Below are 72,089 nucleotides of genomic sequence, written 5' to 3'. Positions count from 1 at the left end.
ATAACTAAAAGGCCTATTTCATTGGATGGGCAGCAGCTATTTGAATTTGGTATTATCTGTCTTTGAAACCAATCTAATTTAAAGTAGTGATTTTTAGGTGATTCAACATTTGATGACTCAAATAATGCAATCCGTGTAAGTAAATAGACAGGGAGATTTGTTTTCATGGAGAAGGGGAAGGATTCTAATCAAGCAGTGTTATTTGCAAAGGATTAGAGGGAGAAATGAACAAATCTCATGCAAGAGACAGCAAACAGCCAGCTGGACAGGATCAACCCCCTGCTCCAGGGCTTCTAGGTTGAGGGGCATGCTATTTTGTTTTTTCCATTTCTGGAGGGAAAGTGATTTCCATTCCCCTCCTCAGCAGAGAACATATTGAGGGAACATTACTGTCCCTCCCTTCCTCAGAAATTCTCCCCCAGGAGGTGAAGTGATTGTTCTGATGACTGAGATTTGGGAAAGGGGCTGTGTCTAACTGAACTGTCCATTCTTGCCTCCCATTGCTTCTGTTTCCAAACCACCTATCTGTAGGATGAATAGGTTCTCTCTGTCCTGCCTGCCCCCCGCCCCCGCCGTGAATTAAGCACAGAGAAGCATTCCATGAGGTACAAGGAGAGAAGGGTATGAGAGTCAAAAGTCAGTTTTTGCCTCTGCCTTAAATTATAGTCCGCAACTAGTTTTGTGAGCAATAAAGCTTATATTATGATACTTATCTGAATCAACTATCACTCAAATGCTTTTGAATTCAAAGAGAAGCTTCATGAATTGGCCTCTCAAATCCTCAACACCTTTTCGTAAGGCTGTAAGGTTGTAGTTGAATGATGATGGCTGGTTTTATGTAGATTTGTAGAGATTTATTTGGTCCTGAACTGCTTGTTTACAAGGCTGAGGCAAGGAAAGGGTTGGCTCTGATTGTCTCACAGAAGAATCTTTCCCTAATGGCTGGTCTTCACAATATAACCAAGATTTCAAATGACCTTCTGAGTCTGGATTGATGATCTACCACCAATAAGACATCACTGAACAAGAATTAATGTTCTGTTTTAGGCACAAAAATTAAGCCACCATAAACAATAACAACAAAAAATACTAGCAGGCATGAGAAAAGTTAATATGAAAATAAAGATGCAAACTCAATATAGGACAAGAATATCATATTAATGTTACCAAGGCTGACTAAACCTCAGCCAGCCTTGATAATAGTAGAATGTGTGAATTAAAGGAGGTAATTATCCCAAAGTATTTTATGCTGGTTAGATTATATTAAATTATTTGCAATATTTTTTATAAGAGCTCCACATGCCTTGAATGTTCTTAATAGGAATGATCAAGATAAAGGATTTGATAATCTGCCATTGGTGAATAGTTGAAGTTATTTACCCTGTACAAGAAAAGACTTATAGAAGGACTAGCTAACTCTTCTTTAACATTCGAAGGGCTATTGTGGGAAAAGATGAAAACATTCTCTTTTTTTCCCTGGACTCAAAGATTTAAGTAGCATATTTCAAATTAGAACATTTTATAAAAGTTAGAACAGTCTAAAAATGGAACAGCTGATTTTTGAAGTAATAAGATCCTGACCCATGGGTGGGTATAAGCAAAGGCTGAGCAAACCTTTTATTTATCTATTTATGTTTAATTTTATTTATTTATTTATTTATTTATTTATTTATTTATTTATTTATTTATTGAGAGGGAGAGAGACACAGCCTGAGCATGGGAGGGGCAGAAAGAGAGGGAGACACAGAATCTGAAGCAGGCTCCAGGCTCCAATCTGTTAGCACACAGCCTGACGCGGAGCTCAAACTCGCAGACCGTGAGATCATGCCCTGAGCCGAAATCAGATGCTTAACTGACAGAGCCACCCAGAAGCCCCTATTTATTTATTTATTTCGAGAGAAAGAGAGAGAGAGTGAGTGGGGAAGGGGCAGAGAGAAAGGGAGGAGAGAATCCCAAGCAAGCTCCATACTATCAGCATGGAAGCCAACATGGGGCTCGAACTCACGAACTGTGAGATCACGACCTGAACCAAAATTCAGAGTCGGACGCTTACCTGACTGAGCCACTGAGGTGCCGCCTGAACGAACCTTTTAAAGGAGATATTGCTGAAGTGATTCTGCTTAAAATAATACTGAGCAGGATGATCGCTCAAGACCCAACTGTTTCTTCAAGTGAAGATTCCTGTGTACTGACCCCGACTACGCCACTGAAGCCTGGCGACCTTACCCTTCAGCTTCTCTAGGCTTCAGTTCTAACATCTAGAATGGGAAGCAATGTTACTGCTCCTTGCCTCACAAGGTTATTATAAAATTAAATGAGAAAAGTGATATTAAAGTATTTGGGAAAGGACCCAAATAGAGGCAGTCTACTATTATGTTTGGAGTGGTGACTAAAATAGCAAATACTAAATTGATAAATGCAAAGTGAGGTAGAATAGAATTTCTTAAACTTTAATGCGCAAACAAATGTCCTGTGGAATCTCTAAATGCAAATTCTGTGTCAACAGTTCAAGAGTAGGGCCAGAGGGTGTACATTTCTCGTACGTGCCAAGGTAAAGATGATGTTGGTCTATGGACTAATCTTTGCTTGGCAAAGGGCTAGAAGACGAGGGTCATTTTCTTGCATGCCCATTGAAGAAGCTCTCAGCCTACTCGATCTTTTAGGAATTCTACCCTGGCAAAATGTTCAATGAAGCAATAAACAAAATTTGTGATTCTAGCTTGGGCTGACAGTGAGGAAGTTGCAAACACACCCACCTTCTGTATATATTCATTTTCAGAATGACTCTATTATGACTCCTGTATCTTAATTAGCTGTTTGCTATGATAGCATATATGTGAAGCAGCAGTTCATGACATTTAAGCATGAGAGCTATTTGCACAATGATTCAGAGGATTTAGAAGAAAAGTGAGTTTTAAAATGCCATGAAAACATATAGGTGTGATTATAGTTGTTTGCATGAGGACAGTAAAAATAGCCTGGCTAATTTAACTGAAAAGAAAATTTGTTACATATATATGGGGATTCTAAGTTAGGCTGAAGACAGACTGGCAGCTGCAGGAGGTTTTAAAAGCATAAGATACTCAGTAGTCATTGTTACAATGAATAAACTGCAGCCATTTCTTCTGTCCTTCTGTCATTAAAGTCAAGAGCCAGACTCACAAGAATGAACATTTGGTTGGCCAGCTTAGGTCATGTGCTTACTTCCTGGTGTACTGTAGAAGGCAAGGGAAGCATCTGGTGTCCTGCCAAGAGGAGAATGTGGGAAATCGGGCTGCTTCCAAGGGAAGGGACTATTGATGTTGAGAAGCCAAATATTGATATAAACATAACTCTCTGAATCATATGTGTGTGTGTGTGTGTGTGTGCGTGTGTGTGCGTGTGTGTGTGCGTGTGTGTGTTTAAACATATAAACATATATGTATAAATGTAAATATATAATGTATATCAAATAATCTTATATCTTGTAAATAAATATTTTAGAAATTCAATACTCAAATTAATTTTTCCTATTTATTTAGAATGTTAGTTCCTCTTTTGTGAAATGTTTACATTTTCCCTATTTACCTCCTAAACTTCAGTGGTTTTACTATCACTTGCCATTAGTTCTTTATATAATAAGTCATTAAACTTCTGAGTGTGAAAAAAAGAACTAGTTGTATGTAAATACTCATTTATGTATTTATTTATGTATTTATGTATTTATAGAAAGAGTGCACATGTGAGAGCAAGTAGGGAAGGGGCGGGGGGGCCGGGGAGAGAGAATCCCAAGCAGGCTCTGCACTCGGCACAGAGCCTGACATGGGGCTTGATCCCATGAACTGTGAAATCATGACCTGAGCTGAAACCAAGAATTGGATGCTTAACTGACTGAGCCATCCAGGTGCCCCTGTAAATACTTTTAAAAGGTAGAACCTGTTATTAATCATTTTTTGCTTTTGGAGGGGAAGAAGTCGCTGAAGCGACTGTTGGAAACCATTGCTTTAGAAGTTACCAGTACAACCAGATATAATGGATGGTTCATGTAGTAAGAGTTCTTATTCATAGAAACAGTAATCAGACAGAAAAAATATGATTAAGAGATGTTTGAATCTCTATTAGGTATCTCAAGAAAATACCAGAGGAGACAGAGTGGGGTTTGGGTAGCTATCATACACTCTTAATGTTTAGCAAATGTCTTAAAATTTCTTCCACATCAAACATTCTATTTCTAACCAAGAGTTCTCTCCAAAGTATAGATAAGGTACTGTGTGTTTTTCCTAAACTTTCGCACTTACACTATGGCAAAAACAAAAACATTCCCTTTGTCTTATCCATGAAGTCCCATTGCTGGTCTCTGGTCCTGTCACCTCCAACCTAACCACCATACACTGTGTATCAAAACAGAACCCACCTCCCTGTGCTTAATCCCAAGGGAATGTGGGTTGGTCTTCAGCTCTACTTCTCCTGATCACCTGTCTACATAACAAAGGCTAACCTACAGCTGACCCAACTGGCTAGAAAACAAGAGTGTGGAATAGGGAAGTTCTGTACATTATTTTTATAACTGTGACTATTGCATTCATGAGATTATTTTAAAAGCTGAGAGAGGAGGTGTCTGGGGGGCTCAGTCACTTAAGCATCTGACTCTTGATTTCAGCTCAAGTCCTGATCTCACGGTTGTGAGATTGAGCCCACATCTGGCTCTGAGCTGACAGCATGGACCCTGCCTGGGATTCTCTCCCTCCTTTCTCTCTGCCCCTCCCCTGCTCACTCTCTCTCCCTCAAAATAAATAAACATTAAAAAAAAGCTGAGAAAGTTGGCAGAATAATTTGCTATTGAATAGATGTTAGTTTAAATTAAACTTCTAATGGCTTTGAATGTCTCTAATGGCTTCTCTAGACTTTGGACATATCCACTGTGGGCAGATGAATTTGCCTAGTTTTGAAAAAGAATATTGCTAAGCATGGGTCTTTTTGGAGACATGTTTCATATTATTGTTATCATTGTGGGTGTGTGTCATTTTTATTGGTTGGGTTAACTTCAATCTTTGAACTTCAATCTTTGGAAAAGAGGACAAAGTTGTTTTTTTTTTTAAACGTTTATTTATTTTTGAGACAGAGAGAGACAGAGCATGAACAGGGGAGGGGCAGAGAGAGAGGGAGACACAGAATCTGAAACAGGCTCCAGGCTCTGAGTGGTCAGCACAGAGCCCGAGCGGGGCTCCAGCTCACGGACCGTGAGATCATGACCTGAGCCGAAGTCGGACGCTCAACCGACCGAGCCACCCAGGTGCCCCAAGAGGACAAAGTTTTAATTTTTTAACTCTCAGACAGAAAAGAAGACAGTATGAGCCATGCACCTAAATCTCAGTGAAGTTTATACATCTATGGGCCATAGTACCCACATTGTTCCTTTCAGAGATTCCTTTCTTTTTCTCTAGCTGAAGAAGGAAGGTCTTGGATATTCCCAACCAGGCAATATCCAGTCAGCTTCAAACTCCTCTGAATTGTTTAGAACAGAGGAGCCATATTGCCTTTACAATCTCCCAAAGGATAAAAGAACTTTGAATCAGGCCAAAATAAATTCTATGTAATGCTAATACACAGGTAAATAGTATTTTATTTAGAAAGGGTATATTTTCATGGTAAATAAAATAAAAAGTGTGTAGTTTACACACTATGCCCTGGTTTCCTTCCAGTTGGGTGAAAGATGATTTGAGTTGGGGTTGTCTGGGGTCATAGTTAATTTACTCTTTTTTTCTAGCAGTACACTCTGAAGCAGAAGGTGCTGAAGTCAAAGAGCTATTTATAAACAGTTTTGTCCGAGGTACAGGTAGCCTAGAAAGTTGTCTGAGTTGAAGCAAAAAAAAAAAAAAAAGGAAATACCACAAAGACTTGTAAGCATAGGAATTGCAATTTAATGAAAGAAATTGTCATAAAAACGTGGCCAATTACAGATACCTGGCAAAGTCATTCTGAAGGCTATTGGAGAGAGAATAAAATATATTTGGACCACATTTCTCTCTAATTGTATTTCCCCTCTTCTACTGAGGATAAATTTGGTTGTCCGACGGGAACTTAAGCTATATGCACATTGTTGAGGATATGGATTTCTCCAAAGCCGTGGTCTGTGTGGATGGAATGAACTCTGCACAGTGGGTCTCTGACACACTTTTACCTCCTTAGAATATCTCTGCTGTGTAGCCTTGGGCTACTGAATGCCCAAGTAGGGTGGAAAAAGGAGACAAATTTTGATTTCAGGAGAAAAGTTAGCTTCACCTTTCTCCAACACTTCTCTCTGCTCTTCTGCTGAAATGTAATGACACCTTTCCTCATCCCTAAGCAAACAAAAGTCACCATATATGCAATCCCCATCCGATGGGGTGGTGAACTATGTACTGTCTGTTGTTTGTCTCAGAAACAATTCCATAGCTTTTGACAAATTTTTATCCTAAGGGATTTGGTTGAATTTTGCACATTAAATTTCTCTTCTGTGCATGTATTGCAGATGTATTGCATTAGTGATTCACCGTGCCCTTTTATGAAAGAGATACAGAGATGAAAGGTGTTTTGTTTTTTGTTTTTTGAAAAGAATAACATTTGAGGAGGAGCAGAAATGAGAGGTAACAGGGATGAGAGTATTATTTCAAAATGTACACCAAGTGATTTCTTAACTTGCACAGATACAGATTATAATAAAGAGACATAGATGCCAAGTTTTGGCAACGTTCCTTTCTTTTGCTATGGAGAATAGTACTGTTTCCTGTATGGGCAAATGTCTGGCGGCAAAATCGGATATGGATGGGGAGCAGAATCTGGTAACTGATTGAGTATCTCTCTTATCATTTTTAATGACTCACAAATCCATTGGGAGTAGCTTGGGTTTGTAATGAGAACAATTTATCAGACTCTGGAAGACATATTGTGTTTTAGACTGACATTTTCCTATATGGTGGTTTCTCTCATATAGCCCTAATGTGGTGTGGGTTTTGAAAAGTCATTCGGGAAACTTTAATTTAGAATTGTTCACGTTTTTTTTTCCTTGTAATATTACAGAACACTATTTGCTTAAGTCCAAAAGAAATAGCACTAAGCTGGCTTTTAATAAAATCTTTGCTATTTGCTATAGAAACTTGGGCATATTTCTCATCTTCTTGCCTTAGATTCTTAATATATATAACATATACATACACACACATGCAAACATGTATATATATATATGCACACACACATATACATACACATATAAACACATACATACATATGTATGTGTATATATGTACATATTTGTATGTATGTATACATACATACATGCCTGCTGCTTTTAAAGGAAAGTTAAAACATTGTTCTGCTAAATTTTGGTTCCTTTTCACTACTAGCAGAGTTTCTGGTATTATTAAAACATGAATACTAATTAGTGATAATAAAAGTAACTGTAATTTAATAAACATTGACTCTATGCAATGTCTTGAACATACATAGCAAAGAAGCCATTATTGAATAAATGATGGAATGAATACAAGTCTTTATTTGCATTCCATCAGTAAATCCTCATAAAAACAAACAAAACAAATAAAAAACCAAAACTATTCTAGGTAGACAGTAGTATCATGATGCCCATTTTAGAGATGAGAAAATTGAGGCTGAGAGAGGTTAAGGCCAGTGGCCCTGGACAACACAGCTAAAATATTATGGCATTAGAATTAGGACCCATATTTGTCTCATTTAGATGAGGAAAGGATGGTGAGATGGGGAGAAGGGATAAAAGTAAAAAAAAATTATATAAGAACTGGAAACCAGCAGCGATAATAGTGAGGTAGTCATCGAGCACATGCGGACTATTTTTTTCTTCCCAAATGGATCTCCTGTCTTATAAATTTTCCTTGACTGGCATTATGATGACTGACAGATAAGTCTATGTAATGTCCAATTCACAACCCGAGTTAATGGCAGCTGCAAAAATGATTTGTGGCAGCATTTCACTTCAAAAATTATTACAAAGCAGAGCAAGCAATTTAATTACCTTCTAAGCTGACCCAACATCAGAAGTATCACTGCTTTATCTCTGTGCTCTAAGTGATAGACTGTCCATGATCTGTAAGGAGACCCTTGGACATGACTCTCTAAGTGGAAGGATGGGGCAACACCTTGGAGCGTGAGATATAGCAGAGCAGGAATAACACTGCCTAAGACAGAATTCTGAAAAGTGGCCTGTTCAGTGTGTGTCCATTGCGTGTGTGTGTGTATATGTGTGTGTGTTTGCATGTGTGCCTGTGCACTTCATATTAGGCAATAATTCCTAAATCAAATAGTCAAGATTTCCAGTCTGGGTACCTACTGCTAATGATGCTTAGCTACCTGGAAGATTGATCTCAGGATTTGGGGATGACAAGAGAATTTGAAGGAAATGACAGTTACGACCATCTGGAAACAGGGACAACATGATACTTTTCCCAAATTACAAAGATTGTTAATAAAACATCTGTTTGCTAAATGTCAATTAATTTATCCTACTTCAAAGGGCTGTGAATTGGATACATATTTGAAAAATAATCACACTCTTAATGATTAATTCAAATATTTCACTATGTAGGTAGGACCTGTGCCATATTGTAAAGTTGGTAAAATCACAAGGTGTTGTGAAGCATGGAAACTTCAGTCTTCAGTGTTTTGGAAAAAGTTCCTGATTCCTTCTTTTGTATGTATAGACATTATTCTTATCAGAAATGTAGATTTCAGGCCCTTTATGTGGGCTGGAGCCTTTTCTTCTCTTTTTTTTTTTTCCAACTGTTCACCTCCTTGGCCTGGCTCCCCCATTGTTAAAAAAAAAATTTTTTTTAATGGTTATTTATTTTTGAGACAGACGGAGACAGAATGTGAGTGAGTTAGGGGCAGAGAGAGAGGGAGACACAGAAGCAGGCTCCAGGCTCTGAGCTGTCAGCACAGAGCCCGATGCGGGGCTCGAACTCACGAGCTGTGAGATCATGACCTGAGCCGAAATCGGATGCTCAACCGACTGAGCCACCCAGGTGCCCCATGGCTCCCCCATTTAATCTACTTGATGGCAGGGTTCATTCATTGTCTTTTTGTTTGCAGATCTATTCCAACTACCTAGAATAGTGCCTGGAATACAGTGGATCTTAAAAAATATTTGTAGAATGCATAAATAAATCTCAAAGTTTTACTTCTATTTTTTTTAAGTTTTTATTTAAATTCCAGTTAGTTAACACAGGGTAATATTAGTTTCAGGTATAGAATAAAGTGCTTCAACACTTCCATACGACATCCGGTGCTCATCATAACAAACACACTCCTTAATCCCCATCACCTATTTAACCCATTCCCTCACCCACCTCCCTTCTGGTAACAAGTTTGTTCTCTATAGTTAAGAGTCCATTTCTTGGTTTGCCTCTCTCTCTCCTTCTTTCCTCTTTGTTCATTTGTTGTTTCTTAAATTCCACGCATGAATGAAATCATCTGGTATTTGTCTTTCTCTGATTTATTTCACTTAGCCTTATACTCTCTAGCTCTATTCATGTTGTTGCAAATGGCAAGATTTCATTCTTTTTTATGGCTGAGTAATCTTGCATAGTGTGTATCACATCTTTTTTATTCATTCATCAGTTGACGATATTTGCAACTGACATACCTGATAAAGGGTTAGGATCCAAAATATACAAAGAACTTATAAAACTCAACACCCAAGAAATAAATAATCTAATTAAAAATGGGCAGAAGACGTGAATAGACATTTTTCCAAAGAAGACATCCAGATGGTCAACAGACACATGAAAAGATGCTCAACTTCACTTACCAACAGGGAAATACAAATCAAAACTACAATGAGATATCACCTCACACCTGTCAGAATGGCTAAAATCAACGACACCAGAAACAGCAGGTGATGGCGAGGATGCAGAGAAAGGGGAACCCTCTTGCACTGTTGGTGGGGATGCAGACTGGGGCAGCCACTCTCGATGTTTACTTTTATATCTCAAATTCTTGTGTTACATTACAAATTCCCTTCCTTATTTCTTCTTATCCTTTTCCATTATTTTCTGCCAAATATTTCATGGTTCTTTCCTGAGAGTTTTCTCTTTCTTTGCACAGTGTTATGTTTCAGTTGTCTTGGTTTCTGCCTGTGCTGCTTTGTAGTTTTATGTTCTTAGCCTGCACAGAGCTTCTAGGGCTTTGCCAGCCTTCACAGGAGGCTGCTGCTGCTGCTTGTCAAACTATGTCCTGGTTTCTTAAAGTACCATCGGAGTCTGTGTTTGTTCGTGGTACCAGATCCTCAGTTCTCAGCATGGGGCCCCAGTCTGATCTTCTTTTTGTATCAGGAATCCCAATTAAAGTAATATTTCTGAATCTGGGAGATGGTATTTGAAAGTTGCTAACCGTGTTCTGACTCTAGAGTTGAAGGCATCCTTTGCCCTTTAAAATACGCAACTTTTACGTCGAAAAAAAATAATCGAAGTTTCCCTTAAGTTTCAAGAACAAAAATCTATTGTTTTTGGAGAAACTGTGATCAAAACGAATGAGCAAGGTGTCCTGCCGTAAGCATAGCAGTAACGTAGTGTAAATTGGGTGACCTTTAGCAGATTTGTGTGTTTGCAGCAAGATAAAATATTACTTATTTCTTCTAAATATTGATTTTGACTGAATTCTCCCGGGAAACAATTCTTTGTATTTTGGAGAGGCATTTATCTTTTTATCCAACGATTTTCTCAGAAGTGATTATATGGCCACATTTCCCCAGGAAAGATACATATGCCTGATGTGCTTTGTGTCTTCTCCTGTAGAAAAAAACTGTGGAAGAAGCAGATAGGGCTCACACAGGCACCTTGGTCTGCAATGCTACTGTCCCGTCCATGGCCTTATATCAGAGTGCATAAACCATTCTTTGGCCAATGCAGTCTTGTGATGATCTGGTTTAAGGTAGGTAGGTCAGTCCACACCGATGTGCAGGTGAATAAACTTTTACTTCCACCAACAGTTACTGGGTTGAAGACTGAGGGGAACCTTACACTGGGAGATTGAAACTTTTATCTTCTCTCAGAGACCAAAACACAGTTGTGGGATCAGGATTCTGAAGTGTAGAAATACCTTATAAGTCTATCTATCCATCTATTTTATCTATTTCTATCTATCTCTTTCTCTATCTATCTATCTATCTATCTTTGACATTGAGTTAGACCATCATGGAGGGGCTATTAAGAATAGCCATTTCTTTTAGTGCAAATGAGCCACCCTCTGTGTCAAACTTTTATTAGCCACATGGTTGCCATAAAGGGGCATCTGGGGACCATTACCCAGAGAGCAAAAAGTCTTCCTGTGTATGGAGTTGGTTTTCTTTGAAGTACCTCTGCTAGTGATGACAGGGTCAAAGCAAAAATCCAACCTTCAAATTCCAATTCCACCAAGATCAGTGAGCGTGTGCAGAATACGTGGCCTCATTTGCTTTTTTCCTGTTTTGCTCTCTCTTGCATATTTCTCTTTTTGCCTCCTTTCCTTTTGCACGGTTCACTTTCCTCTTTCTATTGTTTTCTTTTCCTTTACCTCCTTCCCCTCCCTCCCATCCCCCTTCCTCCTGTGTCTGGGTCTTCTCAGAAGACAAAATTAGATGGCAAGAAATGTATTAGGAGAAACACTTGGGAAGAATAAAGCCAAAAAGAAGCAGAATTAGTAGAAAAACCTTGCGAAAGCTGCGCCAGGATAGAGGGAAAGGAGGAGGAGCGGATGAGAGGTAGAAACCACAGACTACAGCAGGTGTCTGGGAAAATCTTGGCCAGGCTAACGGAGAGCCCAGAACAAGATCTCCCCAGTAGAGGAGGCTTAGGTGGGGTGGTAATGGCCTGGCTGTCATATCCCCACCTTACTTAATCACTGGCTGGGAGTGGCTAAGAGAGCTTGGCCAGCTGGTGTGGACGATGCAGCACATCCAGAAATGAAGCGGTTGGAGGCAATTAGCCAACTGCCCTCTTTGCAGCAGTTCTCTCTCTTTAAAAAAAAAAAAAAAAAAAAAAAAAAAAAAAAAAAAAAGGTTATTTTTGAGGAGTGAGTGGGGGACCGGCAGAGAGAGTGAGACAGAGAATCTCAAACAGGCTCTGTCCTGTTAGCACAGGGCCTGGCGTGGGGCTTGAACTCACGAACCCGTGAGATCATGACCTGAGACGAAATAAAGAGTTGGATGCTTAACAGACTAAGCCACCCAGGGGCCCCTTTGCAGGGGAGGAGGAAAGGACACCTGAACAGCACAGTGTCCTGACTACGACGCCATCCTCCCTCCCTCCCTGCTTCCCTCCCTCTTCCTCTCTCCTGACCTTGTCCCCTTGATTAAACTGTAGGCAGGTTTCTTCCTGACTCTAGGCCCCTGACCTCTCTTTTCTTAGAGCACTTGCTTTAGAAAACTTGTAATGGTAAATTAGTGCTCTGCTCCTATGAGATGTATTTTTTTTTAAGCTACTTTCTAGTTTTACAAGCCAGGAATGCCTTTTGCAGAGACCTTGGGACCATTCCTTTGAAATGCAATCCTGCCCCTATCTCTCTGTCTCTGTGAGAAGGTAGGGGCCAACCTTCAGTGGGCACCTTGCTCCAAACTGTACGAGTACCTCCTATTATAAAGATAGGAGACTGCGTATTTTTCTTTTGGGTAAAGCCAATTAGAAAACCATTCTTCCCTCATGCCAGCTCTTAAAACTGCTGCAGCCCTTGTCACCTTCACTGAGGTCACACTGAGCTGTGGCTTCTCTTGGTCCTGTCTGCAGTAGCCTTGAATAGAGTTTTCCTTGTGTGTTTAACTTTGGCACAGCTTCTGCTATGGCAGCTCCTTCCTTCCTTTCTTCCGTCCCTTCTTTCCCTCCACTAAATAGTTTTGGGTGGCAGCTGTGTGCCAGGAATGAGGTTAGCACAAGGTATGTTGGTGGGAAAGATAGTCGTAGTCATGTTCCTGAGGGTAGACAGAAAATAAGTAAAATGAGAAAATACGGAAATGAGTAAACAACAAATAAATGCAAATTTTAGAATGTAAATTTCCTTTATAAAAGGAAACCAAGTTTGTGGTGTGAAAATGAGAGGCGGGCCTACTTTGCAAAACATATTCTGGGAACTCAGAGGCATGGCCTTTTTTCAGGTTAGAGCCCATATTTTTGGGTGTAGCAGTTTGTTAATATATCACATACAGCATCATCTGCAGTCATGATTCTAGCTCTACAAATATCACCTTTCTCCACTCTAAAATGAAGATAATAGTAATAATTGTTTCATGGAATTATTTGGAGAATTAAATGAGATAATGCATCAGACACTTGGTGTTCTGCCTGGGTACCATAAACGTTTGATAATATTGCTGATAGTGAAAAAGTTTGCCAAGATAGTATTTGAGCAGGAGATATTGCATGGCTTTCCAATTTCTTTAAAACCAGAACATTAAAAAAATCAACTCTTTTTAAATATTTCTTGCATCACAGTCTGGGAGACTCTGGTCTATAGTCTTCATCTGGGCACTTATTCGTGTGCTGCCCAGAATTCTGATTTAACAGCTTAACATTTAGATGTTTTGTGTCTCTCATGAAAGTATACTTTCTTTGAAGGCACTGATGATCACTTACGTGCTTTCTGTGTTCCAACACTTAGTATATTAAACCCATAGAAGTTACTCAGTAAAAGTTTATAGAATGGAAATTCACAGTAATAGTGAAAAAATAGTTATTGGTGTGAGTTGCTAATTCAGAATTCTTTCTGTTCTTATAAATGTTTTTTCTCTGTGAAAGAAAGCAATGTGGTCTTAGAATTGCCGGTTGAAATTAATTCTAGGAAACAGACTTTTCTTTTTTATAATAAAGGATTGACATTCAGGATTTAAATAAAACACAAAGAGCTTGAGAATTAATTAAGAGCATTTTTCATATTCCAAAAATCCATAATACAAAATGTTTCATACTGGTGAGGGGTTACACGGAGCGCAGAATAGAGACATTTATTCCATTACATAATTCCACATTTCTTTGTCTAATGTGGCTCTAATTCTTCTCGATTCTGGGAGATGAAATCCTGTGCTCTTTATTGTCTTCCTTGTAAAAAACAGATATTGAGTAAGCTCTCCCGAGCAATATTCTGCATTTTGGCTTTTCGGTTTCCTGCTGGAAGTTGCATTCTCTGGAACAATTTCCAACTGCTGAGGGCAATATAGATAGCAGGGGCTGTGCAATAAGGCTCACTTGGGTTAGAGTTCCAGCATTTGGTACTTGAACGAATCACCCACCTCCCTTGGTCATCTATAAAATGGGAATGGTAACAGTTTCATCCTCATGGGGTTGGTGTGAGGGTTAGTAGGTTACACGTGTAAAGTAGCAGCAGATTACTCATGGAAAACACCCAGCTTACAGGAAACACTCCAGACACCCTGCGGTTCCATTACTTTCCTATTATAGATGGCACTGTTTGCAGTCAATTTGTTTTCTGTCCTGTCTTGCCATCAACGTATTTTATTGCATTAATTTTGCTTAAATATAAACTTGGTCCTGGGTATTTGGCCAGTTTGAATCTAGGATCAGCGTGGTAGCAAAATTACTAGAGTGTCTGTTACCTGTCTTTTTATAATTAAAAAGGTCGGTTTGATTTAATTCACACATTTTCCATGTACGGCAAGACATTGTTGTGCCCCTCCCCCAGGCATTGGGTGGTAAGACTTTTAATTAGCCTTACTTCAGTAATGTGCTCTGATGAATAACATCTTCTTGTCTACTGGAAACTGACCCTTAGAGCTCCTTCAATGGGAGAGTGAGATGCAGATACAGTCTCTTGCCAGCATCTGTCATCATCAATTGTTTATTAATTTTATTGCCCTCTTTTTGGAAACCAATTCCTTCTAGGTCATCTGACCTCTTACTTCCTGATTGTCTTCCTTACTAAAGACTGATTTTTCAAGGTGTCTGGGTGGCTCAGTCAGTTACGCATCTGCCCTGGGCTTAGGTCATGATCTCGTGATCCATGAGTTTGAGCCCCATGTCGGGCTCTGTGCTGATAGCTCAGAACGTAGAACCTGCTCCGGATTCTGTGTCTCCCCCTCTCTCTGCCCCTCCCCTGCTCCTGCTCTGTATCTCTCTCTCTCTCAAAAATAAATAAACATTAAAAAACAAAAGACTGATTTCCCCCCCCATCTTTTCTAAAAACATTAGTCCTACAAAGGCCCTGAGGAAAACAGCTGATGTCTTAAAATGTTTGGAAAATGTTATTTCTATGTTATCCTTCTGAAAATTTGTTGTAACAGAAACAGTATGGCGTAGATGTGTGTAAACTGATTTTAATCCAACGTCTAGAGGGGGTTAGTGAGCACAGCCTACTCTGGTCAGGAACCCACACTCCAGTGGAGGTTTGACACATTAGCATAAGATGTACTAGGGGTGCCTGGGTGGCTCAGTGGGCTAAGTGTCTGACTTCTACTCAGGTCATGATCTTCTGGTTCATGGGTTTGAGCCCCACATCGGGCTCTGTGCTGACAGCCCAGAGCCTTGAGCCTGCTTTGGATTCTGTGTCTCCCTCTCTCTCTCTGCCCCTCCCCTGCTCATGCTCTGTCTCTCTCTCAGAAATAAACATTAAAAAACAAAACTGTACTAGAAATATGTTTTCATTCATGCATTTACAAATCTTCCAAGCTCAACTAACCCTTTACAACAGTGCTCAAAATGCAGAGACTTAGCTCTGTGTACTTCTGCTTCATAAAGATCTCTGCCGACAGATCTGATGTGATGGTTGCTGAAGCCATGATGGTAGCTCATTTGGTCAGCTTGCAAATAAATGTCTGTGTGTTTGGCAGAATTTTGTGTCAAACTTGCATTTCTTATAATGTTCCTCTTGCTATTAAGGTAGTGAAGAAGGAATGTGCATCTCCTACTTACCTCTCATAACTGAATTTTATCAAAAGAACCCTAAAAAATTTTAAACAGCCAGAGTGACATAGGTTAGTTAACAATAGTTGCAAAATACATCCCTCCTTTGGGAATTCATAATGTATACGAGACTGTCTCAGTTAAAAAAAAAATTGTTTAAATTTGTTTCTTGGTTAAATTTTTCTTTCAAAACTTATTTTAGCACAGTTTTCTTTTTTTCCTCAGTAAATGTCTATTTACATCTTGAGTGACAGTGTGGTGCCAGTGATCAAAATTTGGAAAATGTTTTTTAAGCCTATCCCCTCTTCTTCTTCATCAAAATTCACTAGTATTATAGTCTTTTTCTTTCTTTCTGAGGTCATTCGCTCTAAGGGAGTCCAACTGCCATGTCATGAAGAAACTCTAAATGTCCTGTGGAAAGGTTCATATGGCAAGGAACAGAGACTTCCTGCCAACAGCCATGTGGGTCAGCCAACCCGGAAGTGGATTTTTCAGCCCCAGTCAAGCCTTCATTAACTGCAGCCCCAGCTGACGTCTTGACTACAACCTCATGAGTGACCCTGAGCCTGAACCACCTTGCAAAAACTCTCTCAAATCCCCAACTCACAATATGCCCATTATTTAAGCCACAGAATCTGAAGTAATTTCTTACGTGGCAATAGATGAGTAATACAGATTTCAATGGTTTTAATAAAATATCAGATAAAAAATTATATACAAGGGTTCTAATAGAAAGTGACTCTATCTTGCATCTTAGGAATAATTTGCCTTTTAGCTGTGTCACGCTCTGTAAAAACGGGTAATGAAAAGAAAATTCTCAGACTGGAGAATCAGTGAGTCCTCAAAGCGCATCATAAAGTTGACTGGCTAGTCTGTTCTCCCCTAAGGCTACCCTGCTAATTCCCGTGACTTCCCACTCTCTTCTCTTCTCTCTTCTGACTCAAGTCTATACCATTCCTTCCAGCCTTCTTTGTCCCAATTCCTAATGGAAATATTATCAAATAATACTGCAAATAAGTTTTGATGTCTTTGAACAACTCAAAATGAAATGGAAAGGATATATGGTGGGTAAATATATTTTTGTGACCTAAAGTGAAAGACATATTATGAATCCAATGTAGTAGATTCAAAGACAGGTGTGTGGGGGATTGGAAGAACGGTGAAAATGATTAATCTCCACTGCCTCCGTCGGCCTCCCCCAAGCCACTTCAATAACACATACCATTCTTGTACATGCACGCATACACACATGTGTGATACATACACATCCTGTATGTACTTCTTATACAAATGAAGCCTCAGAACAAGTTTTCTAGCCCCTATTCCAAAAGCAATTGCCACTCCTAACCCCTTAGTTGTAGAAATTCCACGCTATTGTTAACCATGATCATACTTATTTAAAGGCATTCCAAAAATCAGCACGAGTGTTAGAATACTTATAAATAAGTTAATAGGATGCTCAGCCTCTGAGAGTCATTAATATTTTGACCAACGTAGTTGCTGGGTCAATGGTAAGTTTAATTTTCTGTGATCAATTAAACTGACTAATGCAAGAATCATCCCCCAAATTTTGCAGTAAACTATGATTTAAAATAATTAATGTACAAGAATGGCTTATTTCCAAGGAACTTTAATGATCTGAAGCTCTTTAAAAGTTTTGCTACTGAGAGGTTGGGGAAGATGGCGGCGTAGGAGGACGCTGGGCTCACCGCACGTCCTGCTGATCACTTAGATTCCACCTACACCTGCCTAAATAACCCAGAAAACCGCCAGAGGATTAGCAGAACAGAGTCACCGGACCCAAGTGCAGACGAGAGGCCCACGGAAGAGGGTAGGAAGGGCGGCGAGGCGGTGCGCGCTCCACGGACTGGCGGGAGGGAGCCGGGGCGGAGGGGCGGCTCGCCGGCCAAGCAGAGCCCCCGAGTCCGGCTTGCAAAAGCGGAGGGGCCTGACGGACTGTGTTCCGACAGCAAGCGCGACTTAGCGTCTGGGAGGTCATAAGTTAACAGCTCTGCTCAGAAAGCGGGAAGGCTGGAGGACAAAGGGAGGGGGAGCTGCGGAGCCCCCGGACGACAGAGCTCAGTTTGGCGGGGAACAAAGGCGCTCTCCAGCGCCATCTCCCCCGCCCATCCCCCAGCCAAAATCCCAAAGGGAACCGGCTCCGGCCAGGGAAATTGCTCGCTCCGCGCGAACACCCAACTCTGTGCTTCTGCGGAGCCAAACCTCCGGCAGCGATCTGACTCCCTCCGGCTGCACAGGGCCCCTCCTGAAGTGGATCACCTAAGGAGAAGCGAGCTAAGCCTGCCCCCCCTGCCGCCGTGCACCTTGCCTTCCCACCCCAGCTAATACGCCAGATCCCCAGCATCACAAGCCTGGCAGTGTGCAAGTAGCCCAGACGGGCCACGCCACCCCACAGTGAATCCCGCCCCTAGGAGAGGGGAAGAGAAGGCACACACCAGTCTGACTGTGGCCCCAGCGGTGGGCTGGGGGCAGACATCAGGTCGGACTGCGGCCCCGCCCACCAACTCCAGTTATACACCACAGCACAGGGGAAGTGCCCTGCAGGCCCTCAACACACCAGGGACTATCCAAAATGACCAAGCGGAAGAATTCCCCCCAGAAGAATCTCCAGCAAATAACAACAGCTAATGAGCTGATCAAAAAGGATTTAAATAATATAACAGAAAGTGAATTTAGAATAATAGTCATAAAATTAATCGCTGGGCTGGAAAACAGCATACAGGACAGCAGAGAATCTCTTGCTACAGACATCAGGGGACTAATGAACAGTCACGAGGAGCTGAAAAACGCTTTAAAGGAAATGGAAAACAAAATGCAAACCGCCACAGCTCGGATGGAAGAGGCAGAGGAGAGAATAGGTGAACTAGAAGATAAAGTTATGGAAAAAGAGGAAGCTGAGAAAAAGAGAGATAAAAAAATCCAGGAGTATGAGGGGAAAATTAGAGAACTAAGTGATACACTAAAAAGAAATAATTTACGCATAATTGGTATCCCAGAGGAGGAAGAGAGAGGGAAAGGTGCTGAAGGGGTACTTGAAGAAATAATAGCTGAGAACTTCCCTGAACTGGGGAAGGAAAAAGGCATGGAAATCCAAGAGGCACAGAGAACTCCCTTCAGACGTAACTTGAATCGATCTTCTGCACGACATATCATAGTGAAACTGGCAAAATACAAGGATAAAGAGAAAATTCTGAAAGCAGCAAGGGGTAAACGTGCCCTCACATATAAAGGGAGACCTATAAGACTCGTGACGGATCTCTCTTTTGAAACTTGGCAGGCCAGAAAGAATTGGCACGAGATTTTCAGGGTGCTAGACAGCAAAAATATGCAGCCAAGAATCCTTTATCCAGCAAGTCTGTCATTTAGAATAGAAGGAGAGATAAAGGTCTTCCCAAACAAACAAAAACTGAAGGAATTTGTCACCACTAAACCAGCCCTACAAGAGATCCTAAGGGGGACCCTGTGAGACAAAGTACCAGAGACATCACTACAAGCATAAAACATACAGACATCACAATGACTCTAAACCCGTATCTTTCTATAATAACACTGAATGTAAATGGATTAAATGCGCCAACCAAAAGACATAGGGTATCAGAATGGATAAAAAAACAAGACCCATCTATTTGCTGTCTACAAGAGACTCATTTTAGACCTGAGGACACCTTTAGATTGAGAGTGAGGGGATGGAGAACTATTTATCATGCTACTGGAAGCCAGAAGAAAGCTGGAGTAGCCATACTTATATCAGACAAACTAGACTTTAAATTAAAGGCTGTAACAAGAGATGAAGAAGGACATTATATAATAGTTACAGGGTCTATCCATCAGGAAGAGCTAACAATTATAAATGTCTATGCGCCGAATACCGGAGCCCCCAAATATATAAAACAATTACTCATAAACATAAGCAACCTTATTGATAAGAATGTGGTAATTGCTGGGGACTTTAACACCCCACTTACAGAAATGGATAGATCATCTAGACACACGGTCAATAAAGAAACAAGGGCCCTGAATGAGACTCTGGATCAGATGGACTTGACAGATATATTTAGAACTCTGCATCCCAAAGCAACAGAATATACTTTCTTCTCGAGTGCACATGGAACATTCTCCAAGATAGATCATATACTGGGTCACAAATCAGCCCTTCATAAGTTTACAAGAATTGAAATTATACCATGCATACTTTCAGACCACAATGCTATGAAGCTTGAAGTCAACCACAGGAAAAAGTCTGGAAAACCTCCAAAAGCATGGAGGTTAAAGAACACCCTACTCACAAATGAGTGGGTCAACCAGGCAATTAGAGAAGAAATCAAAAAATATATGGAAACAAACGAAAATGAAAATACAACAATCCAAACGCTTTGGGACGCAGCGAAGGCAGTCCTGAGAGGAAAATACATCGCAATCCAGGCCTATCTCAAGAAACAAGAAAAATCCCAAATACAAAATCTAACAGCACACCTAAAGGAAATAGAAGCAGAACAGCAAAGGCAGCCTAAACCCAGCAGAAGAAGAGAAATAATAAAGATCAGAGCAGAAATAAACAATATAGAATCTAAAAAAACTGTAGAGCAGATCAACGAAACCAAGAGTTGGTTTTTTGAAAAAATAAACAAAATTGACAAACCTCTAGCCAGGCTTCTCAAAAAGAAAAGGGAGATGACCCAAATAGATAAAATCATGAATGAAAATGGAATTATTACAACCAATCCCTCAGAGATACAAACAATTATCAGGGAATACTATGAAAAATTATATGCCAACAAATTGGACAACCTGGAAGAAATGGACAAATTCCTGAACACCCACACTCTTCCAAAACTCAATCAGGAGGAAATAGAAAGCTTGAACAGACCCATAACCAGCGAAGAAATTGAATCGGTTATCAAAAATCTCCCAACAAATAAGAGTCCAGGACCAGATGGCTTCCCAGGGGAGTTCTACCAGACGTTTAAAGCAGAGATAATACCTATCCTTCTCAAGCTATTCCAAGAAATAGAAAGGGAAGGAAAACTTCCAGACTCATTCTATGAAGCCAGTATTACTTTGATTCCTAAACCAGACAGAGACCCAGTAAAAAAAGAGAACTACAGGCCAATATCCCTGATGAATATGGATGCCAAAATTCTCAATAAGATACTAGCAAATCGAATTCAACAGCATATAAAAAGAATTATTCACCATGATCAAGTGGGATTCATTCCTGGGATGCAGGGCTGGTTCAACATTCGCAAATCAATCAACGTGATACATCACATTAACAAAAAAAAAGAGAAGAACCATATGATCCTGTCAATCGATGCAGAAAAGGCCTTTGATAAAATCCAGCACCCTTTCTTAATAAAAACCCTTGAGAAAGTCGGGATAGAAGGAACATACTTAAAGATCATAAAAGCCATTTATGAAAAGCCCACAGCTAACATCATCCTCAACGGGGAAAAACTGAGAGCTTTTTCCCTGAGATCAGGAACACGACAGGGATGCCCACTCTCACCGTTGTTATTTAACATAGTGCTGGAAGTTCTAGCATCAGCAATCAGACAACAAAAGGAAATCAAAGGCATCAAAATTGGCAAAGATGAAGTCAAGCTTTCGCTTTTTGCAGATGACATGATATTATACATGGAAAATCCGATAGACTCCACCAAAAGTCTGCTAGAACTGATACATGAATTCAGCAAAGTTGCAGGATACAAAATCAATGTACAGAAATCAGTTGCATTCTTATACACTAACAATGAAGCAACAGAAAGACAAATAAAGAAACTGATCCCATTCACAATTGCACCAAAAAGCATAAAATACCTAGGAATAAATCTAACCAAAGATGTAAAGGATCTGTATGCTGAAAATTATAGAAAGCTTATGAAGGTAATTGAAGAAGATTTAAAGAAATGGAAAGACATTCCCTGCTCATGGATTGGAAAAATAAATATTGTCAAAATGTCAATACTACCCAAAGCTATCTACACATTCAATGCAATCCCAATCAAAATTGCACCAGCATTCTTCTCGAAACTAGAACAAGCAATCCTAAAATTCATATGGAACCACAAAAGGCCCCGAATAGCCAAAGGAATTTTGAAGAAGAAGACCAAAGCAGGAGGCATCACAATCCCAGACTTCAGCCTCTACTACAAAGCTGTCATCATCAAGACAGCATGGTATTGGCACAAAAACAGACACACAGACCAATGGAATAGAATAGAAACCCCAGAACTAGACCCACAAACATATGGCCAACTCATCTTTGACAAAGCAGGAAAGAACATCCAATGGAAAAAAGACAGCCTCTTTAACAAATGGTGCTGGGAGAACTGGACAGCAACATGCAGAAGGTTGAAACTAGACCACTTTCTCACACCATTTACAAAAATAAACTCAAAATGGATAAAGGACCTAAATGTGAGACAGGAAACCATCAGAACCTTAGAGGAGAAAGCAGGAAAAGACCTCTCTGACCTCAGCCGTAGCAATCTCTTACTCGACACATCCCCAAAGGCAAGGGAATTAAAAGCAAAAGTGAATTACTGGGACCTTATGAAGATAAAAAGCTTCTGCACAGCAAAGGAAACAACCAACAAAACTAAAAGACAACCAACGGAATGGGAAAAGATATTTGCAAATGACATATCGGACAAAGGGCTAGTATCTAAAATCTATAAAGAGCTCACCAAACTCCACACCCGAAAAACAAATAACCCAGTGAAGAAATGGGCAGAAAACATGAATAGACACTTCTCTAAAGAAGACATCCAGATGGCCAACAGGCACATGAAAAGATGTTCAGCGTCGCTCCTTATCAGGGAAATACAAATCAAAACCACACTCAGGTATCACCTCACGCCAGTCAGAGTGGCCAAAATGAACAAATCAGGAGACTATAGATGCTGGAGAGGATGTGGAGAAACGGGAACCCTCTTGCACTGTTGGTGGGAATGCAAATTGGTGCAGCCGCTCTGGAAAACAGTGTGGAGGTTCCTCAGAAAATTAAAAATAGACCTACCCTATGACCCAGCAATAGCACTGCTAGGAATCTACCCAAGGGATACAGGAGTACTGATGCATAGGGGCACTTGTACCCCAATGTTCATAGCAGCACTCTCAACAATAGCCAAATTATGGAAAGAGCCTAAATGTCCATTAACTGATGAATGGATAAAGAAATTGTGGTTTATATACACAATGGAATACTACGTGGCAATGAGAAAAAATGAAATATGGCCTTTTGTAGCAACGTGGATGGAACTGGAGAGTGTGATGCTAAGTGAAATAAGCCATACAGAGAAAGACAGATACCATATGGTTTCACTCTTATGTGGATCCTGAGAAACTCAACAGGAACCCATGGGGGAGGGGAAGGGAGAAAAAAAAAAAAGACGTTAGAGTGGGAGAGAGCCAAAGCATAAGAGACTGTTAAAAACTGAGAACAAACTGAGGGTTGATGGGGGGTGGGAGGGAGGGGCGGGTGGGTGATGGGTATTGAGGAGGGCACCTTTTGGGATGAGCACTGGGTGTTGTATGGAAACCAATTTGTCAATAAACTTCATAAAAAAAAAAAAAAAAAAAAAAAAAAAAAAAAAGTTTTGCTACTGATTACAAATTAATTGGCATCTAACCTTGAGTTATACAGAATCAAATAAAAGATATTAATCATGTCCCTGTGACATCATTTATAGCAAAATCACCATCACTAAATATTTCTTTCATTATGATATAAAACCTATATGCTAGGCTAAATCAGTAAATGATAACTTTTAAGGAGAGCTATAGCTTCTGTCGGCTGTTTACCTGGACTTTTTCCCATGTACCTAAATAATTTTCATAGGAGTTAAAAATTTTTACTTTGATGGTAATTACTACCTGCTGAATCTTCTCATTAATACGTTTTCAGGCAATTAATTCTATCACAAATGGAAAGTATTGACCGAATTAAAGGCCATTTCCAGAATTAGACTATGGTAATTAATTTCCTGGTTTCTATGTTAATAAGTTTCACATATTGTTTGGCAGACATTGATTAGAGTCTACATCAGCCGTGCAAATTAACACAGGTCTATTCGCCTCCCTGTTGGAAAAAGTAAGGCTGGGCTTTAAAAGGAAACAGACAGGAGGTAAAATCAGAACCAGCCACACTGTCCAGGAGGCTATATTTTCTCATTCCCAAAGATATATTATTCCTAAACACTGTCCAAATCCTTTCCAGGTCTCCACAAATTCAGAATATTTTCTTGGCTGCCCTGGATTAAACCAAAGATACTCACGTTTCTAGTTTAATTGCAAGGTGTGTAATATTAAGCATGGGAAGATTTTTATGCCTTGGGAAATTTTTGTGCTCTGATACAGAAAAGTTAGTACTATTTGAATAAAATATATTAAACTATTTGAGTTACACTGTATAAAATAAAAAATGTGAATTTATTTTTAAATTGTATTCACTGACATAGGCATTCTTATATAATAATTTTTTCAGCCATGTCTGTATTTTTGCCAAAAGAAGGTATGCAATATTTCTTTAGTTCCTTAAAAGTGGTTTGTAATTCATGGTTGTAATATATTTTCATGTACAGAGTATTTTAAACAGATGATAAAATCAGAGAATAGGACACAGATAATACTGTGTGTCTCATTTAGATTTAACAGATATAAACATTTTTATCTTTCTACTCCTAACCTTCATTTAAAAATAATAAAAATAGGGGGCTGCGGGGCTCAGTTGGTTAAGCCTCTGACTTCTGCTCAGGTCATGATCTCACAGTTCATTGGTTTGAGCCTGTGTGGGTCTCTTCGCTGACAGCTCAGAGCCTGGAACCCGCTTTAGATTCTCTGTCTCCCTCTCTCTCTGCCCCTCCCCACCTTGTGCTCTATCTCTCTCAAAGATAAATAAACATTAAAATAACAATAATATTTAACGATACAGTTAAAAGTAGCCTTCATTCTTTCTCTACTTCTTTTCTCTCTTTTTCTAGAGATTTCAGTATCTGAAGTTGGTGCACATTATTTTTACAAACTTTTTACACATTCTTTCTAATTGATATGTACAACTGTTAGGTTTTCACATATTTGACTCTAAAAGGTACTCATATTACACACTAGCTTTATTTTTTTTATTATTATTTTTTTAATGTTTTTATTTATTTTTGAGACAGAGAGAGACAGAGCATGAGCAGGGGAGGGGCAGAGAGAGAGGGAGACACAGAATCTGAAACGGGCTCCAGGCTCTGAGCTCTCAGCACAGAGCCCGACGCGGGGCTCGAACTCACAGACCATGAGATGGTGACCTGAGCTGAAGTCGGACACTTAACCGACTGAGCCACCCAGGGGCCCCCACACTAGCTTTATATATGCATTTAAAAGTCTGTTATAGGACCTGGGTGGCTGAGTCAGTTGAGCTTCTGACTTTGGCTCAGGTCATACCTCACGGTTCGTGAGTTCAAGCCCCACATTGATCTCTTTGTGCTGATAGCTCAGAGCCTGGAACCAGCCTCAGACTGTGTGTGTGTGTGTGTCCCTCCCCTAATCATGGTCTGTCTCTCTCTCTCTCAAAAATAAAAATAAACATAAAAAAAATTTAAAAAAATAAAAAGTGTGTTACAGGACATAGGATTAAATATATGGGTGTGTGTCTTTGTATATGTCTGTATATGCACGTGTATATGCATATAAACATAGGATTAAGTATATATGTATGTGTCTATCTCTCTCTGTATTTATCATCTATCTCTCTAGTCCTATATCCTATGTCTTATAACAAACTTTGAGAGTGTTGCCAGTCCAATGAGTATCACATGGTCTAAATTTATATTTTCAGTAATGAATTTTAGCATTTTTTCAAATATTTATTGAATATTAATTTTGTTCATCTGTGAACTGTTCATTTCTCTTTGCCCATTTGTATAGAAATATTTTCATCACTGATATTATAGCTTTATATATTCTGAATGCTAAGTCTTTGTTGATTTCATACAATGCAAATCCATTTTCAGGATCTCCTCCAGGCCAGACTGTGATTCACTTCTTTTTTATGTCCTGAAACAAAGTAGAAATTCAGTAATTGTTTGTCAAATTGCCCAAATATCTTCCTGTGTTTGTCTATCAACCCTTGAAATGTCATTGTTACAAACTCATTCCTGTGTGATTTAGGGTTTATTAGTTTTTAATAGCCTTCCCTGCAAAAGTAAACACCCTTAGTATGTTGTTATTTTAATTTACCATCCCTACCCACAAAGCGTACCTCATACCTGCTTCTTATTCTATCCTAGTACTGGTACAGAACATTTGGTAAATTATGCCTGTTTTCTCATCTATTTAATTGGTATAATTAAAGCACTTTATAGTGTTGTTGTGAAAATTCAATGAAAGCATATAAAATTTTAGGACAGTGCCCGATCTACAGTAAGCAATAAATAATTAGTACTTTTATTTACAAGTGATCACTATCATTGACCTCAAAATGCTTAGGGAGAAAATAATTACTCATTCTACATTTGCCTTTCCATTTATATGTAGTATAATATACTATCAAGACAAGTAATTTTCCTATAAAATAAGAATGAAATAGCACTTTGTACAAATAAGAATAATAAATAAAATAAACAAACACATATAGTATAGTAAAACTACTTTTTAAAGGTTATTTTTAAAAGTATTTATGTAAAATAATGGATTTCCATCTATAACTCATTAACTTAAATCAGAACAGTTTTTCTGAAAAGAACAACTAGAAAAGCTTGAATAAATTAAAAAAATACATATTTGAAGAAATTAGAGTGCTATCAAGACAGTGGAGTCCAGTGCTAAAGAACATAAGATTTCGGAGAGAAGAGAAAAGCAATGAAATGAGTCTGACATTTTACATTAATTTGCTCTGTAAGGATTTTGCCTATTTTGAAGTGTCAAGTCTGAGAGAATGAGAGAATAAGCAGAAAGGGGCAGGTAGAGGTCTAAGAATCTGAGCAGAATTTTCAGCATTTCTACAAGGCTTAAAAAACAAAATTCGGGGCGCCTGGGTGGCTCAGTTGGTTAAGCGTCCGACTTCAGTTCAGGTCATGATCTCACGGTCTGTGAGTTCAAGCCCCACATCGGGCTCTGTGCTGACCCCTCAGAGCCTGGAGCCTGTTTCGGATTCTGTGTCTCCCTCTCTCTCTGACCCTCCCCCGTTCATGCTCTGTCTCAAAAAGAAATAAATGTTAAAAAAAAAAAACTAAAAAAAAAAAACACACACACACAAAAAAACACAAAATTCAATTCAGGACTGAAAAGGCAACCAGTACTTACAGCAGGAGAAAATTGCAAAGAGAAAGAATATAATGAGAAGTGAGCCCCACATTTGGACTGCTTTTTCCGTGGAGGTATTTTTTAATTCTTAAGTAGAGCAGATCAAAAGTCAAGAACTTAACCAGAAAGCAGAATCTAGGGGCACCTGGGTGGCTCAGTGGGTTAAGCATCTAACATGGTTTCGGCTCAGGTCATGGTCTCATGGTTTATGAATTTGAGCCCCACATTGGTCTCTGCGCTGATGATGTAGAGCCTGCTTGGGATTCTCTCTCTCTCTCTCTCTCTCTCTCTCTCTCTCTCCCTTCCTCCTCTTTCCCTCCTTCTCTCTCTCTTCCCCCTCCCCTGCCTCCCTCTCTGTCTCTCAAAATAAATAAATAAACTTAAAAAAAGAAAGCAGAATCTAAGCAGGTGAGAAGCTGAACTAAAATGTTAGAAGTCTTACAAGGGTTGGAGAGACTAAATTTATAGTTTAATATGCACTAAGGAAAACAGACACTTGTAAACATCCTAAACTTTCAACTGAGATACTGAATAACTAAATTATATGACTACAAACAAACCAAAAATAAGTCCTCATAAAGACTAAAACCACATTTCATTTTGAGGTTGAAAGGGTCTGCTCCTACCTTTAATGTTCTCTGGAAGCAACACTAAATCCTCATTAAAGGAAAATAATGCCACCCAAATCCTTAAAAGTTTTTCATATGTCTATCAGATAGTACAAAATTACATGACAGGAGACAGGACCAAGAGAACGAACAGACACTAGGAAGAGACTCACAGATATATATATATATATATATATATATATATATATATATATATATATATATATACACACACACATCACACACACAAAATTACATATAGGGATTAACCTATGCAATAAAATAAATGTCTAGATGAAATATCAGATAGTACAAAATTACATGACAGGAGACAGGACCAAGAGAATGAACAGACACTAGGAAGAGACTCACAGATACACACACACACACACACACAATTACATATAGGGATTAACCTATGCAATAAAATAAATGTCTAGATGAAGAATTTCAAGAGAGAACAAAATCTATGAAAATATCAAATGTAAGTTCTAGAATTCAAAAATGTAATAATACCTTAGGAGAAGTTTCACAACAGATCAGAGGAACTAAAGACAGGACTAGTGACCTACCTACAAGATATATAGAAAAAATATTAGTCTGAAGCATGAACTAAAAATAAAGGAAGAAAATTCAGACTAGTGAATAGGAGACAAATGAGACATGGTAAAAATGTCTTAGCTATGTATAACTGGAGTCCAAGAAGAAGCAAGAGAGAAAAGTGATAGAGGCATATTTTATATGATGACCCAAAATTTGTTTTAATTAAGTAAAATCCCAATTCACAGAATTGAGACATACTATAAATTGGAAGCAGGGTAAATATTTAAGAAAACATTTCTAGACATACCATAATAAACATTTTTAGATAATACAATGCATATTTGTAGTTTGGCACATTCAGTATCTATTTTTCCAAAAATGCGTTATGAAAGGCCTTCTGTTCCTAAACTAGATATGTTTCATTTGTAGTTTTTTTGAAATAGAAATTATCCAATTTGGAAGTAATCTTAGTTGTTATGCAATTAAACCTTCTCACTGTATCAGTGATGACACTGGAGTCGAGAAAAACTTGTGTGACTTATCTAAAAGTATTTCATCATAAAAAGCAATATTTTTAAAAAAGTACTTTTTGTAACTATTGAAAATAATGCAATATAAAAAGGATATTTAAAATTTTAATTCAAGTCCTAGTTGTCACAGAAACCATTATTTGTTTACCAAAATAGCCATTCCAATCTTCATCCTAAAAGGACTCTGATTTTTGTCTGTGCTCAACTGTTGGAAGACAATTGTCCATGAATATTTTTATATGTCTGCATGATTAGAGACTTCTGAGTAATAACTGACAAGGTTTGTTAAAGGATGATCAAAGAGCTTGTAAGTCTTGAAAGCTAGCAATAGTTTATCTCCTAGGAGAGATTTACAGATATATCTTTTCAGAGATAAGATTACCCTTACATTCCAGGGTAAGAAACCTAGAGAGATTTACCCTATCTCTCCCCTCCCCAGAGAATATTGGTTTATATTCTAGAGTAAAAGTCTATTTCTCTTTGAAGGAGAAGATTGGAAATTTTCCAGAATTCTTTACATAAACTCTGAGCCTCATGATTTTGGTGTTCTTCTCCTGTGATGTAAATGCACTGCATATTCAGATGTTATCTTAATTCTTAATCATATTGTCTTGTAAGGAATTGGGTCCTAGGGAACTGAGACAGTGTGTAAGTAATTAACGGTCTGAAATTATAATACAGAAATCTTGAAGCTCCTATCAGTACTTATATATAAAGCTTGGGCAAGATAATTTGATAGCTTGTACATATGGTAAAATTTTCATCATTTTAACTTAACAGTGTCAATGCGCAATTAAAATACTGCATTTCCTAGCCTCCCTTGTGCTTAAAAGTAACCAAATGACTACATTCTAAGCACTGATATTAAAGCAAATGTCGATGTTTCAGACTTTCAAAACATGCCCTAGATTTTTTTTTTGATCAAAAGAACACCTGAATTTGTAATCTCAGATGCTATATATATTACAAGTGTTATTTTAAAATGTATCTAATTTGGGGGGCACCTGGATGGCTTAATTGGTTGAGAGTCCAACTTCGCTCAGGTCATGATTTCCCAGTTCGTGAGTTTGAGCCCCACGTTGGGCTCACGGCTCTCAGCTCAGAGCCCACTTCAGATCCTCTGTCCCCTTCTCTCTCTGCCCCTCTCCAGCTTGTGCTCTCTCTCTCTCAAAAATAAATAGAATATTAAAATGTATCTAATTTTTGTTATAGAATTTGGAAATTTGACAAAAAGTCTTATAAACTTAAATCTCAGTGTGAGAGTGATTCATCAAACCACTGATCCAGAAGTAAGATACACTGTTTAAAGGTTCAATAAAGTGTACTTTAACAACAATAAGTGAGGAATCATATAGTACATTGGCCTTTGGGAGGATACTCTAATCAACAGATGAAGTAATGGGGCTCAGCAGGTGCTTAGAAAACCAGAATTTCATTGTGGTGCCTCATTGTACAGACGTTAAGATGCAAATCAAGCTGGATTCTTTCAATGCCCATTTTAACTGATACTAAATATGTATCCCAAAGGGGAAATTTCAGCTAACTAGAAGTTTCATATTCCGAAATCCTGTCTTGTTTTTACTTAATTTTAATTATTGTTTTTGTCTGTCTGTTTTTTACTTCTTTGCTTGATATAACCTTAAACAATGCAAAGATGTTGTTTACCTGTATGGTACATCCTTATCTGTTCAAGATCAGTGATTGTCTCTTTATTCCCCAGTGTCCAGAAACAAGCTTCATTGTATGCTTTCCTTTATCACCTGACTAGTTTTCACAGCTTGATGTGCCGTCAATTTCAAGTTTCTTCTCAATTTAGAAAATGAGTTTGACCACAACCTGGTGTTGATGAGATCCTTTTCCTTTAGTTTTTAGAAACATGACTACTGAAGCAAATAAAGTACTATCCTATTTGCTTCTAAAAAGAGATAGGAAATAAGTGGAAAGTACATTGACTATTTTGCTTCCTCAAAAATATACTCTCTTGGGGTAATCATTGGGCTGTCTGCTAATGAGTCTGAGAGCCTAATCTGACATTGATGTTCTTTATGCATCATTTAATTGTTTCATGTTTAATTGCATTACAACAAAGCCAACATCTGTGGCAATGAAGATATAAAGGATATTTTGTAAACTCAGAAAAGTGGAGTGGAGTCACAGAACAGACCTTCCCCTGAAAGAAAATTTCCATTGAATAGACTAACCATCTCGATTATATTAAAGACAGAGGAGGTCATAAGAAAACAAAAGCCAGGAAATTGGTAAAAGACAGAATTTTAGAATTCTTTAGAATTCAATAGATCTTAATTGATTGACAGCATAAAGCATTCATTTCCTTTGTTTTGGAATAAGAAGAGGTTTTTAAATTTTATCCTCATTTCTTCTATCATTTGTTATATATACTATTAATGAGGTACCACAAAAATTTCAGGTAATAAAATGCAATAGCTAGTGGTAGCCCCAGGGAAATGGTTTAAGGATAAATAAGTGATTAAAATCTCTTATTTAGTCTCTTAGACAAAGTTATCATTTTGGTGGGCCTAGAAAATAAGATCTCGTATGAACACACTTCCGTTGGTGGCTCCTATAAGTTATTATATTATTTTTAACACCTAAATTTCTATACTATCAAGAAACCAATTTATTTGAAGTATCTCCTCTGGTGCATATAAACACTAAATTGTTGATTTTAGAGAAAGCTACAACACACGCAGGAATTCTCGACTTTGAACAAACAAGTCAACAAAATTGTACTCTCGGCTGGTAGGTAAGCAAATACAGAATTCTGCCCTAGGTGTAGCTTAAAGCTAAAGCAGAAGACAGATGTGGAGTAGAATGTAAAATGTACTGAATATATGTGATTACACTTACATGATTCATGAGGTTGTGTACCTGTCTTGCTGGATTCTCTTTCTCCATCATTGTCTTTGCAGAGGCCCGCTGCTATGAATCCTACAGATATAAGGAAATGAATATTGCCTATAGCCATGCTAGTGGGCAAGTGGGGCAAGTGTGCAGGAAGGGATTTTCACTGGTTATGGACAAACAGTGAGCTATTTTAGTAAGTGGCAAAATATTTGGTAAAACTGGGCCTGCTCTTATTTGAAAGACAGTATATATAGTGAATAATCTTGTAACTTTGATCTAGGTGCTATTGAGGCAAAATAATGAAAGTGATAGCTGGTTGCAACTAACTGCATTAGACAAGGTATTCAAGCAAAAAAATAAGATCAGAGAAAAAATTTAGAGGAAACATAAATATTTCAGAAATTGCAGTATTGTAAATGACACTACCTCTCAACAAATCCAAAATGTGGCCCTTATGACAGTCTCAGTTTAAAGACCAAATCAAAGGTGTAGCTGAAATAGCTTTTTATAGGATCTGGGAAGAGTTTGAGACTAGATTTGTAGATTCTTTTAAAGAATTAGTAGAATCTTTTAATTGGAGAAAATTTAAACTTCCAGAAAAACTAAGGATATGGTCACACAAAAGGGAAAAGTGTCCAAAGTACCCTTAATTAAATCTACAGAAAGAGGCATGCCTGATAAACCACTGTGGGGAATATTTTGTTGCATATCATTGACTAGATTCAAATATGTGGAGAACTGTGTTTGAGACACAAACGTTGGAGAGAGCTGTTGTGGCAAAACCTTTGCGAGCTTACACCAAGAGAAGCAGAGGTGTATTTGAGATACAAAAGGATTTCTTGTTCCCACCAAAAGGCAAATGTTCTCCCGTGAACTCTTCAGAAGTAGATGTCCAGAGTGGGGAAAAAGGAGAGCAGAGCCATGAACTATGGGAACAATGGACCCGGGAGCTATCCCGGGTAGAATAACTGGCACCTAATGGAGGAAAATTACCCAGCTAAGAGTAGAGGAAACTTACATTTTCCGGCAGTACTTTAGAAGTCTTGGGGAGTGGAGATTGCTAACAAGGGAGTCTTCCGCTTTTTGAATGGCAAATATTATCATAATTATTCTGTCCGTCTTCCATACTGGATGTTGGGATTATGGAGACATATCACTTGCCCCTTTAGTTTCTGTGCTTCTGGATCAAGAAAAACTGAATTTGGATTTTAAATATATATATTTCAAAAAAATGCTTGTGTGTATTTGTGTGCGTGTGTCTTACAGCATTCTGGACTTGAGGTCTGATGCCATAATTGGATTGTGACATTCAAGGTGTCTTTTTCTTTTCTTTTCTTTTCTTTTCTTTTCTTTTCTTTTCTTTTCTTTTCTTCTCTTTTCTTCTCTTCTCTTCTCTTCTCTTCTCTTCTCTTCTCTTTTCTTTTTTGCTCTACAGTGGTATTTTGCATGGGGAAAGCACATAAATATTTTTGAACAAGAAAGTGGAGTACAGCAAATTAGATTATTTAGTAAATATTCACTTCTTTTCACCCCACTTTCTTCAGAAAAGTGTATTTCCCTGCTCTACCACTGTTGGAGTTGGCGTTGTAACTCAACCTGGCCAAAAGAATGTAAGCAGAGGTGGCAGTGTACGAGTTATAGACCTAGACTTTAGGAGGCACCAGATGTTTCTGCTAGTCCCTTGTGGAGCTCCAGAACTTTCCAATAAGAGGAAGATGGCCCTGAGAGGCTGTTGTTCCTTCAGCCTAGGGCCAGAACAAATATACGTGAAGCAGAGCAGACTTGCAAGTGTTAAGAATGAATGTTGTTGTTTGCCACTGAATTTGGGGGTGGTTAGTTATCAGAAAAAGCTACCCAACACCATGCTTGCTTAAATTCCTTGATTACATTCTCGTTTATTCATATTCTGGCCCATGTCCTAATTGGAACAACCAGTCACCTGAATACTTAATTAATGCTTAATATTTTACACATAGATTCAAAATGATAAACCATTGTTCATTTATCCTGAACATTATTTATCATTACTCCCCTATATGTATTAAGTATATAGGAGTAAAGGGTCTTAATGTATGTGACCAACTCTGAAAGGGTTAAAAAAAATGTGTGTGTGTGTGTGTGTGTGTGTGTGTGTGTGTGTATATATATAAATGTGTATGTATATATATATATAAATATGTATGTGTATATATATATATATATATAATACATATATGCATGTATATGAGATGGAAAGGGAGAGGGAAGGAGAGGGAGAAGGAGAGGAAGAGATAGAATTTTGGCCACCTAAATATTGTTACCACTGCATCTCTCCATGTGTGCAACTCTAGGGGTGGATGGGGAAGAAGAACAAAAAGGTACAAGGAATTATGGAGTAAAAAGTTTTAAAATTGTAAACCGGGGAATACACTTGTAGTTACACTTCGAGCAACTGAAAACGGTCCTCATCTTTGTGTACCTTGGAATGAGGAGAAGTACACAGATTCAGTCTGCTCTGACTTCTTTTGTTAATGTTGTTAGTGTACTTCCTGAACAGGAGGAAAAAATTTTATCTCTTCTTGTCATGTTGACAGCTTTTGCTACATAAATAGATAGCTATGTAGGCAGATACCAAGGTGTGAACTTCCCCCATGCATTTTAATTGGATGTTTGAAATGTGGGATTGAGTGTTTAAATGGTAAGGGTGCCCATCAAATAAAGTCCAGATATCTACTTTAAGTCAGTAAAGTGGCTACTGCATAGTTAACAGTGGGACTAGTTTTTTGTATGTTAGTAACTAGCTTATAGATCCCAGAAGCAGTCCTAAAGAGGGGTGTTTTTGTGGCCTACAGAGAAAACACTTCTCCCCGCATCATTTTTTTCCCTTAAATCATCCCTGGAAAGGACTGCTTTCGAAAACAAACTTTGGACATCAAGTTTTCAGCGGACCAGAAATAAAGCCCTTTAATTAATTTTTCCCCTATGAGCTTCTTTTTTTTTTGACACTCATGAAATATTAATTAATATTAACTTACTTGTGAATAATGAATTAACAGACTGAACACATTTTTATTTAGTATTTATAATGTTACAGGCCCTGGAATCACCAGGTAAAAAATACAGAAGTGGTCATTGCTATCCTGAAGCTTATATTTGAAAAACAAATGCATTAGTAAAAGAGTAAATATGTGAAATGATTATAAATTGCAATGTTTTATAGAAATAAGGGATTACAATGAGCCAAAAAAGTCGTCCCTGAAAAGGTGAAATTCTGACATTAGAGAAAGGAACTCTATGTGCATATTGGAGGGCAAAGCATTTCAGCAGAAAGTGGGGGAAAGCATGATGTCTCCAAGGAAGAGCAAGGAGAATGATGCCTGGGGCCCAAGGAGGAAAGTGGTGGGATTAAGGTGGGAGTAATAACTGGGGGCTAGGACAAACAAAATCCCATAGGCCATAGTAAGGAGTTTTATTCAATGTGTAATAGAGAGCCTTTAAAAGGTTGGATGGGGCGCCAGGCGTGGCTCAGTCTGTTAAGTGTCCAACTTTGGCTCAGGTCATGATCTCACGGCTTGTGAGTTCCAGCCCTGCTTTGGGCTCTGTGCTGACAGCTCAGAGCCTGGAGCCTGTTTAGGAATCTGTGTCTCCCTCTTTCTCTGCCCCTCCCCTACTCATGTGCGTGCATGCTCTCTCTCTCTCAAAAATAAATAAAAACATTAAAAAATTTCTTTTAAAGGTTGGATAGTAACATAATTGCTATGTGTTTTAAGATATTTTGGCCACTGTGTGGATATTGTATTGGTGGGTCAAGAATGAAAATGGGGAGAGCAGTTAGAAGGGTGGCCGGTAGGGGATGGTGACCAGATTAAAGGAGTAAAATGGAATAGAAGAGACATGGATTCCAGGTATGTTTCAGAGGGAGATCTGATGGAAGCCATTGATGGATTTGTTTATCAAGGGTGAAAGAGAGAGAAAGAGAGTATGCCTCATGGGTTTCAGATTTGTCAATTACTTAAATGGAAATTATAATGAGCAGCATTCAAAATTTCCATTTTAAGATGTCTGTGAAGCTTCTAAGTATTGAAGTCAAATAGTTGTGTGTTTCTATTAGGAATTCCAAGGAGAAGATCAGACTGAAGATTTAAATGTGGTAGATGTCCCATTAATCTGTATGTAAAGCTATGGGCTGGTAGAGATAGTCAAGAGAGTAAACAGGTAAGACAACACCTGTGATGGAGCCCTGAGGAACCAGAACATTACAAGTTTGGTTTTAGAGTGATAAACTAGCAATAGAGATGACATGGCTGCTGTAGGAAAAGGAAGGTAGTCTGGTGTGTTCAAACACATTCCTTTAAGAGAGTAAACTCGTGGGCAGCTGGAAAGTTACTATATTTACAGAGAAGACACAGGGAAAGACAAATTCACTCTGAACCATAGATTTGGGCCTCAAAGAATAACTTTCTAAAGCTTTAGCTTGGCAAACAGTCTAAGACATTTCTTTTCATGTCCACATGTAAAACTTTTCCTTTCCAAGTCTTCCTTTTCTCTTGAGAAGAGAAACCTAGAAGGGAAAGCCTTTGATAGGCTGACCATAAAATTTATGGACCAAATTAGGATCCTTCTGAGAGTGAAATGGGAATTAATGATAATTAAAACAGGTGCAAACCTGGACTGTCCTGGGCAAACCTGAACACGTGCCCATACATATCTTTGGCTGTATTCACATTGGGTATTGGGTATTTGTTGTCTGTAGTGCTCTCCTCACCTACTTTTCCACATTTTGGTTCTTCTTAGGGTGCTACACTAAACTCTGAGAGTTTAGTTTTCCTCTTCTGGACTATGGAAAGCTGTTTTAGAAGAATAATTGTGCCTTGAATATCTCCTCTGTGTGTGTGTGTGTGTGTGTGTGTGTGTTGAGATGTAATTGACATATATTAGTTTCAGGTGTACAACATAATGATTCAATATTTGTACATATTGTAAAATGATCGCCACAATAAGTTTAGTTAACATCTGTCACCATACATAGTACAGAATTTCTTTTCTTGTGATAAGAATTTTTAAGGTCTACTCTTAGAACTTTCAAACATATAATACATTGTTACTAACTATAGGAACCATGCTGTACATTCCATCTTCATGACTTATTCATTTTTAACTGGAATTTTCTACATTTTGACCACTTTGACCCATTACCTATGTCTCTTTTCTAAATTTTATAAATCAAAGAGTCTATACCCAAATCTATCCTAATCTGTGGTTACTAATTGGTTAATGTATTTCTTTTTAAAAACAATAACAAAATTTGTATTGTAAAGAGGACATTCATAGGCAATGCACTTAACGCAGGGTATGATTCATTGTGAAACATTCAGGAATTGAAAAGGATAGAAGATAATTTTGAGCAACCAGGCCTACTCAGGCTTCATTATTTCTACTGGAGAGTTTGCTGCCTATTGAATGTCCTTATAGCATCAGCTCTGGGCTACACAAAACTTAGAGGAGACATTAAAAATGTCAAATTTATCCTTAAAGCAGAGATGTCTTTAAGCACATTGATATCAAACTATATTCTTTGTGAAGCTGGATCCTTTACTTATTGCAAGAAGTATTCCTGTTACTTCTTGTCCCATAACGATAAGGAACCCTTGGAGAGAAGAGCATCCATGCCCATAGTAAAGGTCTAACCTTCCGCAACAGGACATAGAGATAATTGTGTGGCCTTTTCACTGTTTCATTCCATCCTGTGATTCTCATTGTTGGCTATTGTCTGCCATTTCCTTATGCGGTGCTGCCTAATCCAAAGACTAAGGCTAAAGCCATTGTCTGGAAGCAACTTAATTTAATTCCTTTCCTTTGTATTCTTAGAATTCGCCCTGGACCCTCTCCTGATAGGCAATTTTTTTTTTTTTTTTTGGCTGGAGGGGGGTGGTGGTGGTGTATTTTTCCTTTTGAAACAGCTGACTCTTGGTTTCTTTCATTGTCAATTTATTCTATACTCATTCTGTTTCCTCCCACTCAAGGGGAAAACATTCTGAAAGTTCAGGAAAGAAAGAAAGCCCAATGAAATCTCTATAGTTAAAAATGTTTAGGCTCCAATGATGAGGGTTTAGATTTGGGATAAGGCTTTAACTACAAAGTTTGGATTGGGGCTTGTGTATTATGTGCATAGAATAAAAGATTATTAGTTATTTTTCTAACAGTTCTCTAAAACACATGCCAAGTGATTAGACAAAACTCTTGCATTTGTTCATTGTAACTAACTTTCCAGAATAGAATAAGCTTAAAAATAATTCATGTGTAGGCAAACCATTAGGAATGATGAGAGAGATTATAAAGTAGGTTAGAAGAAAATCTCTAACAACTGCCTTTGTCACTCGAGCCCATCCTAAACCTCATCATTAAAAAACAACAACAACAAAAACAAAAAAACCTGTCCCTTTTTGGATTGAGAAAATATATTAAAGTGGTATCAGCTGTGCACTGGTTTCTTTCTCTCTGTCTTTGGTCCAGATGCAGTCATTGTGACCATGCCAAATAAGGATGTATTATTAGAAAGAAAGTTCATAAATCAAAAGAGCTGACTCTAGAATTTGTTAGTAAGTATGGTGAAAACCCAGCCGAAATAATGTCTTGGAACGGAGTGTCACATTAAGGAAATGGAACTGTGCATAATTATGAAAAGTAGAGAAGATAGAACTTTTGGAAAGACGCATCTCCATTTGAGAGGGTCTCAGGAATGCTGTGGTTACACTATTAAAGAGGGAATTTAAAACCAGATGACAAGTTCTATGTGAATTTGATTACCGAGTGCATTGCAAAATCAGCAAGCCCTCCTGTCAGTAAAAATCTACAGAATGAATGCATGCTCATAAAAATGGAATTGAGATAGTATTTAAATGTGGCTAAATGAGTGAACCAAGAGTGGAAAGAGCAAGTACAAGTTCCAGATTTGGAAATGTAAATCCTCCCTCTAAACCACAAAATTCTCGTACATGGTTGAGTTTAGAGGTCAAAAAAGCAGCCAGAAATTGTGTCAGTATATGTGTGATATTTTATTTTTTGGAGTAGAGGTCTATAGCCGTTATCAGATTCTCAAAGAATTGTTGTGATGTAAAAAAGGTTTGAAGTCTATTTGAGACTATAGATACATATACTTTTAAAATTCTGTGGAATTTAGAAAATATTTTGGGATTTAGGAAATATTGGTTTCAGTGCAACTCTCCTATTGCTTAAAGACAAATTACTTCAGGGATAGAACTTCTATTACTCCAGTCTCGAAGGGGCATGTCAACTAAGGCATACCGGCGGTGGAGCGATTAGATTCGACACAATTTGACTTTGGGTAAGAAATGAAATTATTATCTATATGCAACTGATTTTGCAGGTACTCTCATCCAAAACTTCTAAGAGTCTTCTACTGTCTATGTACCTCCTAAGCCATTCCCTTGCTCTGGTGTTCACTGGTAATTACAGAAGGCAAAGAGCACTTCATATTTGTTTACACCTTCTCTTTATTGTATTACCAAATGACCCATAGACGGGAATGTGTAAAATGAGCCCTGGTGGTCATTGAAACCAGATCTTGCCTGTAAGCAAATGCTTCCTCTGGAAAATGTAACTGACCTAGAATAACTTGGCTCTGGGCCCTTCTCCTTCCTACTCATAATGCCTTAGGGATGACCCTTCATCAGTCATTTAAATTCTCATATTCAGGAACTTTTAATGAAGGGCAAACTCTACATTGCATTTTCATCTTGCTGCATGTTATGGTACAGATAGTCTTGTTTTATAAATGTTTATCAAAACTGTCAGATACTAGAGATTGAAATTGGCATTTCTATTCTTTACTCCCCAGTGACTCACAGAAACTTATCCTTTGACTCATCCATACACTTAAATCTTTTCACACATTAAAAAAAAATGTTCTGGAAATAAAAATGTAGGCTATTTGTGTTCTTTCCAAAATTAGTCCGAGAAGTAGGTACAATAAAGCTGCATGTATCAGCATTCTCCAGATGGTAAAAGGAAAATAAAGTGCCAGATCCACATTCCCCCCTTCTTCTCCCTTTTCTGAAAATACAGTATAATGATGGTTATTGATCTGAAAGTCAACAATATTTCATTCACCTTTAGCCGTTCTGAAAACAAGAATTCAATAAAAAATAATATTACTTTGAGGGGCGCCTGGGTGGCTCAGTCGGTGAAGCGTCCAACTTCAGCTCAGGTCAGGATCTCATGGTTTGTGAGTTCAAGCCTTGCATCAGGCTCTGTGCTGACAGCTCAGAGCCTGGAGCCTGCTTCTGATTCTGTGTCTCCCTCTCTCTCAGTCCCTCTGTCCCTCACGCTCTGTCTCTTTCTCTGAAAAATAAATAAACGTTAAAAGTTTTTTTTTTAATTAAAAAAAATATTACTTTGAGCTGGCTTTTGTTTTTTCCCTCTGTAACAAACTCATCCATTCCCATTCATTTCAGTGACTTCTTATAGGGCAATGGATTCCAAATTTTGTTGCAAAATTGTCCTCTCTTTTTGAGTTGCAGACCAATACATCCAAGTCTTTTCCTGATAGCCATATTATAATTAGAGTGATCTTGCAAAAGTACAAATTAAATTACATCATTTAAAGTCATCCATTGATTTCCTATTTTTGGGGTATAATACAATATATTAGCAGACTATGAGACTTTATATCATGTGATACCTGCTTAGCTGTCTCCGGCCTTAGCTTTTATCTCTCTTCTCCTTTTGTAGCAAAGACTGTGTAGACGTGTACCTTTTCTAAGCATAAAAGGAAGATTATGTTTCTCATTCACTTTTCAGCTAAGTTGGGAACAAATGAACAGTTTGCATCAACAGAATGTGACTGGGAGGGATGTACCCCACTTGCAATACTAACTTTTCCCATTTGATCTGCTTTGTCCCTTGGAAGACAATTCTGAAATGATAAATACACCCAAGGCGAAGAGTCTATATGTTTGAATCACCACCTGGAGGTGAGATTCCTGAAGCAAAGAATAAACATTCATTAGGTTAAGTTGCTGAGACTTTATGCTATTTATTGGAGCATTTGGATTTTTTATTCTAAATTCAATAAGCTTCCATTACAATATCTTTTAACATTCAGTTTCTTGATCACTTGAAACTCTTTCTTGCTACAGGGTCTCTGCACACATGAATCTTACTGCCAGGGAATGACCATTTATTTACTCTTCATTGATGAATTCCTGCTTATTTTTCAGCTATCAGCTTAAATCTGAAATCTATATTGTTTCCCTATGACACTAAAAATATGTATTTTCCTCCTGCAAAAGTCATTAAAACTCACATCACATATTTTTTGCATTGAAACAGAAAACTATAAGCCCCTATTTTCTTTGGTTTAGCCCTACCTAGTAAAAATTCTGCTGATCCCAGAGACTGCAACCTTAAATAAGTAGTTGTTCACAAAGACATTGGGGAAAATAAAGAGTTGTTGATTCAGCTACTGGGAGGAGACAGGATTTTGAGATAAAGAAGCATTAACAGATAGTTGATAAAAATAAAGGATGAACTCTCAAAGCTCTTTGATTTAGATGTTAAGACTGCACATGCTTTTCCTGGTATTAAAGATCTCTTCATATCAAACATATACCTGTTCTGTATCTTGTAATCAAAAAAGTGTGCTAGATAATTTTTAAGAAGTCCAATTGAAACATCTGGAATTTGGGGCGCCTGGGTGGCTCAGTCGGTTAAGCGTCTGACTTCAGCTCAGGTCACGATCTCGCGGTCCGTGAGTTCGAGCCCCGCGTCAGGCTCTGGGCTGATGGCTCAGAGCCTGGAGCCTGCTTCCGATTCTGTGTCTCCCTCTCTCTCTGTCTCTCTCTGTCTCAAAACTAAATAAACGTTAAAAAAATTAAAAAAAAAGAAACATCTGGAATCTATAAGTTGAATGTTATTTTCTGTGAATATCAATATGCACTAAATGGTTGTATTGAAATAAAATCTGCACTTGACCAATGAGCTCCAATTTCATATACATGAGCAATTTCAATTCTTTTATTGGGTGGAAAATAGAAACTCTATCTAAGAATGCTTCCAGGGTTATTATAATAATATGGCATGTCCTTTAACATAAAGCAGTAGAAGCATGAGAAGTGTTTCTGAAAGTGGTTCCTTTGATCATGGATTTCTAAAGTCTCAGCAGACGGGAGTCAGGATCAGAACTTCTTCAGTTGAAACATACATTCACAAGGTAAGGAGACATCCAAAGCCACATATAGCCTTTAGTGAGAAAGGTTCTAATCTCCTTTGCCTCTCCTGTTGGGCATCATATCAGTGTGAGACCACTTCCTCTTTGGGAATCCTTTTTACTCCTTAAATCAGTCAAGAAAAGAATATGCTTCTACCTTGGAAATGACAGAGAAATACTGCCTCTTGAAATGGCTTACAAATACTGTATTTTTTTAACTTAATGGAAAAAAAAAATTGGTCCATCCAGTGGGAGTATGGAAAGTCTTTTGTTACCGAGTGGGTTGAGGTATAAAGCCTATGAACCAAGGTAGAAAGGAAAATCTCCAGGCTCTAAGGGATGATCCATACTCCAAGAGTGGTTATTTATCCTCTCAAGGGAATCTTGCCTTTGAGAATGAGTTTCCAACTAAAGACTGTGATGTACAGGGAATACCCATGTTCTGAGTGTGCATGCTTTTCCTAAGATTCAGTTAAAGAAGGCATAAGGAAGAGAACATTATCTTTGACTAGAAAGAAATATCTGAATATGAGCAGAAGTTTCTTTGGTTAGAGTTAAATTTAGATATATACAAACTAGAGCCAGTTCACAAAATACAAAAGGTAGAGTATGCTCATAAAAGAATGATCACCTTTTCAAAAGCTGGCTCTCTGAATTGAGTCCTAGCAAATAGCACAGTTTACTGGGCTGAGTTGATGGCACAGTCTTCTAACTATTCATTCATTCATTCATTCATTCATTCAATTAATGCATATGAGTAACTCCAGGTATTGCTTTATGTTCATGTTATAATTACCCTTCCTAATTTATATGTATATTGCATATGTTCTATTGCCTTATGTCATATATATATTATATATCTATATCTATATCTATATATATCTCTCTCTCTATCTATATATATATATCTCATACCTTACACACACCCCCTAGCACACTCACTTATCACACTCACACTCATATTTCAATAATGCTAGCTGCTAATATATATATATAGCTGCTATATATATATATATATATATATATATATATATTTTTTTTTTTTTTTTTTTTTTTTAAGAGTGAAATGTGATGAGGGAGCATGGGGCAAGTTGAGAGCAAAGTACATACTACAGCACTCCCACCCCACCCCTACTCCCGCCCCAGGTGGGATATGTGTGACATTCCTTGGACACCCATGGCTACCCAAGAACAAAGGAAAGGGTTTTAAGTGCTTGCCATGGTGATGTGGGAAACAAAGGCAGATGAAAAGATAAATTCCCTTACTGCCTACAGCCCATTGACAAGTCCTTAAAATAGGCAGAGTGACCTCCCTCTAGGAGCTCAGCTGTCTGGATGATGACACTTTGCTGGGGGCAAAAGAGAATCTTAGCTTATCATTATCCTGACCCCTGAGGAACCTGTAAGTCTGCTTTAACATAGAAAGATTCCTTTGGAAACTTCCTTTATCTCAACTCCCCCAAGATATATGCTGGCAATCATAGTCCAAGTTTATGGCCCCTAATATACATCTGAAGGATCTCATGACTGAGGTTTTACTAAAGGGTAATAAATGGTGTTTCCCTAGCAACAGCTAACCCCTTAAGGTCCTGGGAACCTTGCTTCCAAAATTCCTTGGAGAAGATTTACTTTATTCCTGACTCCCTCCCAACCTCACTGTACATAATGAGATACCATCATGACCTCAGTGCATCTCTTCCTGCCCATGAGTCCTGTCCCCCTGCTTTAATAAAATCACCTTTTTGCACCAAAGATGTCTTCAAGAATTCTTTCTTGGCCGTTGGCTCCAGACTACCCTACCATCACCCCAAAACTTTGATATGCCCCGATTCGAGAGACCCCCCGAAAACAAACCACCAGAGTCCAGAATCAAAGCCAAGCGGCAAGGGTCGTTTATTGCAGGTTCGAACCCGGTCCTCCGCGCACTCGTTGCCGGTGACGCTAAGAGGCCCCGAGTAAGGATCTTACAGCTTCTTTTATAGACAGGCACAAACAAGTTAGGGATACTTTTTAGAGGTTACAGAGCTGTTGTTGGTTAACATTTAAATTTGAACGCTCAGCAGAACTTGATTGGTTCCCGCCTTTATGTCAGACTACAACCGGTACGCCCTGGCTGGTTTCGGGAAGGGGGGGGGGAGTCTTTTCTTTGCAGTTGTGAGTACACCTGGTAATTTTTCTCTTAGTCTCTCAACTTCATCAGTCACATCTACTATGTTAGTAAATCTCACCAATCACATTTTATAATAGGATTTAAAATTCTACTTTTGTTCTGTTGTGTAAGGAAGTTACTTCTTTTTCCACATATGCTCAATTCCTCAAAACTTCTTGAGAACAGAAATATACCATTTACATTTATATTCAAACCTGGAGGATTGGGGTACGTGTACATGGTACATGATGAAGCAAATTTCTGGAAGAGTAGCTCCTTTTAATTACTGTCCTTAACTTTCTTCTTCTCACATTTGTTACTATAATGACTTGTCACTATGATCTTAACCACACTAGATTTCTGAATAAATATTAGTTTAATCTTTGAATCCTCCATGGCACTCAAGATAGGACTAAAACTAGTAGACACCCAATATTCTTTTTTAAAAATAAATCTGTATCATTTATTTAAGTTTTGATTTTGAACGGAAAATATCTAGAACACTGAATTATTACTGAGCATGAACATTAACTTGACCCTTTTTGTTCTTATTTATAAAGACTCATTTTACAAGTTCTGTCATATGAAAAGTGCTATCTTCCTTCATTATGTATTTCTGATCCATTTTATGCCCTCATGTCTGCTTTTTGACATGGCACTTCTGTTTTTCTTCCCCTACACTTATTTTCCTCTTTATCCAATTTACCTAAACATTTTCAGCTTCTCAATGATAATAAGAAAACTTCTACATCATCATGAAGAAATTTATATCTTGGAAAATGACCTTAACATTTTGACTTGTGCTTTGCTGTCACTCTATTCAATTGCAAACTTTATATTAATCACTGGAGGGGTGGGGGTGGAATGTCGAGATTTCAAAAGCTCAGAAAGAAATGTGAGCAGTTTCTCTTCACTTTTGGTGCTGACAAGAAGCTACAACACAAGCTGCCTTTGTTGCAGGTAATTTAAATCTCAAACACCTACCGTGGTTAAATTTTGTTCTGAATAGCAGTTTGTATTTTGAAACTATTTATAGCATGCCATTTCATTTCTGGGATTACCACCACAGGGGACAAAATGCCAGAAGAGGAAATGTATTTAAGAGGGTAAAATATGAGAGAAGGATGAAGCTGGATGGACTCAAATGGCTAGACTATTTAGCCTCGATTTAAGCAAACCCCTAAATCACCCAGATCAATGTTGAACTTCAACCTTTGTGTCCTCACAGTCTTCCAGCCAAGGTGAGATGTTAATCATGCTGCTGGTGAGGACATCCACGTTGGAGCAAAAATCAACTTGCTCTTACTCTCGTTTTGTGCACTAGAAACTAACATTATTTCTCTCCCATTCAATTTGGGGAGCTAGAGAAACAAAATGTAGTCACTCTCAGATTAATTTAAAACTTTTACGTGCATTTTCCCAGGCTTCCAAATCACTGTGCTTTGGAAATCTTGGTTGCTGCTCTCTAGACAATCTCCAGGTCTTTCACGTTTCTTCTAAGCAAGACACCAAATTTTATGCATTCCTTTAGAAGACTAGAGAATTCTTTCTGCCTTGATATTGCTTAGTCTGGTCACATCATATCGCTTTTCTTTTTTTTTTTTTTATGTTTTCCAAAAGAAATATCCAGTTATTCACTTAATAAAGTTATGGGTTTCAAAGTATTGTGGTCCCGTCACAAGGCAACTGAAAATATCCTTAAATGTTTGCAAAGAACCTAGGCCTAATAATCAAGAATTAAGTCCCTGACTACAAAATTCATTTTAGCCAGTACGAGATTAAAGTTTCAGCCGGTCTATCTGGAAGATTAATGAAGATGCCCAAAACATCAACTCAGCCAACTAGCCCACTGGAACTGAGATGTGAACACAGATTTTTTAAACTGAGTTACATTGTACACATATAAGTAAGTAATATATATTTACATACACATACACAGGCATACACACACATATACACAATCCATAAATATAAATATTCAAACAATGTAGCATTGACAATAGAATTTTTGGATTCTGACCATTACTGGGATCTATTTTTGATGGAGCTAGCAATTAATTTCATAACTTAGTTATCAGATCATTTATGTTTGAGTAAAGATGATGCCAAACACAGCTCTGAACAGGTACTCCAAATGATGATGAACAGTATTACTTATTTACTTAAACAGGAAGTGTGGTATTTTGGAGTTGAGACATCTGAGTTTTAGTTTTTAGTTTTGAAAATGCTAATAATGTGTGAAATTATGCCAGGTCCCACGTTTGAGACCCATCCTATATCTTCTACCTGTTTGTCCTCAGCAAAGTCGCTGAACATATTTGTGTTTCAGTATTTTTAATCTTAAAATAAGGAAATTAGACTATATAAGTTTTTTTCTAATCTTACACCTTTCTAATCTTACATGCCACTTGCTAAATTTAGGAATGTCCGGGGGCACTTGGGTAGCTCTGTCAGTTAAGTGTCTGACTCTTGATTTGGGCTCAGGTCATGATCTCATGGCTCATGAGATCAAGCCCCGTGTTGGGCTCTGCTTTGACAGTGAGGAGCCGGCTTGGGATTTTCTCTCTCCCTCTCTTTCTGCCCCTGTCCTGCTCACATGCTCTCTCTCTTTCCAAATAAATAAATAAATAAATAAATAAATTTAGGAATATCTGAAATATTGGGCTTTATACTATGAAATGATAAACTGTGTTATGTTTGAAATGAACAAGCAAGGCAAATGAAAGTATCTTCAAGATATTCATTAAATGAAAAAATCATTACCTACTTGTTAGATTCCACATTTTTATGTACTTCCTCAAATGTCACCCCATCAGAGCAATTGTCTCTGACTCCACTATATTAAATACAAATATTCCAAACCCTTTGTGCAAGTCACTTTCTACCACCAGTCCTGGTCTTTTCCTTCACAGTGAATCCCATACCACTTGATGTCATATTAAACATTTATTTGCCTTTTTCTTTATTTCTTCCTTTCCACGAAAAATAAGTTTCTTATGAAAAAAATAAATTCCAAGAGGCTAGAATATTTGCTTTGTTCACTGCTGAATTCCTAGGATTTAAGAACAGAGTAAAACCTTGAATTGTGAGCATAATTCTTTCTGGACACACGCTTGTAATCCAAAGCACTTGTATATCAAAGTGAATTTCAAGAACCATTGGCTTGGGTTGTGATCATGTGACATTCGGTTTCATGTACTACTCGTATTGCAAGACATTGCTCATTTATCACGTTAAAATTTATTAGAAATGTTTTCTTGTCTTGCAGAACACTCACAGAACAAGTTACTAGCAATCCAAGGTTTTACTGTAGTGCTTTGCATAAAACAGATGTTCATTGTGTGTATATATTCATTTTGAGACATGATGATTTTTAGAAACAATACGTAAAAGTTGTTTACCATTTAGAGTTTGATGAAAAAGAAAAGAGGCTTAATGAAAAAGAAGGGAGCTTTTCATTTTTTATCCTTTGTACCATTGGAATTTATCTTGTGCCTGCATTATATTAATAATAAAATAGACATGAATGAAATACATTAGACACACCACCAAAACCCTGAGACCTAGTGAAAATCTCAGGTGTGCTGTTTCTAACCCGTCGACGTTGTTGAAGACTTCAAGGGCAGAAATTAGATCCTAAATTTTTAAAGCCAAGAATGTGATAGATTTAAAGAGTAGACTAAAAATAAATATTGGAGATAGAAACCTAAATATAAATACTTGTTTCTTCATACTAGAGACAGTTTAGATTCACTATTAATAACGTGTTGATAATCTGGATAAATTTTGCCACTAAAGCAAAACTATGAGATGGTTTTGCTTTTCTTGGATTTTTAAAGGTACTCTACAAATTTTCTGTAAAAATCATTATATAGTTTGCAATTACTTAGGGATGCAAAGAATAAAGCATACTTCATCCCTCAAAATAAGCAAAAAAAGCATAATGGCTGAAACACATTAGGGATGTTTGTTTGTTGTTTGTTTTGGTCTCATGTAATAGAAATTTGGACATAGAGGGTACGGAGGCTGGTATAATGGTTTCAGGAAGTCTTTAGGGACTCAGGATGCTTCTAACCTAGTCCACAGTCCTTAGTAGGGGCTGCTAAAGCTCCAGCCCATCACATCCACATTTCAGGCAGTGGTAGTGAAGTAGGGGGAAAAGACAAAAAGGGCACATCTCCATGAAGAATCAGCTTGAACCTGCATGGAGTGTTCCCCAATTTACCTCCAAAACATCTGTTTATATCATTGTCATTTTCTGGCACATTAGTCTCATAACTATATCTAGACAAAAAACGGTTAGTAACGTACTCTTGTGAATTGTCATATTAGTGGTCTGAATAAGTCTGATATGATTACAGTGAAAGAAAGGAAAAGTAGGTGTTTGAGAAGCATAGGGTCTCTGTCATAATCAATTATTGTTTTTCAATCAGAAATATATGATATGCATGTTTATGTAAGAAAAATCATCTGTCTCTCAAAAATAAATAAACATTAAAAAAATAAAATAAAAAAGTGGCACCTGGGTGGCTCAGTCAGTTAAGTGTCCGACTTCTGCTCAGGTCATGATCTCATGGTTCATGGGTTTGAGCCCCATGTGGGCTCTGTGCTGTCAGCCCAGAGCCTGGAGCCTGCTCTTGATTCTGTGTCTCTGTCTCTTCCTGCCCCTCCCCTGCTCATCCTCTCTCTGTCTCTCTGTCTCTCTGTCTCTCTCTCAAAAATAAATAAACACTTAAAAAAGAAAAAGAAAAGAAAAAAAAGAAAAAGAAAAGCAAGGCAAAACACCCTCATGATATTCACTACTTTCTGGAAATTATTTTTTTTTCAGGTATCCATTATGAGCCATGAAAACATGTTTTCCAAGAAGGAAAATAGTAGCTAATACTTGGGACAGTGCGATCTGGTAGTGACTTCTCTGTTTTTGAGAGTGGTAAAGTTTTTATTCATATCTCTTCATGTTTTAGGAAAACAAGATGAGGAAGGAAATTACAGTACTAGGATGGACCAGAAATGCTTTCTGTCTATGGAGATTTTGGAAGATTGAAAGACAAGCTGTCAATTTTCTCAGTGTTTTATCATGAAGTCACTAAGAAAAGAAGCAATGAGTTTAAGACAGAGTCTGGTAGAGGTCTTGGAATGGGGAGAGGTGACTGTAAGTGATGAGAACGGTTCACACTTGATGTTTACAATTTTCACGTGCAACTCAAATATTTCATGTTTGCAATATTATTTTTTAAAATTATATCTATTCATATAAATCATGCTTAGCATTTTTTCAGCTGGAGTCTTCTAGGAGACAACTCTCCTATATTTCTGTATGTCTTGCAATGAAAGGCACCGCTTGACTTTTTTGCTGGACTGTCCTTCGAAGATGTTTGTTTGGTGAGCAACTTCGGAAGACAGAGATACTCTTTCTCTGTGGAGCAAAGTTCACCTTCATCTGCTCTCCAGTGTGGTCTTAGTCTGTTCAAGCTTCTATAATAAGATGACTACAGACTGGGTGGCTTATAAATAGCAGAACACAGTGTTGGAGGCTAGTCCAAGATCAGGGTGCTGTTGTGGTCTGGTGATGGCCCTCTGGCCATCTTGTCTCCTCACATGGTGGAAGGGGTGAGGGACTTCTGTGGGATCTCTTTTATAATGGTCTCTCTACCCTCATGACCTAAGCATCTCCCAAAGGCCCACTTCTTGCTACCATCATATTGGGCACTAGGATTTCAACATATGAATGAGGGGGGGCACATACATTCAGACCATAGCAGTTATAATAAAGATCATATTTCTCCCTCTGGAGAAAAGTTCAGACAAGTTTACAGTCCATTTAAAGAGATTCAGGCTCCCTAAGCTTTGGACTCCTCTTGTGCAGGTAACACCTTGCACTCTTCCTGTTGCCCTGTGGGAATTGTGGCTTGGCACAGTGGTACAAAATAACGCTCTGGCTACTACTACTACTGTACGTAATAAACTGTCCATTGTCTCTGACTCAGGAATCTCTTATGTTCTGCTGGCAACCATGAAACCGTGGCAGGCTAACTATCAGTTAGAAGTAGATCCTTTATAGTTCTTGAGAGGCACTAAAGGGGGACTTACTGGGTTCATAATGCCTATAACTCCCCTATCTCTAAGGAAAGCTAATGATGTGACCCTCCCTTCCTGACACTGGTTGCTTGAAGCAGGAATGAATTTATGCCCATGAGCAGCCATATGTAAACACCCATGGACTGGCACAAGTTATGACATGGCCTAATATGGGAAGGCTGCCCAGCTGTCAGCGTCCATCTGACCTAATATAATCCTCTCTTTTGGAGACATGACTGTGAGACAGAGAAAGAACACCAACGTTGGCGTGGTGCATAGGCTAACAGATGCACTGGATAAGCATTAGGATGGGGAGGCACAGTCATGCATCTTTAATAGCCACTTTCTTCCACAAGGACACCACAGCTGCTCTTGGACACCTGGGGAAACTGCTAATTCCCAAGCAGTAAACTTGCTTCTAGGGTGTGATTTTCCTTGTTCCTCTATGTTTACTTTTAATATCTCTCCCTGACTGAAAGTAACCAGAATGTGCTTCTGCCTCATTTACCTGGAAAGAGACAAGCTAACAAAGGGGAGAAACATGACTTCCCCAAACTAAACCTGGACTCTTAGGGTAAAGATTTATCAGACACAGTTTTAGCTAAACTATGCTTCTAATATTTTCTGGATGAAAGGATTTAGAAATCCTTATCTGACAATCAGGTATTAAATCTGCCAGCAACAGATGCTGCTAAAACATGAATTTAAACAGCTTATTTCTGTTGGTACAACATTAGGATCATTTCAGAATAACTGATTATGACGTGCTTTAGATTTTCTACCTGTTGTATTACAACAGCTGTCGTGGGAGTTAGAAGTGAGGGGCACCTGGGTGGCTCAGTAGGTTGAGCGTTAACTTAGGCTTAGGTCATGATCTCATGGTTGGTGAGTTTGAGCCCCACATGGTGCTTGCTGCTCTCAGCAAGGGCTTGCTTCAGATCTTTTCTCCCCGTCTCTCTCTGCCCCTCCCCCACTCTCTCTCTCTCTCAAAAATAAATAAATCTTTAAAAAAATGTGATATCCCTGATTGATTAGGTACAATGGAACAACCTCAAAAGTCTTCAAACACAGTGTCAAGAAAGCACAATGTTCATTATTTTATATAAATTATAGTTTTTCAGGTGCAATTAACTCAGATTAAAAAACAAAGAATCAAAATATATGGGTTTAGCAATAGCTCCTACTTTGGTTATCTAGATATTTCTAGAAAATATTTACTCAGATAAAACTGTAGTACAAATTAATAAATGATAGTCTACACTGGGAAAAGGATACCACAGCCTTTGTTTCTCTGTACTAAAGTGAACATTGAGCTTGAGCAGGGAGGAAAGCTTACTTCCTTTTCTCACCTAATGTTAACACAAAATTCAGAACATCTTACTAGAATCAATAGCCCTCAGATGCCATATGTGACACAACTTTCCAAGGGGAAAATACAATCTCACTGTCTCACTATCTAGCACAAAATGAATATATAATACAGATTAGTGGAATAAGATTTCCAGCTGATAATTTTCACTAAAATATTAGTAAGTAATTTTATAATACATCCAAGGAGATATAGATCTCTCTTACTCTCTGTCTCTGCGTGTGTGTGTGTGTGTGTGTGTGTGTGTGAAAGAGACTATGTGTGAATAACTAACAACACATATCCCAGATCAGGATCTCCTGTTTTTGTTTAATAATCACAGTGATACCTTATATTGAGCCTAATCATTGTTTCTCAAAGAGTGATTTGTGAAATACTAATTATATTAAATGGAGGATTTAATATGGGGAATTTAACATGTAAAAATTGGGGGGAATAGTACATTTTAATACTTGGCATTGTATAACCTGCTCTCCTATGCTCCCAAAGCTAATGACCCTAATTGAAGTTTCTGAGATTTTGTCCACCATAGACACAGGTTTAATTTTCAAACTCATATTTCCAATCATATATTGCAAGGAAATATTTTTGAATATTTATTAACTTCACATAGAACTTGTGTTCTGTGTAACTGCTGCTTGCAACGGAACACTCTATAAATTAGAGTGGGAAAACATTTTCCATTTTCTTTTTTTATAAACAACCATTTTAACATTTTTTTTAACTTTATTTATTTAAGACAAAGATAGCACAAGTGGGGAAGGGACAGAGAGAGAGGCAGGCAGAGAATCCCAAGCAGGGTCTGCATTGTCAGCATGGAGCCTGATGTAGGGCTCGAACTCATGAAACCATAAGATTATGACCTGAGCTGAAACCAAGTTAGACACTCAACTGACTGAGCCACCCAGGTGCCCCTTAAACAACTGTTTTAATCACCATAATCTTTGTGCTTTGCTGGATGGTGGGGTATGATGGGGTAAGGATGAGAAACCAATTTAAAAGTGCCAATGCACCGTACCTTAGCCCTTTCCAGTTTAAAGAAACTTCTGGCAGACGTAGACTGTTTTTGGTAAATGCTTAGAAGCTCAGAACTCTTCTTGCCTCCAGTTGCAATCCTAGATGAATCTGGAATCAACTGGAAATTTACTGTTACCCATGGTGCCTAGGGATGGGGATTGTGACCTCAGACCCATCAGTGGACTTGAGCAGTTGTCTTGGCTGTTTCCTTTGAAGCTTCTCCAGGGAATTGTCTGCTAGAATTTACTGTTGTCATCTGCACTGGCGTACCCGTGGTCTGTCCTACTGGTGTGGTGAAAATCCTTGATGACTTGGCCTTACTTTGGTTTTCAGTGACATTGCAGAGGTCTGGGTCTCAGGCAGCATTTGGTTTGCCAATCCGTGTATCAGAGCAGTCCTATGGTCTTTTTCTGAACTCTTCTCTGGGTCTCTGGCTCTCAGCCAGCAATTGGTTTCCCAACCCTCATGCCAGAGCAATCCTGTGGCTTTCTTCTGAACTTTCAACTCGGCTGACTTTATCTTCCTCTCCAGCACATGCAGGGTTTCCTGGACTGATTTAACACCACCGAGAATTGTAACACAAGCCGTCTCTATGCCTAAACACCGATGATACCATTCACACAACACTGTGGCTGCCCGTGAAGGCACAGGGGCTCTTGTTTCAGCTGATCTTCCAGATTTCCAAACATGAAACCAGGTGTATGGCTTCAGCAGCTTTTGGCAGCTTCTTTACTCTCTCTGAGACCTCTATTGTATCACCTTCTCTCCTTTCACCACCAACCCCTCCCCACCCCCATTTCCTACCTCTTCACCTAAACTTTGACGCTGTGGAGGTGAGGTTGTTAGAAATGAGGAAAACTGAACTCTCTGTAGAATAACAGAGGCAGTAGAGTGTAGTTTCAAAAGCATCAGCTCTGCACCTAGCATTCTTAAGTTGAAACCACCCTCCACCACTGAAGACTATGTCAACTTGGACAAGTTACTCAAACCCTCTTAGCTTCCATATGTCCATATCTGCAGAAAGAAGATAATGCCAGAAAGTTGCTGTAAAGATTGAATAGATAATGTGTATTAAGTACTTGAAAAGCACCTGTGCATGGCGCTGCTCAATCAAAGCTATCTGTTGATGTTATGAGTCTCCCTTTTTCTGGCCAGAGCCTACTGTTTCTATTTGTACAAAGATGCAACTTCATATTTGAAATTCTTTCTAATCACTTCTTACAGCAAACTGCTATGACAGGTTGGCCCAGCTCTCCAGGCTGTTGTCTTGCTTTGGAAAAACAACAGCAATAACAACAAACTATCTAAATTGAGAGTCAAAAATGACCAACAGCTTTGTTGTTCTACCTAATATTTACTGTTCTCCTGAAATCTAGAAAAACATTGATTTAAAATCTTAATACCACCAATTGAAGTGAAATTTAAAAATCCATGAATCAATATTATCAGAAATATATCTACTATACGTGGAACACATACTGGGAAATGCTGGATTAAACTAACATTTGAATATTAGGTAGGAAACATACCTCTTTGTCCTGCTTTTCTATTTTTTGAGAAGTCTTTACCCCTCTGCTCATCTACCTTTCTAACTCTTCCTCCAAGGAAGCAAAAGTTGCTGGTCTAGTCCCTGGATCTCATTATATCATCAGGCTGGGTAAGCATGTCTTACACATAGAGGTCAATTTCATTTTAAGCACAACCTGGGTATGGATGGCCTTTTCGAGGCAGCTCTATCATCCCTAAGTGCTCTATTTCAGCTTCTCTGTGTTTGGTGAGTAAGGCAGTCCCATCATATGCAGTCATGTCATATACAGAAGAGAGTCTATTCTGCCAATACAACCGTCCACATTTGAATAAGCAGAGAATCAGTTCTAAGGCTGCTACCAAGGACAGCCATCAACCAGCCTGTGGGCAGAGCCCCGCTTTAGGGAAGCAAAGAGTGAGAGAAGTTAAGAAAGTGCTATGTGCTTCTTTCCCTTCATTATTAACCAAGCCTGGGTCTTAATACAAAGTCATAGGATGAGAAAGGGCATAGACTCATTACTCTTAGAATTTTAAAATTCTGAAAAGCTAAAAGTGACCTGATTTTACCAATGATGAATCTGGCCTTGAGGAGATTGCCTGGAAAAGGAGAATTTCTCATAACAGGTGGATACATTTATTTTCAATATAAATGTAAGGGATTTTTCTCCCATTTTTTGCTCCAAGAGTAACTTCCTATGTTAATTTTTTCTCTAAAGTTGTACTTTCTTAACCAACCTCAAGGTGAATTATAATGGTATACTTGACCTAATGATGAGTTTCAGAGAAATGAGTGTTATTTAAGGCAATACCTTAATGGTAAACCTATTTGCATATCCTTAAGCCAGTGATTCCTGACTTTTTAGAACTACAACATGCTCTCATGTTTTGGCATAATTTCGAAAACTGCTAATGCGGCCACCTCTCTTTTTAAGTGTTTATTCTAATTTAAAATATTATGCACTGGATTTGCTGTTTTAAATCTTTTCCTTCTTCAAATTACAAAAACATCCATCTTTTTAAAAGGAACATATTCTTAGTAAGCACATTATTTTATTTCTATAATTGCTTTGAAAAAAGCTGAATGTCAGAGAGCCTCAAAAAAAAAGTCAGAAATCAAATCTGAAGAATGTCTATTTTTTTAATATCTACCTTTCCAGTTTCAGGATTTATGCCTATATATATATATATATATATATATATATATGATCGATGTTAACATACTTTGGCAGCACCTTTTCTCTTAAAAGCTTCTATAAATAACTTTTCATAAAACGGAATTACTGAATTCAGCATGGAATGACAGAACAATTTTGGGGTGAAAAATGGTCAGTTTCATCTCTAAGCCATATTGCCCTTTCCCTTTGTGAGGAGGCAGCAAAGGCAGTTTTTAGCACTGCCTTCTGTTAAACTTTATTTAAGAAATCAGCCTCATGGACTCAATTCTGTCAGTATCCGCAACGTCCACACGCTATAGTGACCACAAGAAAGGAAGGGAAATGGAGAACTCAGTCAAATACCTACTGGGATAAATCTGTATAAAGACAGAGATTAAGTATATCTTCATATTGGCCATTTAAAGGTGACACTGTAAGATCATCAAGAAATTCCTATTCTGTGGTTAAAATTAACAACTCAGGAAACAACAGATGTTGCTAAGGATGTGGAGAAAGGGGAGCCCTCTGGTACTGTTGGTGGGAATGCAAACTGGTGCAGCCAGTCTGGAAAACAGTATGGAGGATCCTCAAAAAGTTAAAAATTGAACTATACTATGACCCAGCAATTGCACTACTAGGTATTTATCCAAAGGATACAAAAATGCTGATTCAAAGAGGCACATGCACCCCAGTGTTTATAGCAGTACTATTAACAATAGCCAAATTATGGAAAGAGTCCAAATGTCCATCGACTGATGGATGGATAAAGAAGATGTGATATATATGTGTATATATACATAAGTAGTATTCCATTGTGTGTGTGTGTGTGTGTGTGTGTGTGTGTGTATATATATATATATATATATATAATGAATGAATGAAATCTTGCCATTTGAAACAACTTGGAACTAGAGTGTATTATGCTAAACAACAAAATCAATCAGAGGGGTGCCTAGATGACTCAGTCAGTTAAGCATCCAGCTTCGACTCAGGTCATGATCTTGCAGTTCATGTGTTTGAGCCCCACATCAGGCTCTGTGTTGACAGCTCAGAGCCTGGCGCCTGCTTCGGATTCTGTGTCTCCCTCTCTCTCTTCCCCTCCCTTGCTCATGCTCTGTTTCTCTTTCTCTCTCAAAAATAAATAAATATTAAAAAAATTTTTTTAATTAATCAGAGAAAGAAATATGATTTTGCTCATATGTGGAGTTCAAGAAATACAACAGATGAATATAGGGGAAGAGAAGGAAAAATAAGATAAAAACAGAGAGGGAGGCAAACCATAAGAGACTCTTAAAGACAGAGAACAAATTGAGGGTTGCTGGATGGGAGGTGGGGGGGGTTTGGTTAAGTGGGTGATGGGTATTAAAGAAGGCACTTGTTGGGATGACCACTGAGTGCTATATATAAGTGACGGATCACTGGGTTTTATTCCTGAAACCAACACTACACTGTATGTTAACTAACTTGAATTTAAATAAATACATTAACAAAAAGAAAGTCCTATCCTGAAATTTCCATTTTCATTTAACACATTGGTTATCATGCTCTTTGCACAACACTGTGCTGGGCGTGGGGTAAGAGTGATGGAGAAATCAAGAATTGACAATATGGTTTGTGAAAGAGTATGGGACAGTTTTATAACACTGTGAAGCTATAACTGTTTGTGTCAATTTAAGGGGAAAAGCAGAAATCCAGTGAAGGGAGAGTTGTACATCAGTAATAAGGTGGAGCACAATGTAAATCACCTCCCTCCTTCCATCCTTTCCTTCCACCTTGATACCAACCTCTGCTGCCCACCTTACTCTTGATTACACATCACTACAGTCATTTCCTCTTGACTATCTTCCTTGACACGTTCTCTTCACTGCCGAGTTAGATGCCCTTTCAAAGTTTCACGTTTGTATACCCTGCAAGACGGTTGAGGCCCAAGTTACAGATGTTCTCTGGATGCAGGCAATTTATCTCACAATTCATTTATCCTGAAAGTAGATAGTCATATCTACTATGTAGTAGGAGGTCTTCAATTGGCTGGAATGAATAGGAATGACTTTTTGGATGTGGGACTTGAGACAAACCTCAGAGAGGGAAGTAGTGGGAAATTTACTGTGTGCTCTCATGGATCTCGCTCACTTGCTCTTAGGACTATAAAAATGAATCAAATCAAAACACTGCATAAGATCATTCAAGCAGAACTACTGAAGCATATAAATTCTGTTCTGTGGAGAAACATTGATGACTATCATTGAATATATATTCATAAGAACTCCTCTGAAAATATATTGAGTATTCATGACTTTCTATTATTTGTCCTTATTGGGGATGATACTTATGGGGCCTTGACATCATTTGTTTTGTTAAAAAAGTTACTGTAAATAGTGTGCTCAAAGAATTTGGTTGAGCTCAGACTATTTTGACACTCCTTACCATTTGGTTGTTTTCCAGGACTGATAAAAATGCTGTTAGGCCTGTCCACTGTGGTGCTAATGTTAATGATGAATCATATATTGGTTTAAAAATGGCGTGGTGCAAGATGAGTCAGGTAATTCATCACCATTGAGACTTGTATTTTGTCTATTAACAATTGGTTAATTCAGGAAAAGAATCAGTCAATTATACTGACGACTGTCACTAGGTGAATCAGCTGACATCAATGGACAATTTTTTTTTTCTTTCATCTCTTTGCCATTTCATCATTTGAACTTGGGTTTAGGAATGTGAATATTAGTAAAATGTCAAACAATGAAAAGAATTCATGTGTGAAATAATGTATCTGTTTTATAATGAGTAGAAAATTGTGTTTGGCAAAGAATAGGATTTAAACACCTTTCAAGATTATTACTAAGGTAACAGAAGAGACCAAAATAGATTGCTGCAAACTAATGTAGTCATTTCTTTTCACTTTGTGCTTTTTCATACTATTTTATCATCAACTCAGACCCATCCAATCTTCAAAGGGTAAGTAAGTAAGAAAAAAAGAGTTATAGCCACCCTTGAAACTTATCAAAGTGTTCATTCCTCTTCAAATGATTATCATTGGCTTAACCTACATAGGACCTAAATTTGGAGTTTACCTTTTAGTTAAAATATTTTGTAAATAGTGGTGATAAGTTGTGTGTTTTGGGACACTCACCTTTCTTATTACTGTCTTCTAAATAACATAACACTAATCAATTAGTCTTTAGATTCTTTCTCTATTAATAAAAAAAAAATCTCATGCCCTTCAAAAGCTCTGCTTGAATGAATATACAAGGTTTTGAGTTGATCCCTTCTAGGACTGTGAGATTTTTTTTCCCCTTCATTTTCCACTGTTATCTTTAAGGCAGATTGGGACCACTTGCAAGGAATACAAAGGGTGACAGAGGAAGAAAACAGATTTCCAAAAAAGGAGACTATTTCTATTTCTATCCCTTTTTCTTTTCTATCTACTGACCAGAATTTTTAATGAATTGTCATGCTCTTGACCTGAATTAGCCAAAATGTTTGCCAGGCAATGATCATGGAAAGATCAGCATTTCTTTGTAGGTTCCAGTTATAACCACATAGCAATTTTCATAGTTTCCAGATCACTTTTACACTTACCTACTTTGAGCAAATCAGGGTCACACAAAATCTCTATGAGTTAAGTATAACTATCCCCATTTTACAGATGAGAAATCTGTCAGAGAAAAAGAGACTCAGTTTAGATCACCCAACCAGTCATCTCTGACAGAACTTGAATCCAAGTTTTTTGTCTAGTCTTTTTGGTTTTTGTGTTCTGTTTTATTTCCTTGGTGTGCCACAGATCTCCATTAGAATGTAATTGCTTTGTGTATGAAATGTTTTATTAGATTAACTGGACTCAGCAGGGTGCAAGCAGAAAATTACCCATCCCTTCTGGACACCACCATGCCCACAGCCATCGTCCTATTGATTCTTCCTCATCCAGCCTTGGCAATACCTTGGTAATTGTACAGTCTTTTCTGTCACATTCATGTAAATTAGGCCTCAACTCCAGGTTTAAAAATCCATTATAGGGGTGCCTGGGTGGCTCAGTCAGTTAAGCGTCCAACTCTTGATTTTGGCTCAGGTCATACCTCACGGTTTGTGAGACTGAAACCTAAGTTGGGCTCTGTTCTGACAGTGTGGACACTGCTTGGGATTCTGTTTCTCCCTCTCTGTCTTTCTGCCCCTCCCCTGCTTGTACTCTTTCTCTTTCTCTCTCTCTCTCTCTCTCTCTCTCTCTAAATAAATAAATAAACTTGAAAAAAAAATTAAAAATCCATTACAACCTATCATCAAAGTTCCTATCTTTTAATCAGTTCAAAGCTTTTCTCTTCCCTACTTTGTGCCTGTCTCAAATGAGAAGGCTAAAGTTATAGCACAGAAGAGGCAATTTAACATAAACAAAACTAGTTACACAGCAGGCACATACTAAGTGTTAGAGATATTGCAGTGATCTAAACAGAGATCTTGCCTATGGAGAGTTTATGTGCAGTTCACATGTCATGGAAAGCAGAAATAGCTGAGTAGAGTAAGAAAGAGCATAAGTACTCAGCATGGTGGTGAGTGAATATCAAATTGCAGCATTAAATAGGGTGGTCTTGTCAGGCCTTGTAAAAATACTGATATTTGATAAAAGCTTTGAGTAATGTTAAGGAGTTTGTTGTGCTCATATCTGGGATAAGAACATTCTAGACAGAGGGAACAGAATGAGCTGGCATATTCAAGGCATGGTGAGGAGGTCAGGGAGGGTAAGGCAGGGTGAGTGAGGTAGAGAGTAGGAGCGATAAGGTCAGAGAAGTACAAACAGCCAGATCACATCCAGTCTGAGTCTTCCAGTAAGCAGATACTGAGATAAAGTTATGAGTGCAAAAAGTTTGTCAGGGTGGGGGCAGCATCCTATAAAAGCAAAAGGAGGTTAGGAGAGGGAAAATTGGTTAGGGAAAACCTTTACACTGCAAAGCAGATCTATTATCTGTGGAAGGCAAGAAGAAAAGAGACAGAACTGGGCAGGGACTATCTTAACACTGATTCTTATTTGACATCATCTTGGCCAAACCAATGGTTCAGAGCAAAGATTTCCTATAAGACGAGTCTTGTACTGGCAGGAATAGCTGGGTCTAGGACCCTCACTCTACTTAAGTCATTGGCTGGGGGCTGTCTGGAAAGGGTGCATCCACAAATCCTGTAGCAGACACTAGGACAGTGTGACTAGAATCTACCAGCTAACTGTAGTCTGAGCACCTGGATGTCTACTTACTTTCTGAAGATCTGAGCAGCACACCCTCATGTCTCCTCTAGGCTTATAGGTCATTGTTTCCTTTTGACTTTAAGTCTAAGAGAAAGGAGGTCCAAGCAGAGGAATATATGATTTGACTTAATTTAAAAAGGAGTCACTCCGGTGGTATTGAGAATAGACTGTGGTGGGCAAAGACAGAAGCAGGGAGGAGATTAATGAAATAATCCATATCTGGTAATGGACACCTGGACCAGGGCAGTGGTGGTAGAGGTGGCAAGAAACGGTCATATTCTGGATGCAAAATGTCATATATCCGCTCAGCGATGTCTCTGGATTCTTCAATACTTACCTATGCTCGTCTATTCTGTTCCTCATCCTCAATCATTTCCCTGCTTCAGATCCTCAAGTGTTTAAGTTAAAGGAGAAAAGATACATAAAAGTCAGAAAAATGGTGCTTGACTCCTGGAAACGTAATCTGGCATACCGTGCTCCATAGATATCAATGCTCAGATTCTATATGGGCGATTTTTATTCTTTTGGTTGTTATTCTTCCAAGACCAAACTATCAGATTCCTCCAACTATAGTTTTCTAGTGGGATCCCAAAACCTCTGCTATCTGGCTACTTATATTTTCCCCTCTGCTCCTATTTTCCAGCAATCCACTCCACAACAGACTTACCTGAAGGAAGTCTTCTGGATAGAGACATTTCAGCATAACTCAGCATCTCTGCAAAGTTTACACATATCCCTCAGGAAACATGAATATTTTTCCCACATGTATTATAGTACAGTTTTCTTCCTCTATAGCCCTTTCTCTTCCTCTTTCTGTAGACTTGATTTTATTCTTGTCATCTGTAAATCATGTGCCAGGCTCTGAATTGACAACATTTCAAAAGATATAGGCCACACTCTTCAGGCGGTTCTCTCAGAGTATGCTTCACTTGATGGGGTCGAATGCAAAATGCCCCAGATTCTCCATTTATTCCTGTACCTACCTACTTGCAATGTGATTTTGTAGCTCCTCCCATTAGTGGGTGGAGTCTACCTTTCCACTCTTACTTGCAAACTTAACCTGGGTTGGGAAAGGCAAAATTGGGGCTGTTGCAAGGCTCCAACTCAAAAGACCTTGCACATTTGTACTCGACTACATGGGAGCCCTCTCCTCGCTGTCATGTGAGCAAACATGGGCTAAGCTGCCGGAGGATGAGAGGCCACATGGAAACTAGATGAGCCATCTTGGCTGAAGTCCCACTTCTGATCTAGATCAGCCGTCTGCCTCGGATGGGACAGTTGAATGCGGAAGCATGAGCCCAGCCAAGACCAGAAGACTGCCCACCTGAGTGCAGTCCCAATAGTTTAACTGGAAAATTGTGGGCTAAATCAATGATTGTTAGTTTTTTTTTTATCAATAATCAATTTATTTATTTTAAGTTTTTATTTTAATCACCTGGTGCTCATCATGACAGGTACACTCCTATAAGAGGTGGCATAGAATTAGTGGTAACATGTATAACTTCAAAGTCCTAGTCCCAGTAAGTTAGAAACAGGATCCCCCACTTATTAGATAGCCAGGCAAGTTATTTAACTTCTCTGATCCTCAGTTTCCCTATGGTAAAATGGGAATAAAATTGTACCTATTTCATGTGTTGTGTGGATCAAATAAGATGTAGTATCTAAAACACTTAAAACAGTATTTGGATTAGCAAATGCACTCAATGAATACTATGTATCATTAGTAAAGTGTATACTATAGTATAGAGTAGCACAGTAAACATAGTATATGGCAAATATGGTATAGTATAATATAGCACAGTGGAGAATATGACAAGAGAGCACTAAAAAGATATTGAAAGACTCAGCTTTCTGGAATTACTGCATAGTTCCATGTAGCTGTAGAATTCTATGTAATTCTACATAGCTACTATGATATTTCCATTTGCAGTAATTAGCAACATTGGATATCTATGATAGTGTACGGCTTAAGAATCACTTAATACAAAATATCAAATAACGAACATAGCCAGATTCATAACAAACTATTGATGTCACTTGAAATATAATTCCATCAGTTACACCAAGCTTGAGGCTCTGAGTCATGGTTCTAAATTCTGCAAATGACTGACTGAAAACCTCTACCAGTAATCTTTAAATTTTCTATTATATCTTGTTTTCCCCTACCAAAGTAAATTATATATAAAAAAATCAACTTTGTGGTCAGGAATTTTAATAAACTAAAATGTGATAAACAAAGATTGTTAGTATCTCTCTCCCTATTTATACTTGTTAGTTTGTGTTTGTGGTTATTAATTATTTGCTTGAGTATATTAGATTTCCTACTGGTAGATCTAATATTGATGCTGTTCTACATCAACAATTTCAGTTAATGGAGCCTACCATCCAATACTATAGAACTAATTATTTCCAGGATTACCCAGCCCAGTGTCCATAGGATAGAGGGTAGGATAATGCCTGCAGACACAAAGTTATGGATAATTGTTACTTGTGAATGTCTCAGCGGTTTTAAAACATTTTTAAATCAACTACCCCATAAAATGATCCCACAACTACCGAATTAACAGTTTTTTTTTTAATTTAAATTGATTTTTGAGAGAGACAGAGATAGAGACTGAGCAGGGAAGGGGCAGAGAGAGAGGGAGACACAGAATTCGAAGGAGGCTTCAGGCTCTGAGCTGTCAGCACAGAGCCCGATGCGGGGCTCGAACCCACGAACTGCGAGATCATGACCTGAGCCGAAGTTGGGCACTTAACCGACTGAGCCACCTAGGCGCCGCCTAATTAACATCTTTTAAGTGAAAAAAATCATATGGAAACTCTCTCATTACATAACTCGCGATTAGCCAAGCACTTAATCATCCATCAAAAGCTGATAAGATGCAAACAAGTAAGGTTTTCAGTCACAACTCTGTCACCTGCATGTCTTCAGCACGGTTAGAAAAACATGGTGAGAATGACAATTTTTCCTTTCACGAAACTTTCTTCCAATGCGAACACTGAATTCCTCTTGCCGTTATTTTCCCCACAAGGAGCATTCACATAATTTCAAATCTCATTATCCTCGGCAGCGTCTTATCATCATTGATTAGTCTCAGAGTTGGATAAAAGCTGAGACAACGTGTAAGAGACACAACCATTCAGACAACACTTGGTAAGCTTGTAAGTGTTTCTACATACTTTTGCAAGTCCTTTTATGGTTGAATTTTTGTTAAGGTGCAGGTTTAAACCCTTGCTGCTTTGACACCCTTTTCCTTTCCCATTCAGAGTCACTGTCCCTACCTGATGTGCTGAAGCTGTGATGTACTGTCGAAATTGATGTCATCATCACAGCATATTAGAAAGCATGTGGAGTGTTGTTAAACTGACGATTTGCCTCAGTAGCACTCCATATTGGTGCTTTTCCAGCTCCCAATGCCAGAGCTTAGTACATCAGTAAAGAATTCATTCCATTGTTAAAAGACTCTCATTGATATAACTTTTTTTTTTATTTGCCAAGAATCTGTCACTGGAGAACCGTGGTAGGTAAAAAAGGTAGCTTCCTTTATTTTTCTCTTTATTTTTAACTGCAGTAAATTTCTACCACAAACTCTTATGGTGTCAAATGGCAGAAACTTTATCTCAATCAATTCGGCACCGTCACTGGTTTTTCTGTGTTCTGAGGGACATAAGTATTGTGAAGGCTCTGGGAGTCGGGGAGCCCCCACCGATGCCCAAAGATACCCTTGTATTCCTATAGGGTGTTTGGTTCATGAATGTCAATGTTACATCCTCTTGATCTCAACTCCTAGTGGCCTTCAAGTGCCCTAGATCTCTGGAGCATCGGCACTCTGTAGAAGAAAATGTTTCAGTTTTCCATGAGTCCTGTTCATAAGACAGGCCCTTTATGATGCTGACCTACATCCATTTTCTTAGAATCTCTAGTATGTATCTTTTATTCTTGAACTATGCAGACATCTGAAACATTTTGGAATCTTGCCTCCTTTCTGGACTTTAACTCAAATAAAGAGGGATAACGGTCCCTATGTCTGCATTCCCCAAATTTCTTCAGCAGACACAAAACATTTCTGTTCTTTATGTCTTTATTCTGTCTTTAGTTATACATTTTTTTATGTAGTGTGTGATATCTTGATATTTATTAATGCTTACAAATCTATATTCTTTTATATTTGAAGAACTACATTTTCAGATTATCTGCCATACTAGTCCTCTCTTGCTTTAATAGAAATTTCTAAGTCTAATATAATTTGATGAATGACTAGAACCTCCAAATGAAATGCCAAGAATTAATTTTAAACTTAATCATTTTATTACATTGATTTTTTGAGCCCATAACCACATGTAAGTAACATTATGCCTATTATTTTCTCCAGATAATTATTACATAGCTTTGCCAACAATGGCGATTAGTCTGTTGATTTTTGCTGTTTTCTCAATTTTCCCCAAGTCAGCCTTTCCTTTAAATTTTGGTTTGAACTTCTGTGTATAAGTACATGTCAAATATGTACTTCCAACTCTCCAGAGGACCTCTTAGATTCTTGCCAAGAGCCTGCTTATCATTGTACAGTAATGTATCTTGGCTAAGAAACCAAAATCCTGTCTTTTCACGTCATCAATAGAACCATCTGTTTTCTTCTCATTCTTTCTTCACTTTTAATGCCATGACTTTCCATTGTATTCCCAAACTGTTTTGTGTCACAGATAGGATATTTACCTTCATTCATTCATTCACTTTTTCTTATATTCTCAAGTCTGCTCATGGGAGAGGCTTAGTATCCACTAAGATAAGGCCTCTGAGTCAAATAATTGAACATATAATTATAGTTCTATTAACTGAGTGCTACAATTAAATATGTAAAGACAGAGTATGAGTGGTGTCAAGGAAAGAATCTTATAGGAGTTCATATCTCAGCAAAGTCTGGAAATAGATAACGATTAAGGCCAACTATCAGGTAGGAATGACTGCAATGAAACATGTCCAATATAGAGGGGGAAAGATGAGAAAGACACACAGGTGCACCTAGAAAAAAAAATAAGTTGGCTTGTATTAACAAATAAAAATTTGTTATGAAAGTTATGAAACTGGGAACCAGATCATAAGTGCTTTTGTGGGCCATACTATAGAACTGTATTTATGGTGAAGACTAGTATTTATTGGGAAGGCTAGTAGTGGAATACTGAATATCCATAATATGTTATTTTACATAGTTTTTTACATGCATGATATGAAGGAACTGATATTCAGCAAGGTTAGGAAACTTGTTTCAAAACCAGAAGCTTCTTCCATTGTGTCTCTTTGACAGCGGTCAAAATAAAGTGGCAACAAGAGGAATGGAAATATAAAGTCAGTAAAATAACAGGGTACTCTGGCTGAATAACTGAATAAAAGGAGCTAGAAGAATAAGCAGTGGTGCGAAGTGACTGATTCCAGTGACTAAAGAGGCATGCTCTTGATTAGCCAGAGAATTCAGAAATTAGTGATGGAGATGATAGACAATGTTTTAGATATGTCAAGTCTTAAATCCCTGAGGGATATCTAGGCAGATGTAAATTAAGAAGTTGGCTATATGATTTGTTGTCCAGGAATGGAAATCCAGGGTAAAGATGCAGATTTGGAAGAATAGGTCCTGGCTGATAACACAAAAGTGAATTAAAGCACTCATGTAGTTTTCAGTGTGAGGATAGGAAAGAGATAAATATGGGCCCCGAGAAACACCAGCATGTAAAGTATGGGTCCAAAACTGAAGTCTGAAAAGAGATCAAGAAGAAGCAATGAGAGGGAGGACTCAGAACAAGCCATGTTGACGGTAGGAAAACCTAGACAGGAGGACAGATATTGCTACTGATTACTGGTTAGGGCAAGAGAGGACTAAATTGTGTCACTGTCTTGTGCAATGAAGAGGTAAGTTGCTATTGTGGTAAAAGCAGGTTCTATGAAGTTGTTGGAAACAGAAGGAAAATTTCAATGGTGTGAGCAACAACCAGGGGGAAAATCTCCTCTAACGCATTCTCTGGGGACAAAGACCCTACCTTGCGCAATGCCCCAGCTCAGGTTTAGGACATGAGTGAGGTTTGAGGAAATGGAAAGGGTAATAAGGATTGTCCCTTGGAGGAAAGCAAAGAGAAGAGAATGAATAGTTTAAGTGTTTGCTTTGCATTTAAGTACAAGAGAGACTTGAGTGCTTTTCTGGCCCAAGAAAGAAGAGCTAGCAGAGGGGAGATGGTTGTATATAAAGATGAGAGAGGAAACATTTGATTGAGTGAGGTTGCTGAGGAGGAAGAATGAGTTGAGAACGAGAGGCTATGACTTAGAAAGTCATTATCCAGCCTGACAAGACACATTTGGCCTACTGCCATATTTTAAATTCACACTCTAAGAATGAACTGTCCCATATGGTAGCTATTGGCCACATGTGGCTCTTGAGCACTTGAGAAGTGGCTGATCCCAATCGAAATGTGCTGAAATTATAAAATGCACAATTAAAAAAAAATCTTTCATCATTTTTACTGAATACATATTGAAACGGAATTGTTTCAGATAGACTGGGTTAAAAAAATTGTTTCATTAAAATTAGTTTGGCCTGTTTCTTTTTAATGTGGCTGTTCAAAAATTTTAAATTGCATGTGTATCTCATGGTAAATTTATTTAATTTATTTACTTTAAGTAAATTTAACTTTATTTATTGCTCTAGGAAGACCCTGTATCCCAGTTAGAACCTAAGACTTTCCTTGGGTGCAAAACATGTGCTCAGCAAGCTGTCAGAAACCATCACCACAGATTTATTACTCCGAAGACCGGCCCCAGAATTCTTCCTGTGAATCCTTCTTTTAAATTTTGTGGGAACTTCTGCAGGAGATCAAGTCTGACATAGTAAGTTCAGGATAGAGGTCTCTTCTGTTATTTAAATCTCCAGTGGCATCTAGTTCCTTCCCTTTGTCACATGTCATGTTCTGTTACCAGTTCTAATTTTATTTTGCTCCAAAGCAATTATTTTTGTTGTTGTTGGTATGACGTCCTTTATTTTTATCCTTCCTTGAGGACTTATTCTTGCTTAATAATTTGCTCAAGGTCTTTCTCTTCCTCTCGAGCAAAGAAAGTAACCATTTTTAGAGCAAACATAATTTGTCCGAGGCTCAAGTAGGAAAGCAAATGCAACTTATTGATTATATTAGTGTCTTTAAAGGTCTTAGATCCCAGGTTGGTCTACCTCCCTTTGCCTCTCACCATGAACATTTTCCCTGTAAGCTGCTAGGTAAGTGGCCTTTTTGTTGTACCTTAGTCCTGGAGCTCCTGATCAAGAAGACACTCGTAGCAATTCTTATTTGCAGCCTGTTGACATATCATTCTCTTTCGCCATGCTGCCCCCACTCAAATGTCCTCATAGCCCCTTGCATACCTGCTGTGTGCTAGGAATTATCAACCATTTTTTTAGTCAGCTAGGGGGTCATCCTCCTCCAGAAAACAGAAATACAAATCGGTGACCCAATTCTAAATTTCTTGCTTATCACTTCTTGTTCCTTGCTGGGCCTGTTAACTGACATCTGGTATTGAAAAATACTGTATTTTATCTTGTCTATGGAAGAGCCAATGAAAGTTAGAAAGATTGCATGAATGTCTATAGCTTAACTTCAATGACACCTGCTATGGTGTCAGTCTTAGTGCTCAATCTCAGTGCTAACTCAAAGATTTTAAATATAAACTCAAGGTCTTTCCGAGGCTCTGTGTAGAGTCTGAAAATTAGGTCTAACTTTTGGCAAAGGTAGTTTTTAACTTGTGTGATACAATTGATTTATTATAATGAAATTTTACTTGGAAACCCTCTTTATTTCCTCTATTTGTCAGCACTCTCCTCAACAATATTCTCAGCCATGAGAGAGAAATGAAGGATTTATTTTATTACTGTTATCTGGAAGACAATATGTTGCCTTGGTTAAATTCCTTCACAATATAAGATAACTCCATTGCTGTCTATGCACTCCTTCCCAGTTCTCCTTCATTACATGATATTTCATTGCCAATATCCTACTTCTATAAGTTTCCTGTATGTCCTGGAAGAAAAGAACAGTTGTCTAAATGCCTCTTTGCTTGCTTATAGAATAGAAAGAAAACTTGAGGAGAACTTTTTCATTCAGCTAGCTCTTAATTAGAAATCCTTTTAGGATAGTAACTTTTCTCCTAACTAGAATTTATATTTGTACAGTCACATGGGAATTTCAATTCCAGATTGTCTCTATCATTCAGTCATTTATTATTATTTTTTTTTCAACGTTTATTTATTTTTGGGACAGAGAGAGACAGAGCATGAACGGGGGAGGGGCAGAGAGAGAGGGAGACACAGAATCGGAAACAGGCTCCAGGCTCTGAGCTATCAGCCCAGAGCCTGACGCGGGGCTCGAACTCACGGACCGCGAGATCGTGACCTGGCTGAAGTCGGACGCTTAACCGACTGCGCCACCCAGGCACCCCTATCATTCAGTCACTTAAAAACTGGTAAAAAATCAGTTCTTTAAAAAAATGAAAATATAAAAGTTAATTATTTTCTTTCTTTTTCAAAAAAATTTTTTAATGCTTATTTGTTTTTTGAGAAAGGGGGGGGAGGGGCAGAGAGAGAGAGGGAGACACAGAATCTGAAGCAGTCTCCAGGCTCCGAGCTCTCAGCACACAGCCCGATGTGGGGCTCAAACTCACAAGCTGTGAGATCATGACCTGAGCAGAAGTCAGACACTTAATCGACTGAGCCACCCAGGTGCCCCAAAGTTAATTATTTTCAAGAATATCTTATTTTTATTGGTAAATACAATAACATATAGGTTTGAAAATCTCAGAGTTTGGCAATGATTCTTCTTTGAATATATATATTATAATATATTATGTATAAATATTATACTATATATAATCAAGATACAATTGACCTATAATTGTGTGAGTGTAAGGTGTACAAAGTGGTGATTGAATAAATTGATATATTGCCATATGATTACCGCCCTGGCATTAGCTAGCACCTCTATCATGTCATATAATTATTATTTCTTTTTTGTGGTGAGAACATTTAAGATCTCGTCTCTTAGCAACTTTGAAGTATGTATTACTGTGTTGGTGACTCTAATCACAATGCTGTGCATTAGATCTTCAGAATTTATCCATCTCCTAGTTGCAAATTTGATTGTACTTATCCACGTGTTCAACAAATCATACTCCACTTTCTGTAGAGATCTAGTCAGTTATAAATGATTTCAATGTTCAAGCAATCTTTCTGCCTGTCATGGTTTCATCGAAAACCAATATACGTGTTTCACAAACTGAGAATGTTCTGAAATGCATTAGCTATTGGCCGCTAACAGCAAACATCTAAGAGTGAAAATAGATTAACGCTATTAAAAATGCATCAGCAAATTATTCTTCAATAGGTGCCTTTAAAGTGAAAATTGCCTCAAATGACTTTCTCTCTTACAAAAAGGCTGCTGTGTCTTTCTTCTGTAACAAGCCATGGTCAGTTTTAGTTCTAATCCTGGCACAAAGGTTCCTAAGGGTGACTAATTTGCATGGTGCAAAAGTGTCCTTTGTCATTCCTAACCAACAACTGTAAAGAAAAATTTAAGAACAATTTCTTTTTTTTTTAAGATTATTATTATTATTTTTTTGAGAGAGAGAGAAAGAGCATGAGCAGGGGAGGGGCAGAGAGAGAGAAAGAGAGAGAATCTCAAGCAGGCTCCATGCTGTCAGTACAGAGCTCAACATGGGGCTCAAACCCATGAACTGTGATCATGACCTGAGCAGAAATCAAGAGTCAGATACTTAGCCAACTGAGCCACTCCTTAAGTAAGATTTACTATTATGGTCAGAGAAGTTGTTCAGAGAAGACAGAGGTAGGACGAGAAGAAATTCTTTGGTGCCAAATGTTGATATTGAGTGCTGATTATGCCTGTGTCTGTTCTAAGGTCATAATGTTGTGGTCATTTGCCCCTGAGAAGAGAAGGCTATTCAGTTCAATTCCACAGAAAGCACAAAGAAATGATAAGTCTTTCAGAAGAAATTCCTTAATTGTTACAGAATGGTCTCAGTTAATCCTAACCAAATCTCACTGCTCTACATAGCTCTAGAAATACCCAAAAGATGCAGACATCAGTATTGGAACACAAGGCTCTCTGGTTTATGTAGCAGAGGAGGTCTACTGGAAACATCTGGAATTTCTTGAACCATAGATCATTATCTGCACTTCCCTTTGCCATCCGAATGCCCAGAGCAGTGGATTTTACCGTTCCTTATTTCTGAGAGATTTGTGTTAGGAGAATAAATGTAAGTTTATCTATTTTTCAGAGTTTCAATGAAAGCCAAGAACAATACAAAAGTTTTCAAATATTCTAGATCTCATGGTAAGCTGCTTGCATATCAAAGTGGACCATGCTAGAGGGTGTGAAATGAGTTCTACCAGTATTGACTCATCAGCCACTCAAGACTACTCTAAGAGAAGACTAGAGATTCATTAGAAAGTTCAAAGAAGACAAGAATATTAATTTCTTTGGAGAATAGAATACTGTTAATTCTTAGCCCCTCCATGTGAGGAAAGAGGATGAGAGTGCTTTCCTACCACTTTGAGTCTAGAAACAGACACTTAGCAAAAGCTTGACCAATGTAGTAGGTGCTGTTCGCATCCTGCCCAGGGTCCAGTAACTGGGTGTATAAGACTCAGCCCCCATGCCCCCTATGCCTGCAGCCGAGGATAACTGATACAAAGGATGTGTGTATTCCTTTGCTTTACATTGATACCAGTTCTGTTCTTGCTCCATGGGATCAGCTGAAATGATACTTCAGTTATAAATATGTCCTTTCTTACACTATCCTGCTTTACTTACTCCCTTTCTTCTGAGAGTCTCCCTGAATAAATTAAATGTTTCTCAAATCCACTTGAAGCTTTCGTTTAAGGAACTAGCCTAATAGGCATGTGGGACATCAGGTCTGGTACCTGATTCATACCGAGATAAGTCCAAGTGGTGAGGCTGTGGCTTGGACAGCAGGGAAATGAGTCATAAGCAGACCAACTACACGTTGTGTTGGAAAACACCTTGCCTGAGCAGATCTTTTTAAAGGAGTGAGGCCACCTCTATAGGGACTCTCCAGTGTCCAAGAAGAGAAGGTATCAATGGGATCAGATACATGTGGTCTCACATAGTCAGTGGGGGTAAATATCCCTAAGAGACCCCCAGTGACATCTCTTGTGAGAAAGAACCAGTCTCGAAAACCCATGTGGCACTACTCCCACTACTGTGACACCGTTACTCAATGGCAAGATTTATTTTATCGTTGTTCTTTCTCCATCATGTCTGCTCCTATGCTAGATGGACCTATGTCAGTAGCTACCAAGGGGAAGAGGTAGAGAAAGAAGTAAGGAAGAGATTCTCTACAACCCTTTTCCCTTACTGCACGTCTCCTTTACTCTTCCTACAAGGCAGGTCTAAGCTGAGTAACTAGAGACATTTCATATTGGATGAGAGTGGGAAAATTTGCTATCAGATAGGACTGGATGCTTTATTACTTGGAAATTAGTGGGAAAGCCATGGAAACCTTGAAATTCATACAAAAGACAGAGGGGGACAGATTCACATAGCAGGATAGTCAAATGAATAAAGTTACC

The sequence above is a fragment of the Lynx rufus genome, unplaced genomic scaffold (genome assembly GCF_022079265.1).
Source record: "Lynx rufus isolate CCGP_SWC_20201006 ecotype Redwood Valley unplaced genomic scaffold, mLynRuf1.p SCAF_3, whole genome shotgun sequence".
Classification (NCBI taxonomy): domain Eukaryota; kingdom Metazoa; phylum Chordata; class Mammalia; order Carnivora; family Felidae; genus Lynx; species Lynx rufus.
The sequence above is the reverse complement of the archived record's forward strand: the minus strand, read 5'-3'. Positions refer to the sequence as shown.